Source organism: Aquarana catesbeiana, linkage group LG01 (assembly GCF_042186555.1).
Source record: "Aquarana catesbeiana isolate 2022-GZ linkage group LG01, ASM4218655v1, whole genome shotgun sequence".
Taxonomy (NCBI): Eukaryota; Metazoa; Chordata; class Amphibia; order Anura; family Ranidae; genus Aquarana; species Aquarana catesbeiana.
Genome location: NC_133324.1, coordinates 983,981,941 through 984,054,029, shown reverse-complemented (window position 1 = coordinate 984,054,029; position 72,089 = coordinate 983,981,941).

Sequence of the window (72,089 nt, the reverse complement as noted above, 5' to 3'; positions counted from 1 at the left end):
ATTTGGTGTACTGTCTCTTTAAGACTTGCAAGCAGCAGACCTTCTCATGCAGACTCCACTGGTTCACATGAGCCGCTCCTCACAGCATTGCTGCAAAACAGTTTCTTTCTACTCACCGGTTTTGGTATGTGAGGATCTGGAAGTCTTCAAACTCTGCCCAACATCCAAACCTCCACCATATGTAAGATTGGGGAGATCAGACTCAAGTGATAGGTGCGTTTCCAGTGAGTACGCCGGTCCAAACCTGTATTATAAGGATGTGGTAGCCCAATTTTATTTTTTAATAAAAGGGTTCACAAAGACATGAGTATCCCACGCAGGGGGTTCCACCATTACTGGATCTTACAGACTCCAAATGCTTCAGCCTCCTGGCTTAGGTTATTGCCGGCTGCTTCAGGCCTGTAGCCTAGGCCTTAGGTCTGCTCCTTAGAACAAAAGAGTTTCCTAGAGTGAAGTTCTCTCCTAACTTATTCCTGATCAGCGCCTTGCTGCTCTGTCACAAAGTACATCTGCCTCCTGCAGACATGCATGCTCTGACTTCACCCCATGCAGCCTCTGACTCCTGCAGAGGAATGAGAGTCCCCCTGACTCCAATGTACAGACTTCCTGTCTGTGGGGTCCTGAGCCATAGTCAGGTCACAACTAAATAGCCCAACACACAGCTGTGCAATCAGAGGGCCCGTCTCTCCAAAATCTGGTGTAAACCAGCAATCTTTCAGGTAGCACGGGGTCCCACTGCCACTAATATATATATATATATTATATATAATAAATATTCTATCAAATTTATTTAAAACCTATGCCCAGCTCTCCATCCTTTTCAGGCCATTAGTCTGAAATTCTCATATCCTAACAATTAGGTGTGTAAATCTAGTCACACACTATACAATCTGATTGCTCAGTTTTCATAAATCTTAGGTAAGGACAAGTCTAACCTGTCATTAGATTGAAGATAGACACACACCACCACTTCCCCTACAAATATTAACCGGTTCCCGACCGGCGCACACCGATGTACAGCGTCAGAATGGCACGGCTGGGCAAATGGGCGTACCTTGTACATCCATTTGAATTCCCCGCCGTGCCATTGCGTGCACGTGCCGGCCGGGAGCTCCGTGATTCAGGTCGCGGGTCCGGCGGACTCGATCGCCGCGGGGTTACCCGCGATCAGGTCACGGAGAGGACGAACGGGGAGATGAAAAGTAAAAGTATGGGTGTGGCGCTGCTCCTTTTTGTATCCTACGTGATTTGTGGTGTCTTGCTATATGCACCTCTATTTAAGTGAATGATGATCGCGGTTCAGAGAAGGTTGAGAAACCACATAAGCACTTTATCTATCCTATATTGTGTCACGTGTCAGAATAGCCACAAGTCTATGTGACGTGGCCTGACCTCATATTTACACCTTTATTTTTATTCTTCTTTATCCCTTATCACATTAGAGTTTTTGCATTTTTTCTCTGAACTGCGATCATCATTCACTTAAATAGAGGTGCATATAGCAAGACACCACAAATCACGTAGGATACAAAAAGGAGCAGCGCCACACCCATACTTTTACTTTTCAATCCAGCTTTTTCCACCTCATGTGGTGATTGCATACTGGGGGGGGGGGCAGTTCTGGTCTATCTGAAGATCACCGCAAATAACTTCTCTATATTTCCACTGTGCGGGGCACCATTACACCTTTTATGAACGGGGAGATTCTGATGTAAACAGAATCTCCCCGTTCTGCCTAGTGACAAGTGTCACTGATCTCTGATCCCTGTCATCGGAGCAGAGATCAGTGACGTGTCACAGCTAGCCCCTCCCCCCTACAGTCAGTAATCACTCCCCTAGGACATACCTAACCCCTCCCCGCCCCCTAGTGGTTAACCTCTTCACTGCCAGTGTCATTTACACAGTAATCAGTGCATTTTTAATCGTTTGTATAAATGACACTGGTCCCAAAAATGTGTCAAAAATGTCCGACATGTCCGCCATAACGTCGCAGTCACAATAAAAATCGCTGATTGCCGCCATTACTAGTAAAAAAAAAATTATTAATAAAAATGCCATAAAACTATCCCCTATTTTGTAAACGCTATAACTTTTGCGCAAACCAATCAATAAACGCTTATTGCGATTTAAAAAAAAAAAAACATGTAGAAGAATACATATCAGCCTAAACTGAGGAAAAAATGTTTTTTTTATATATTTTTGGGGGATATTTATTATAGCAAAATGTAAAAAATAATGCGTTTTTTTTTTCAAAATTGTTGCTCTTATTTTGTTTATAGCGCAAAAAATAAAAATCGCAGAGGTGATCAAATACCACCAAAAAAAAGTTCTATTTGTGGGAAAAAAAGGACGTCAATTTTGTTTGGGAGCCACGCCGCACGACCGCGCAATTGTCAGTTAATGCGACGCAGCGCCGAATCGCAAAATGTGCTCTGGTCAGGAAGGGGGTAAATTCTTTTGGGGCTGAAGTGGTTAATGACCATTTTCATTATATGATGTAATGTGGAAAAAATAAAATATATCAAGATAAAATAAAACCTTAAATGACCACATAAGCCACATAAAAGATAACTCATTGCTTAAAACACTTAAATGATGGTTAATCTCCAATACAAATAAATAAACAGTCTAGCTATGTTCAGTTATCACACATTCTATGGACCTATTATAATGTAGAAAATCACAAACCAATGTGAGTTTTATACTTCCGGACGACGTGGAACCTTCTCCATGATTACAGGAAGTTCAGGAAAGAATAGTAAACTTGCGATGCTCAGCAGATTCTCTCTGTTGCTTTGCTGAGTTTTGGTGTCAGTTTTATAGTTATCTTATCTTTTGTTCTTCTACATGGGCGGGACAAGAACAATACCATCGGCAGATACTATTTTATTTTATATCATGGGGAGAGTTGAACTTTTTTTTAGGGCTCATTACCATTTTAGTAAAACTAGCCAATCCGCTTCTAACTTCAGCTTCTCCCAATGGGCTTTGACAAGAAAACCCGGAATCTGAGGATTTCAGTATCTGAAACTGGGACACAAATCAGTCATTTTACCAACACAGGTGCAAAGACTTTTCTGAATTCTGCACAAGTATTTAAGGGGACAACCACCCAGAAAAGTACCACTTACTTTATTTCTACTCAAAGTATTGAAGCCACAGACAGCCCTGCAACCAGCATTGTCCAAGATAGATTTTATCATACAAAATAAATAGGTTTGCTTTACATGTAGACTGGAGATCAACATTTGAGAAGAACCTACAAAATCCTAAATGTCAAGGTCACTGCTTAGTCCTCATTGAAATGATCTAAACCAGAGTAAAGGAACCGTTTTGTTAAGCGTTTTTCCTGAGTAGCAGATATTTTGTAGCACAGAATAAAAAAAAAACTTCAATGAGATTTGAAAAAGAAGATTGATGGAAATTGGAGAAGACTTTCAGATACCTGGCAGTTATTGGTGTTGGGCGAGGTTCACACTGACAGCGGGGATGAAATTGTACGAGTTCAGCTGAATGTCAGTCCGATGTCAGACATCTGCAGGTTTCTACACACATATCTATGGAAATCACACACCCAAGTCCCCAATAGTAGCACAGAAACAACTTTTTGGGAATCGGTGCCACAAATGGAGCGTCACACCACTTTGGACAAATCTGCAATGTGAACCAGGACTTCATCTGACACTTTGTGTTCATTTCTTTCATTTTCTACACCCAATTGAACTGGCAGCCTAAATCTCGGTCCACACATCAGCTTATCGGACAAATATTCCTCGGTTTTTGGTGACATGCTGGTCTCATATAGAAAATGAACAGGTTACTACAATGTTTGTAAAACCAAATACAACTTCATAAGTGATGTCATGTGATGAATTGTTTTGTATGTATATTTTTGTTTGCGATCATGTGCAGTCTTGTTTTTACAATTTTATTATTTTATTTTTTTTGACAAACTGTCCTAATAAATGAAAATGGAACTTTCTCTTCACGTACGATAACAATTTTACAGCCTGCACCATCAGTTTTTGTCATCCAAAAAGTCAGACTTGGCAGTCAGAAGCCCAATACTAAGAATCAGACGATCAGCCGATTGTTCATAGTATGAAATGTTACTTCTGACTTTCTTTTCGTGTGAACGGCTCTTTACTTTCCAGTCTTTCACTGACTACAAGATGGTGAGCCGTTCTAAAGTGACTGGAACCCTCCGGCACACCTCCCAACTTTCTGAGATGGGAATGAGGGACACCTATCAGCAAAAGTGTGCAGTCATAGGACACACCCCTGGCCACGCCCCCTTAAAGGAGAATTGTACAAAAAAACAAGATTGGTTAAACCCACAAGTCCTTTTTTACCACTACTATTCCTTCATATTGGCCTTTGGAATTTACAAATGCAGCAATTTAGATGAGTCAGATGAAAGGTTTAGTGCTGGAAAACACTTTTTGATAAATAAAAAGTGCATTTTATATACATCTATATAGATCAGACCAAAATGAGGGACAAATGAGGAGAAATGAGGGACAGAGGCACATTATTCCAAATCAGGGACAGTCCCTGGAAATCCGGGACAGTTGGGAGCTATGCCCTCTGGCAGCAGGTTGTCCAGATGGAGGGCAAACGGATGACCCTTTCAGCCATAGCAAGAGAAGTTTGTCATTCCAAATCTGTGATTTCTAGAATATTGTATCTTTACAATGTCACAAACTCATTCAAGTCCCCCAAGAAGGCTGGACGTCCACAAAAGACAAATGTAAGAGTGGACAGGATAACGCTGAGAATCTAAATGGGCGATCGGTTCAACACTGCAGCTGGGATTGCTCGCCAGTCTAGCGCTGAAAAGAGTAAGGATCTGTCTCCTCAAGCAGTGTCTCTCCGATTAGGAGAATTTGGACTGAAAGCCAACTCTGCAATGACCAAACCTCTCTGTAATAATATTCCATTATAATAAGTCCCTCCATTTCATTTTGTTCCTGCTATTTCAGTATAGTCTCTCATTGCTGTTGGTTTCAGTCTGTATATGATTGTGTAGGAATGTCTGTATAATAGCACGGTACCGAGGGTCCAAGTGGCTTCTCTTTGTGCACAGGATACACACTGATGTGAAGTGGCCTCTTACCTTGCGGTAAAGAGGTAACCGCATATAATCGCTGGTAATGGCTGCCTCTCCCTTGTATTCCTAACTGCCTCTCCCTTATGTTCCTGGGCTGGATGGAGCTGTTAGTAGGTCTTTGTCTCTCAGCGGAGCAGGAGGGGGGGTAAAGGAAAGAAGGGGCCAGATAGTGTAGTAATTCCAATCAGAGGTAGGTATTTATTAAAACAGTAGTGAGGGTACTCACATAACTTACATGTAAAACCAAACAGAAAACGTATCTCCTACGAGCGGCGAGCTTGTTTGCATACATCAGTCTGAAATGTCTATCCTGTCCATACGCGTGATGTCACGGTCACGTGACTTCATCAGGGGATAAAGGGAAGGCATAGTAGATGTCCTTAAATAGTATCTCTCATTAAGTTCAATGGGCGGCCATTTTCCCGTAGCTCCATATGATACTAGCATTGGTGGCCATTTTTCTGGGAGATCATGGGCGCAGACATTTTCTTGGTGGTCTATTACTCTATAATCCAGCTGCCAATCACAGCCTGTTTGATACCGAAAGGAGCGTGGTCAATACCCCAGTCCTCTGTAGGATGGGCGCGGCGGAGGGAGGAGGGAGAACTGTCAGCAGAGTATCGAAGGGTTAAGATACATACTGAAAAGTGCTGACGTGACGGACTGACACTGGCAAAAACCGCAATAGAATAAGACAATCTAAGACATCTAAAAAAATAATATATTTTTCGAGATGGACAAAAAATAAACAGCAATATTAAAAAATAAAATATCAATAAAAATAAATGGATTTTATCAATTCAAAATGTAAAAAACGTGTGTCTATGGCGAACGGTTAGGGCGCAACACTGACGTGTGCATATATACGAGCAAAATAATACAGGCAAATAGTACAAACTCAACCTGCTAAAATCAATGATGATAAGAAGGGAGATATGTATCAAGTATATCTTGATCATAATATATATCTCCAAATGGGCAGGGGTAAGTAGCAGCAAGAGGAAGAAAGGGGAAGATGGGGGGAGGGGGGGGAGGACTACATACCATTGGACTACATACCTAGTCCTATTATATTTTGCACACCGTTGCTTTATTTGAATTTTCACGAGTTCTACAGTGGACCTTGTTTTCTGGCTATATGTGTTTTGTATTTTCTGCACATATTGATTGCACTCCGCACATTTAGTTCATTGTTGCTGTTTTTCCACATTATTTTTCGCTTATTTGCACAATCTATTGAGGTTTTTAGTGATTGTATATTGATTTTACCCATTCCAGCTAGATATTTATCACATCTGGTTTAAAGTCATTATTTATTGATTTTTTGCACTTTGCTATTATCACCGATTACTGTGGTATACCACACTGCACCTATTGGGTATAGAAGCGTTCTTATAGTGATTGTATATATTTTTATATTTATATTATTTCACGTTTTTAATACACTTTTGTGCTGCTTTAGTAATATAGGTTTTTTCCATGTTTTAAGATCAGCGCAGCACCAACTTCTACGTATATCTTCTCTCTTGCTGTATGGGTCGGGTTTGACCCATATTCGGTGCTTGCAGCAGTTCAGCGGTTTTTGCTCTTCCTTTACATGGTAGCGCAGGAATAACTACACACTTCAGTTCCAAGTGACTTGCCGAATTAACCAAGGATGGCCGTCCAGAAGCAGAATTCCTTTCACTCTCTTTGGCAGGAAGCCTCAACAGGCTGGACTAACCTTTGCTGAGGAGCATGTTGTGTGGACAGAGGAGAACTGGTCCAACCTTCACTTTAGTGATGAAATCACGTTTAATATAAATGGGAAGCATTATGTTTGTCATCAAATTGTGAAAAGACTGAACCCAAAGTGTGTAAAGAAGTCAGTGAAAGGTGGGAGGGAAGCATCATGGTTTGGGGGATGTTTTCTGCTGCAGGAGTTGGGCCTCTCATACAGATACATGGCAGAGAGATAACATGGGGTTCCTTCCCTGCATTCATCACACAATCAACCAGCAATTTTCATGCACAACAATGCCCCCCGTCACACAGCAAAATGGGGAAAAGCCAGAAGCTGAAAACATTGAATAGGCCGGCCCAGAGTCCTGATCTAATAGAAAACCTGTGGAAAGTTCTTGGTAACAAGGTTTGGGCCAATAAACATACTACAGTGACGGAACGGTGGAGGAGACTGGAAGAAGAGTGGAAGAAAATCACACCAGAGCAGTGTGAGAGACTAGTGATGTCCTGTGGATGCAGATATACTGAAGTAATTCCAAACAGGGGCCTGTACACTTCCTATTCATTTATTGAACCTTCAGAAATGTTCGTTGTAATCTTTGTCCATGCTACAGTCATTGCTGTCCTCTCATTCTGATCATTGTGTTTTCTACAAAATAAACCTTTTTTAGTTGAAGTGCCTTTTGTTAGTTTGAAATACGGGGGGGGGGGGTTATTTACTAAAGGCAAATCCACTTTGTACTACAAGTGCAAACTACAAGTGCAAAGTGCACCTGAAATTACACTGAAAGTGCACTTGGAAGTTCAGTCGCTGGAGATCTGAGGGGAAGATCTGAGATGAGGGGAAGCTCTGCTGATTTTATCATCCAATCATGTACAAGCTAAAATCCTGTTTTTTATTTTCCTTGCATGTCCCCCTCAGATCTCCAGCGACTGAACTTCCAAGTGAACTTTCAGTGTAATTTCAGGTGCACTTTGCACTTGTAGTTTGCACTTGTAGTACAAAGTGGATTTGCCTTTGGTAAATGACCCCCATAGTCCTGCATTGTATGTATGGACAATGCACATTCCCTCTCTTGCTCTCTAGGCTGCTTGTAATTCTCAGTCTTGTAGAAGTTGGATGGAGCTTTTTAGGACATCTCTTGTTTTGTGTGCCAACTTTAAATTCACCAAATCTTTACATTGGCATTAAAGCTGCTCAGTGGCACATCTCTTGTCTGATTGGTTCTTGCCATTTGTTTTTATTGCCTAAGTTGCATCATTTTCATACTGTGCATTCAGACGGTGTTGCTTGGTCCCGCTCTCTCCTCACTGGCAGGAGCCAAATACACCGTCTGCTGCAGCCACCGGATTGTGTGTGATCACCCCCGATGTCAGGTCTGTACGACGCATGGACCTGGCAGCCAAAGGGTTAAAAGGGATTGTACAATCAGATTGTATAATGTATGGTCAGCCTAAGCCTGTCACTGTGCAAAGTCCATACCAGACAAGCAATTTCTTCTCCCAAACAATATTCAGGTAGTAATGGAAGCCCAAAGATACATACATGTTCCCTAACCAAGTAGTAAATGTATCGTGTGAACATGCAGGTCACATGTTCCTGCAGACAAGACTGGCCCTTTTCACATTTGGGGGAAAAGTGAGATTTTGCTCTTTAGATTGAATGTTGACACCTGGATGCAGTCAGCTTTGTCCAGAGATGTGCCCTTAAGCACATGTCCCCCCTTGGTGTGTGGCTACATGAAAACACATCAGCCGCTGTCAGCCTGACATGAGTTTGTATTGGCTGAGCGGCCATCGCTCTTCACATTCTTCCCTCCAGCCTCAATCTTCTGACTCTTCCCCCTGGAATGGAGTGTATGATGATAAACTGCCATATGAAGAACAATCCAGTACTGTTGTGATACTAACATCCAATTTGCAGACCAAGCTTTCAGGCAGCCCAAGGAGGACTGCTTGGTCCTTGAAGGAGGACAATCCCCAAAAGCTCGTCCCTAAAAATTGGATGCATTAATGCAGCTACAATCTTCTCATGGAGGCTTAATTATGGAATTTCCCCCCCTTTATAAAGGGGTTTTACACTCGTTATTGTTGCACCTCCAGGAGAATGAAGTGAAATCTCCAACCAGGCAAGGAGGACCTGAAACTCTTCTCTGAAAAAGTGATGAAATGTGGTTGTTCTGGACCAGAGGTCTCCATAAGTTCCAGCGTACTGTTCTTCAGACTTTAGGGTTGCTGGACTGTGGGGGGGGGGGGATGTCTCAGCATTGGGGGTAACCAATAATATAGGCTTGGAGTACAAGCCTGTGATCAGTAGGACAAATAGTGCCCCATCCTTGTTGGGGTCAGTGTATTTATGACGGTTGGTGGTAGAAGGATTAGTGGCCCAAGAGACACATAGGATAGCAAAGGGCCACAGTCTGGAGACCAATGGTGAAGATCAATAATGTTCAGCAGATGATAGATGGTGGAAATGTAGACAGGCTGTAATACAATGAAGCTATTTTTTTTTTTTTTTTTTTTCCCCTTCCCCATTATTCTGTTATATTTTATACTTGCCACCCCCCCTTATATATCATTGATTTTTAATTTGGTACCCTCTTTGGGACCATGTATTTAGACACACAGCCAGCTTGGTTACTTCCCTGTGCTATAATTATTATTATTCAGTATATTTTGTTATATTCTTTGTTCTCTGTGCTCTTATCAGTAATGGTGCATTCATATCTGGCATCTATAATAGTGGAAATGTATAGGATGTATTCATGTCTGCTACTTACCTTCTATCATTATGTGGTTTGTATCTGTCATATATAATTGTATATGCATACCTTTCACATGTATTTAAATTGCTTGGCCGTTGTTGTTTTTTGCTGTTTTTTGCTGCCTTAACTGTATAATAATGTATCATGCGTATTGTTCCATATAGCAATTTCTAACTCCCAATCTTATGTATAGTTTTCCCTCCCCACATAACCCTCTCTCCCTCCCCTTCCTTGCCCCAATAATATGTAATCTACACATGACTCATTTGAATGTAGGTCATCCATTTACTCTTTTTCGTTGTTTCCTATTCACTGTTTCCCCTTTCTTCTTTTCCCCTTTTTGTCTCTTTCTCCTGTTTTTCATATTTGGAGGAATACACTCGAGTAGTCACTTTTTGTGAGTGGCCAGCAGTTACCCTTTTCTTCTTTTTTGATATGTATTTTTGTTTTTTGTACCATTTACCGTGGCACACTCTCCCCGCCCCCCGTGGGGCGCGCCTGGTTAGAGCGGCGGCCCGGCACGGTAAGCCGCCACAGGAGTCTCTGGGGCGGCGCTTAGTGAGGTACTTGGGCGTCTTCCACACACGCCCACTGCCTCCATGTTGACACTCCAGGCGAGCATGCGCTCTCGCCGGAGTGTCACTTCCGTGCCGGTGGGGCGGGTGTGCGTGACGTTGCCCCAAACGCCGTGTAGTTTGCGCACGCGCGGTTGGGGCGGCGCCGCGCACGCTCGCCTCAGGGGGTCAGCATTATGCGTCCCAGTCCACACTGCTCAAAACACAGCTGTGCCTCATTCCTGACGCCAGCTGATTGTGGCAGCTATGCTATTTAAACCAGCATCACTCACTGTACACCAAGACGCTACACTCTCTGGACGCTTGGCTGTGAGGCTGTCATCACACACCTTTCAAGGTATGATCTTTTCATTCATTTTACTTCATCTGTTTGCATTCTAAATACTCTGTTTACAAATACTTTTTACTCCTTTGTCTAGTTATCCAACTATATATCACCTATTTTGATTTAGTCCTTATTTGGGTCCCTGCAAGACTGTTGCAAATAGTTTCACATAGGCTGTGCTTCAATATACTTACTTTTTCCAAACCCCATAGAATATGATACTGTTTCTAATTCTTGCATTCTACCTGCTATAGTACATGCATTATGGACATTTGCAACACGCAGGTTTAACGTATTCACCTGCTGAGCATGCAATTATATATTATATATTGTTTCCTATTTTTTATTTTCTTTTTCTTTTTAAACCCAATGTCATACATACATACATCTGCATGCTACTACTAGGGTATGAGATTAGCGGGACTTTCCCGCTGTCGCTTTACTTGATGCGACTCTTTTTTGATGCGACCCATTTCTGATGCATTTTATTAAACGCATAAAAACATACAATACATAGATACCATTTCTTTTTTTCTATTATATATCTCACTTTGTGTATACCACTAGTCCAGACACTCAGTTACCACTGCTTATCTACCCATTTTTGGACCCCATCCTAAGGTCCTGTCTACATTCTTTTATTTTTTCAGGGACGCCTTCCTGTGACCTCAGCACGCCGCTCTGGTTTGTACGCGCACTGGTCGGGCGGGACGGGAGTGTTGCCAAAAAACTCCCCCCATGGTGACTGCAGCCTATCAACCTGCATCCATCATTATTTAAATACTCTGGTTTACACCAGTTACAATATGTACTAAATTTCTTGCCACACCATGCCCTTCCTCCATGGTTCTTCCTGTTTTTAGAAAATAAGTTCTCACAAGCAAATAAGTAAACATTCTCGGGTAGGTGATGTATTCACCACCCCGATACCCTTTCTTTGCATACTACTCTGAGATTTTCCCATTATCTTACTTTTTCTGTCTCTTTTACTTTTCTTTCAATTAGCCTAGATGAACATCTCTCTCTGACTATGCCCCTGAAGAAGGATTGTACAGATACTAAGTACCCCGAAACGCGTAGGGCTTGAGAAGAGCTTTTTTCATCACATTCGTTTTGTCCTAATTGCTTATGATGGCTATTATGTAGTTCATACTATGTTAGTCCATACATTTATTGCTTGTTTTTATCTCAATATACCTGTGATTATGAATAAAATTTAAACCTTTTTACAAATGTCCTTTACCTTCTACATACTTTGTTATTCTTTACTCTTGCAAGTGCCAGGAAAGTCCACCTAGGGGAACCCTTTTGTTTTATGGCAGTAAATACATTGGGGGTTATTTACTAAAGGTAAATCCACTTTGTACTACAAGTGAAAACTACAAGTGTAAAGTGCACCTGAAATTACACTGAAAGTACACTTGGAAGTTCAGTCACTGGAGATCTGAGGGGGACGTGCAAGGAAAATGAAAAAAACAGTATTTCAGCTTATACATGATTGGATGATAAAATCAGCAGAGCTTCCCCTCATCTCAGATCTTCCGCTCAGATTTACAGTCTACATGAAAATTGTACAATCAGATTGTATGATGTATGGCCAGCTTAGATTTAGAACATGCAGAGTCAGAATACTCGCTGCTTTGCCGTAACCTTTATGTGACCTCCTGGCTCCGCCCTCTGATGTGACTTATTATAAGGTCAATTTGTGTCCAGTCATCCGGTGTTGTGAAATCTGCTCAACAGCACAGCAGCAGGTCACTATGGAAATGACATGTTCTGAGAAACTATCCGGGGCTCCATGTCAGCACCGCCACTGATCAATTGGAAGGCTGCTCAGCAGCGCCACACCAGGTTAATTTGGAAATGACATGCAGTTTAATGAATACATGTATTGAAGGAAAGTAAAGTGTTCCTCCTCCTCTCCCCTCCCCCTCTCCAATCTACACAGTTCAGACAAAGTGCAGCTCATGACAAGTGTCAGGGGGAAGAATGTTTAATAATTACTGGGGATGTAGAATTTATGATTTTATGTAGACAACTATTAGTGGATTTTGGAATATAAATGGGATAGATAGTAGAGATTGTACAGATGATGGGAGAATACAGAAGTGATCGATATCGATCTTTTACTGACTTATATCTTCATAGTTTATCCTGAGATGGTGATTGTAATGAGCCTCATATATGAAGGTAAAGAGGGGGAGGGTTTAATATGGGGCTGCAACTAACCATTATTTTCATTATCGATTAGTTGACCGATTATTGTTTTGATGAATCGGTTAATAACCTCAAAAAAAATGTGGTGTATAATTTATATATAATAATAATAATGTATAATTTATTTATTAATTTATGTAAAGTTTTAAAAAAAGGCAATTTATTCTTAAATCTCTCTATAAAGTGCTAAATATAAATAACCAAATATATTGTTAGGGAGCAAAATCTCTAATCCACTCTGAGAATAACAGACAGAAGAGACATGCTCACACATCGAGTCCCCATGACGGTGAAGCACCGGTACACAGAATAAACACATAACTGGAATAAACATTTTTATGGGGTGTTGTTAGAGTTCTGCGTCCAGCATTATCACATAAGACATATCCTAACTTGTAAAACACCACCAATTACAGTGATGATATGGATACGCAAAAAATAAATATATATATATATATATATAGGTGTCCGCAACTTAAATTTTACCGTCGTTTCATAGATGACCTCCTATTCATTTGGGAAGGCTCGCTTGAGTCTGTGATGAGGTTCTTAGAAGACCTTAATCAGAATACTAACAATATTAGGTTGGACCTTCAGATCAGTGAGAGAAGTGTCAATTTTTTGGATGTGATCATTGAAAAAGAGAAGATCAGGTTGATCACTAAGGTATACTTCAAACCCACAGACCGCAATAGATTTCTGTCAATTCATAGTGGCCATCATCCATCTTGGATCCGAAATATACCCAGGGGACAGATGTTGAGAATTAGACGTAACGAGAACAAGTGACTTCCATCAACAAGCTCAAATATTGAAAAATAAGTTCCTACAGAAGGGTTACACTGAGGGATCCTTGAATGACGTTATTCAAGAGATTTCTGAGATTCATGTTTGGTGAAGAAAACTGAGAACCAGAACTCTAATGATCAACATCAGTTGAGCTTTATATCCAGTTTTCATTGCCAATACAAAGGAGTAGAGAACATCTACCGCAGGCATTGGCATATATTAGGCAGGGATAGACATCTAGGAGAAATTCTAAACACTCAACCTAGGTTTATCTATAGACGGGCCCCGAATTCTGGTGATCTGGTCGTTAAAAAGCTATTGACCCTCCCGATCAACAACCCTTGAAATTAATCTGAAGGGCTTTTTCGCGTGTAGAAAATGCAAATGCTGCAAAACGGTCAACATTAGCAATAGAGGGACAACGAGGGTCACCAATAGAGAGGGTGAATCCTTTGATATCAAAGAATTCATCACCTGCAATTCATCACATGTGGTGTACCTGATGTGCCCATGTGGGCTTTTCTATGTGGGAAGAACAAAGACTCCTCAAAGTGCGGATTGGGGAGCATATCACCAACATCAGGTTGGGTTTTCGTCACCATAGTGTATCCTCTACATTTCAAAGAAAAGCATAATCAGGACCCGTCTCTGTTACAATTCTGCGGTCTGGATACCATCCATCCTTCTTGGAGGGGGTCCAATAGAGTAAGGGACCTATCACAGAGGGAAACCCGCTGGATTTTCTTGATGAACTGTATGGCACCTAGGGGGTTAAACATTGAGATGGACCTCAATTGCTTTATTAATGATTTTTAGTTTATGAGATCTCCCTTTTATGAAATAATGTGTATGTGCAAAAATACCCCCTTTATTCCATTAATAATTGTGTATTTCATTTATTGACCTTTATACATCATAACTTGGGGTTGTGCAACCAACTCATGGTTATGATACCTGTCCCCTTGTATAATAATATACTCTATATATATACTGCACACAAGATGGTGCCCTTTAATACAGACACCATAGTATGTAGCTATATATTCACTGTATAGGCTTACAGAGTTCACCAGTCTTCCACTTTAAATCAATAGAAAGATCTAGTATAGCAAGAGTGATGTCTGTATAGTGACCACTGATTGCTTATTATCACCTTTCTCTTTTTACTTAGCTTTACATGAAGTCATCCATATTTTTTAATATTTTCTAATATTTTCAATGTCAATGGGATCAGACTGTGCTTGAAGCATTGTAATCTGTGTGTCTGAGTGCGCTACTCTTTTTCCATACACCACTTTTTATGTCATTAAGTGTCCTTAAATATACCTGATATGTTTTCCCATAATCAATAATAAAAAAAACCTATGTAATCAATTAACTAATAATTACTACAAACCACATCAAACCCCCCTAAATTTATATATATTTCCCACTTACATATCACCACACTACCAAAACATATATGTAAGTCACCAATATCCGACAATCTGTAAGTGAAAATTACTATCAATATAAGAGAGTTAACAAAAAGTCCATGTGCAAAGTGCAAATACGTAAATGAATGCTATATGTTCAGCCTTTTCATTAGGTTCCGCTGTGTATCATCTGTGATTCATCGTGACTTTTTCACCATGTTCGTGACACACCACCACCGTATAGATTGGCCACTCACCAGATACTTCTTGTATAATATGCCTTCGGTTCATTAATAGGGATAACCACTCCACCTGTTTGTACTGTTCCACACCCGCTATGCCTGAGCTTTGTTTTTCCTCATGCAAAATATATGGACAACGATCATTGCGCAATGTGTTTAAAACGTATTTATTATCGCTAAAATACAAAGTGTCAGCTCACGTTTAAAAGTGCCCTCGAGCCAGCACTAAGCTATTCCAGCAGTTATGGATAGGTGTCTCTAGTAGCGTAGTTAGCCTGTGTGCGATAAGGATTCCCCCCGCATCCGGCTTGCGCTTCACCCCTCGTTCCTGTTCGTTCCGGACGTTCGCGCTCACGTGGTTGAGAATCTCCCAGCAGCCTCTACGCGTTTCGCATCATAGTATGCGTCATCAGGAAGCTTCAGTATCTGGTGAGTGGCCAATCTATACGGTGGTGGTGTGTCACGAACATGGTGAAAAAGTCATGATGAATCACAGATGATACACAGCGGAACCTAATGAAAAGGCTGAACATATAGCATTCATTTATGTATTTGCACTTTGCACATGGACTTTTTGTTAACTCTCTTATATTGATAGTAGGGATGAGCCGAACACCCCCCGGTTCGGTTCGCACCAGAACCCGCGAACGGACCGAAAGTTCGCACGAACGTTAGAACCCCATTGACGTCTATGGGACTCGAACGTTCGAAATCAAAAGTGCTCATTTTAAAGGCTAATTTGCATGGTATTGTCCTAAAAAGGGTTTGGGGACCCGGGTCCTACCCCAGGGGACATGTATCAATGCAAAAAAAACTTTTAAAAACGGCCGTTTTTTCGGGAGCAGTGATTTTAATGATGCTTAAAGTAAAAAAAAAAAAGTGAAATATTCCTTTAAATATCGTACCTGGGGGGTGTCTATAGTATGCCTGTAAAGTGACGCGTGTTTCCCATGTTTAGAACAGTCCATGCACCAAATGTCATTTTTAAAGGAAAAAATCTCATTTAAAACTGCTTGCGGGTTTAATGTCATGTCGGGTCATGGCAATATGGATGAAAATCAGTGAGACAAACGGCATGGGTACCCCCCAGTCCATTACCAGTCCCTTTGGGTCTTGTATGGATATTAAGGGGAACCCCGCACCCAAATTAAAATAAGGAAAGGTGTGGGGCCACCAGGCCCTATATACTCTGAACAGCAGTATACAGGCGGTGCAAACAAGACAGGGACTGTAGGTTTGTTGTTAAGTAGAATCTGTTTGTAATTTTGAACATTTTTAACGTGTTTAGCTCCAGCCAAAAAATCTTTTCTAAGCTTTTTGGAAAACATAGGGAAGGGTTATCACCCCTGTGACATTTGTTTTGCTGTCTTTCCTCCTCTTCAGAAGATTTCACCTCACTTTTTTGTCCCAATGAAAAATGTTTTTTGAAAATTTGGGTTTTTTTGTGGAACAAGGATTGGAAAGCATCAGTGGAAAGGAGAACTTGTTTTCCCATATTAACTCTTACAGGAGAGAATTTCCCTTCCTAGGGGTAGATTTCATCTCACTTCCTGTTGTCTCCTTCCGTTTGCAAGTAGGAGTCGTTTGTAAGTTAGATGTTTGAAAGTAGGGTCCTGCCCTATATACTCAGCAGAAATTTGGGCCTTAGGTGTTGCTGTGGCCACAACACTGTAAGCCCTCACAGGGCCCTGCTGTGAAATATTAGATCAAGAATTGTAATTACATGCCCCTGTTGAACAGGAGCTGAAAAATTAGGCCTTAGGCACTGGTGCTGGTGCCACAACACTGCAACCCCTCACAGACACTCTAGTTGGAACGCAGGAACGAGCCCTGCTGCAAATTATTGCTTCAAAAATTGTAATTACACGCCCCTGTTAGACAGGGGCAGAAAAATTGGGCCTTAGGCACTGGTGCTGGTGCCACAACACTGCAACCCCTCACAGACACTCTAGTTGGAACGCAGGAACGAGCCCTGCTGCAAAGTATTGCATCAAAAATTGTAATTACACGCCCCTGTTAGACAGGGGCAGAAAAATTGGGCCTTAGGCACTGGTGCTGGTGCCACAACACTGCAACCCCTCACAGACACTCTAGTTGGAACGCAGGAACGAGCCCTGCTGCAAAGTATTGCATCAAAAATTGTAATTACACGCCCCTGTTAGACAGGGGCAGAAAAATTGGGCCCTAGGCACTGGTGCTGGTGCCACAACACTGCAACCCCTCACAGACACTCTAGTTGGAATGCAGGAACGAGCCCTGCTGCAAAGTATTACATCAAAAATTGTAATTACACGCCCCTGTTAAACAGGGGCTGAAAAATTGTGCCTTAGGCACTGGTGGTGGCGCCCAGAACCAAAAATGTTCTTACAAGCTATCAGCGTGATGATTGAGGAGGAAGAGGATAATTACTCAGGGATAGTCACTCAGCATCAGCATAGGCAGTCTTTGAAGGGATCTGAGATTTCAAAAAAAATTATTCGGTTACATCAGCATCAGGTGCTTGGTAGCTGGTGGTGATCCAAGACTCATTCATTTTTATGAAGGTCAGCCGATCGACCGAGTCGGTGGACAGACGCACCCTGTGATCGGTTACCACGCCTCCAGCAGCACTGAATGTGCGTTCCGAAAGAACGCTGGATGCAGGACAGGCCAGTAGCTCAATTGCATACTGTGCAAGCTCTGGCCAGTGATCCATCCTCAAGACCCAGTAACCCAGAGGATTTTCGGTGGGAAAGGTGTCCAAGTCTGATCTTGCCCCTAGGTATTCCTGCACCATGTAAAACAGACGCTGGCGATGGTTGCTGGAACCGATCATACCTTGGGGCTGCGGACCAAAAAATTGTCTGAACGCATCGGTCAGACGGCCACCTTCTCCACCGCTCCTTCTTTGACTGACCGAAGCCTCAGCAACACGTTGTCCAGAAACAGGAGTTTGTAACCTCCCAGTCTCTGGGAACGCGTTGCACAGACCTTTCTGCAAGGCCTCCCGAAGATGTTTCATCCTCTGCTCCCTCTGCGATGGCAAGATAAGGTCCGCAACCTTACCCTTGTAACGTGGATCAAGGAGGGTTGCCAGCCAGTATTGGTCCTTCTCCTTGATACCACGAATACGAGGATCCTTACGCAGGCTTTGCAGGATCAGGGAGGCCATGCAGCGTAGGTTTGCTGAGGCATTCGGTCCGGAGTCCTCTGGGTCACTAAGAACGACATGGTCCGCAGCCACCTCCTCCCAGCCACGTACAAGTCCATGTGTTTCTTGGGACTGATCCCTTAAAGACTGCTGCTGATGCTGAGTGCCAGGCTCCACCTCCATACTGACACAATCTTCCTCCTCCTCCTCTTCCTCCTCGTCCTCTTCCTGTGTGATCGGCGGGCACGCAGGAACACTGTCTGGATAAAGGGGGCCTTGAGAGCTAAGGAAGTCCTCCTCTTCCTGCCTCTGTTCTGCCTCAAGTGCCCTGTCCATTATTCCACGCAGCGTGTGCTCCAACAGGTGGACAAGGGGGACAGTGTCACTGATGCATGCACTGTCACTGCTCACCATCCTCGTGGCCTCCTCGAATGGTGACAGGACAGTGCATGCATCCCTGATCATGGCCCACTGGCGTGGGGAAAAAAAACCAAGCTCCCCTGACCCTGTCCTGGTGCCATAGTCGCACAGGTACTCATTGATGGCCCTCTGCTGCGTGTGCAGCCGCTGCAGCATGGCCAACGTTGAGTTCCACCTGGTGGGCATGTCACAGATTAGGCGGTTCTTGGGCAGGTTAAACTCCTTTTGGAGGTCCGTCAGCCGAGCACTGGCATTATATGACCGGCGGAAATGCACACAGACTTTCCTGGCCTGCCTCAGGACATCCTGTAAGCCCGGGTACCTGCCCAAGAACCGCTGCACCACCAAGTTAAGGACGTGAGCCAAACAGGGCACATGGGTCATTTGTCCCTGTCGGAGGGCAGAGAGGAGGTTGGTGCCATTGTCGCAAACCACCATTCCTGCCTTAAGTTGGCGTGGCGTCAACCACCTCTGAACCTGCCCCTGCAGAGCTGACAGAACCTCTGCCCCAGTGTGGCTCCTGTCCCCCAAGCACACCAGCTCAAGCACCGCATGGCATCTTTTGGCCTGCGTACTTGCGTAGCCCCTTGAACGCCTACGGAGCACCGCTGGTTCCGAGGAAGAGGCCATGGAGGAAGAAGAAGAGGAGGGGGTGGAGGAGAGAGGTGTGTCACAATCAGCATTTTGGAGGCGTGGTGGCGGAACAACCTCCAACACTACTGCACCTTGTCCTGCATCCTTCCCAGCTGCCAGCAGAGTCACCCAATGCGCCGTGAAACTTAGGTAACGTCCCTGTCCATGCCTGCTGGACCATGAGTCAGCGGTAATATGCACCTTACCGCTGACCGCCCTGTCCAGCGAGGCATGGACATTGCCTTCCACATGCCGGTAGAGAGCCGGAATCGCCTTCCGTGAGAAAAAGTGGCGTTTGGGTACCTGCCACTGAGGAACCGCACATTCCACAAACTCACGGAAGGGGGCAGAGTCTACCAACTGAAAAGGCAGCAGTTGAAGTGCTAGCAATTTTGCCAAGCTAGCATTCAACCGCTGGGCATGTGGATGGCTGGGAGCAAACTTCTTTCGGCGGTGCAGCAGCTGGGGCAGGGAAATTTGCCTGGTACAATCTGACGTCGGTGTACCAAAAGCAGATTGCCCACAAGTACTTGGCTGTGACACACCTAATTCTACACCTTCATTCCTCTCACTGCAGGTCTCAGAGAGGACTGAAGGTCTAGTGGGGTTGGAAATCTCAGCTGATGAGGAGCAAGGAGAGATCCTCTTTGTTCTTTGGTGTGGGTCTTTTAGATACGCTTGCCAACGAACTGCATGGCAGGTCAACATATGTCTGGTCAAGCATGTGGTACCCAAGCGGGAGATATTTTGGCCACGCGAGATACGCTTGAGACATATGTTGCAAATAGCAGCGGTGCGATCTGATGCACTCGTCTCAAAAAAGGCCCACACCAAAGAACTTTTTGAATAACGCGCAGAGACTGCAGCGCCCTGCACATGTGGAGCTTTGGGGTGTGATGCAGTCAATGTGCTGCCCTTAGGCTGGCCCCTGGAGGGCATCCTGCCTCGTTGGTGATGTGCTGCCGCCTCCTCCTCCTCCTCCTCCTCCTCCTCCTCCTCCTCCTCCTCCTCCTCCTCTCTCCTATCAGGCACCCACGTTGAGTCAGTGACCTCATCATCCCCTCCCTCCTCATCACTGGAGCAAACCTGGCAGTATGCTGCAGCAGGGGGAGCATGACTGCCAGATTGCTGTCCTTCTTGGGCACCCCCTCTGTCTGCGCTCATGTTACTGCCTTCATCGAGCTCAGTATCGTCATCAGAGCCTTCCAAACGCTGGGCATCCTCCTGGAGCATGTACCCAACACTGTGGTCAAACAGTTCGAGGGAATCCTCATGAGGACATGGTGGAGCTAGGGAAGGAGTCACTGATGACATTGAGCTGAGGGAAGAGGCCGCTGCTTTGCCAGACAAAGCACCCTGGGCATGGGTGAGAGAGGATGAGGAGGATGAGGACGGCTTGGTCATCCACTCGACCAAGTCTTCCGCATGTTGCGGCTCAACATGGCCAGCTGCCGAAAAAAAGGCCAAGCGTGTCCCATGGCCACGTGCTGATGAGGATGCACCGTCTCCACGACCAGCACTAGACACAGAGCCTGCTTGCCCTCTCTTATTGGCTTGTGACTGTCTGCCTCTCCTTCTTGGCCTTCCAGACATACTAATGGCCTGTAGCTGCACTAAGCTGGGATAGAACACCTGTAATTTTCTTCAAGTAGCTTTATATACTGTAACCAGACAAGCCTGCCTGTCAGTAGGAAGATAACAGGAACGGATCTAGCTGAACACTGTGAGCAGGACGCACTGTACTAAATGTAAATAGTCTAGCTGCCTGACCGTGGTACTAATAGGATCAAATAGAACACCTGTAATTTTCTTCAGGTAGCTTTATATACTGTAACCAGACAAGCCTGCCTGTCAGTAGGAAGATAACAGGAACGGATCTAGCTGTACACTGTGAGCAGGACGCACTGTACTAAATGTAAATAGTCTAGCTGCCTGACCGTGGTACTAATAGGATCAAATAGAACACCTGTAATTTTCTTCAGGTAGCTTTATATACTGTAACCAGACAAGCCTGCCTGTCAGTAGGAAGATAACAGGAACGGATCTAGCTGAACACTGTGAGCAGGACACACTGTACTAAATGTAAATAGTCTAGCTGCCTGACCGTGGTACTAATAGGATCAAATAGAACACCTGTAATTTTCTTCAGGTAGCTTTATATACTGTAACCAGACAAGCCTGCCGGTCAGTAGGAATTTAACAGGAACGGATCTAGCTGAACACTGTGAGCAGGACGCACTGCACTAAATGTAAATAGCAGGAACGGATCTAGCTGAACACTGTGAGCAGGACGCACTGCACTAAATGTAAATAGTCTAGAAGATAACAGGAACGGATCTAGCTGAACACTGTGAGCAGGACGCACTGCACTAAATGTAAATAGCAGGAACGGATCTAGCTGAACACTGTGAGCAGGACGCACTGCATTAAATGTAAATAGTCTAGATAGAAGATAACAGGAACGGATCTAGCTAAACTGAATACAGTGTATATATATATATGCAACACCTGGGATGCATATATATACACAATACACTGTAAGTGCAGCTAACTGACTGACTGTTCTGCCTAATCTATCTAACTCAAATCAAATGACACTGTCTCTCTCTCTCTCTATCTCTCAGCACACCGGAACACACACTACACAGGGCCGCCGTGCAGGCGGCCTTATATAGTGTGGGGTGTGTACTAAATGCCCTGAGCCGTAATTGGCCAAAGCCACCCTGGCTTTGGCCAATTACAGCTCTCTCTACTGACAGCGCTGTGATTGGCCAAGCATGCGGGTCATAGTGCATGCTTGGCCAATCATCAGCCAGCAATGCACTGCGATGCCGCAGTGAATTATGGGCCGTGACGCGCCACACGAATTTAGCGCGAACGGCCCATAACGTTCGCAATTCGGCGAACGATCGAACAGCCGATGTTCGAGTCGAACATGGGTTCGACTCGAACACGAAGCTCATCCCTAATTGATAGTAATTTTCACTTACAGATTGTCGGATATTGGTGACTTACATATATGTTTTGGTAGTGTGGTGATATGTAAGTGGGAAATATATATAAATTTAGGGGGGTTTGATGTGGTTTGTAGTAATTATTAGTTAATTGATTACATATGTTTTCCCATAATCAATAATAAAAAAACCTATCAGGTATATTTAACCACTTCATTACCCAGCTATAGACATATGACGTCCACAGATGGGATCTCTCATCCTGGGTGGACGTCATATGATGTCCTGGAGTTCCCGGCCGTCTAGGGGGCGCGCGCCGCGTTGCTCGGGACCCGATGCGTGTGCCCGGCGGCCGCGATGTCCGCCGGGCACCCGCGATTGCCCATTAACCGGGCCGGTATGTGGATCTGTGTGTGTAAACACACAGATCCGCAGCCTGTCAGCTCTGAGGAGAGCGATCTGTGTTCCCAGAACGGAGGAACACTGATCGGTCTCCTCCCCTTGAGCGTCCCCTCCCCCTTCAGTTAGAATCATTCCCTGGGAAACATACTTAACCCCTCCCCGCCCCCTAGTGGTTAACCCCTTCACTGCCTGTCACATTTACACAGTAATCAATGCAATTTTATAGCATTGATCGCTGTATAAATGTGAATGGTCCCAAAAATGTGTCAAAAGTGTCCGATATGTCCGCCATAATGTCGCAGTCATGAAAAAAAATCGCGATCGCCGCTAAAAAAATAAATAAATATTTTTTTTAACCAGTTGCCGACCGCCTCACGCCTATATACGTGAGCAGAGCGGCACGGGCAGGCAAAATCACGTACCTGAAACGTGATTGCCTTCCCGCGGGTGGGGGGTCCGATCCGCTGATCGGACCCCCTGATTTTTTCCTGATTACTGCATAGTGTCAGTTTGTGACAGTTACAGTGGTGGGACAGTTAGTATTACCCCCCTGTAGGTCTAGGGTACCCCCCTTACCCCCCTAATAAAGTTTTAACCCCTTGATCACCCCCCCTCACCAGTGTCGCTAAGCGATCATTTTTCTGATCGCTGTATTAGTGTCGCTGATGACGGTAGTTAGGGACGTAAATATTTAGGTTCGCCGTCAGTGTTTTATAGCGACAGGGACCCCCATATACTATCTAATAAATGTTTTAACCCCTTGATTGCCCCCTAGTTAACCCTTTCACCACTGATCACCGTATAACCGTTACGGGTGATGCTGGTTAGTTCGTTTATTTTTTATAGTGTCAGGGCACCCGCCGTTTATTACCGAATAAAGGTTTAGCCCCCTGTTCGCCCGGAGGTGATATGCGTCGCCCTAGGCAGCGTCAGATTAGCGCCAGTACCGCGAACACCCACGCACGCACCGTACACGCACCGTACACCTCCCTTAGTGGTATAGTATCTGAACGCATCAATATCTGATCCAATCAGATCTATACTAGCGTCCCCAGCAGTTTAGGGTTCCCAAAAACGCAGTGTTAGCGGGATCAACCCAGATACCTGCTAGCACCTGCGTTTTGCCCCTCCGTCCGGCCCAGCCCAGCCCACCCAAGTGCAGTATCGATCGATCACTGACACTTTTCTTTGTAGCGTTTTGGTGAACTGGCAAGCACCAGCGGCGTAGTACACCCCGGTCGTAGTCAAACCAGCACTGCAGTAACACTTGGTGAATGTTTTGAACGCTACCATGCACTAGTTGAGTATTAGCGTAGGGTACAGCATTGCACAGACTAGGCACACTTTCACAGGGTCTCCCAAGATGCCATCGCATTTTGAGAGACCCGAACCTGGAACCGGTTACAGTTATAAAAGTTACAGTTACAAAAAAAAGTGTAAAAAAAAAAAAAACACAAACAAAAATAAAAAAAAATAGTTGTCGTTTTATTGTTCTCTCTCTCTCTCTATTCTCTCTCTATTGTTCTGCTCTTTTTTACTGTATTCTATTCTGCAATGTTTTATTGTTATTATGTTTTATCATGTTTGCTTTTCAGGTATGTAATTATTTATACTTTACCGTTTACTGTGCTTTATTGTTAACCATTTTTTTGTCTTCAGGTACGCCATTCACGACTTTGAGTGGTTATACCAGAATGATGCCTGCAGGTTTAGGTATCATCTTGGTATCATTCTTTTTAGCCAGCGGTCGGCTTTCATGTAAAAGCAATCCTAGCGGCTAATTAGCCTCTAGACTGCTTTTACAAGCAGTGGGAGAGAATGCCCCCCCCACCGTCTTCCGTGTTTTTCTCTGGCTCTCCTGTCTCAACAGGGAACCTGAGAATGCAGCCGGTGATTCAGCCAGCTGACCATAGAGCTGATCAGAGACCAGAGTGGCTCCAAACATCTCTATGGCCTAAGAAACCGGAAGCTACGAGCATTTTATGACTTAGATTTCGCCGGATGTAAATAGCGCCATTGGGAAATTGGGGAAGCATTTTATCACACCGATCTTGGTGTGGTCAGATGCTTTGAGGGCAGAGGAGAGATCTAGGGTCTAATAGACCCCAATTTTTTCAAAAAAGAGTACCTGTCACTATCTATTGCTATCATAGGGGATATTTACATTCCCTGAGATAACAATAAAAATGATTTAAAAAAAAAAAATGAAAGGAACAGTTTAAAAATAAGATAAAAAAGCAAAAAAAAAATAAAGAAAAAAAATAAAGAAAAAAAAAGCACCCCTGTCGCCCCCTGCTCTCGCGCTAAGGCGAACGCAAGCGGCGGTCTGGCGTCAAACGTAAACAGCAATTGCACCATGCATGTGAGGTATCACCGCGAAGGTCAGATCGAGTGCAGTAATTTTAGCAGTAGACCTCCTCTGTAAATCTAAAGTGGTAACCTGTAAAGGCTTTTAAAGGCTTTTAAAAATGTAGTAATTTTGTTGCCACTGCACGTTTGTGCGCAATTTTAAAGCATGTCATGTTTGGTATCCATGTACTCGGCCTAAGATCATCTTTTTTATTTCATCAAACATTTGGGCAATATAGTGTGTTTTAGTGCATTAAAATTTAAAAAAGTGTGTTTTTTCCCCAAAAAATGCGTTTGAAAATCGCTGCGCAAATACTGTGTGAAAAAAAAAAAAATGAAACACCCACCATTTTAATCTGTAGGGCAATTGCTTTAAAATAATATATAATGTTTGGGGGTTCAAAGTAATTTTCTTGCAAAAAAAAATAATTTTTTCATGTAATCAAAAAGTGTCAGAAAGGGCTTTGTCTTCAAGTGGTTAGAAGAGTGGGTGATGTGTGACATAAGCTTCTAAATGTTGTGCATAAAATGCCAGGACAGTTCAACCCCCCCCAAATGACCCCATTTTGGAAAGTAGACACCCCAAGCTATTTGCTGAGAGGCATGTCGAGTCCATGGAATATTTTATATTGTGACACAAGTTGCGGGAAAGAGACAATTTTTTTTTTTTTTTTTTTGCACAAAGTTGTCACTAAATGATATATTGCTCAAACATGCCATGGGAATATGTGAAATTACACCCAAAAAAAAAAAATTCTGTTGCTTCTCCTGAGTAAGGAGATACCACATGTGTGGGACTTTTTGGGAGCCTAGCCGTGTACGGGACCCCGAAAACCAATCACCGCCTTCAGGCTTTCTAAGGCAGTAAATTTTTGATTTCACTCCTCACTACCTATCACAGTTTCGGAGGCCATGGAATGCCCAGGTGGCACAAAACCCCCCCAAATTACCCCATTTTGGAAAGTAGACACCCCAAGCTATTTGCTGAGAGGTATAGTGAGTATTTTGCAGACCTCACTTTTTGTCACAAAGTTTTGAAAATTGAAAAAAGAAAAAAAAAAATTTTTTTTCTGGTCTTTCTTCATTTTCAAAAACAAATGAGAGCTGCAAAATACTCACCATGCCTCTCAGCAAATAGCTTGGGGTGTCTACTTTCCAAAATGGGGTCATTTGGGGGGGTTTTGTGCCATCTGGGCATTTTATGGCCTTCAAAACTGTGATAGGCAGTGAAGAGTGAAATCAAAAATGTATGCCCTTAGAAATCCTGAAGGTGGTGCTGGGTTTTCGGGGCCCCGTACGCGGCTAGGCTCCCAAAAAGTCCCACACATTTGGTATCCCCGTACTCAGGAGAAGCAGCTGAATGTATTTTGGGGTGTAATTCCACATATGCCCATGGCCTGTGTGAGCAATATATCATTTAGTGACAACTTTTTGTAATTTTTTTTTTTCTTTTTTTTGTCATTATTCAATCACTTGGGACAAAAAAAATAAATATTCAATGGGCTCAACATGCCTCTCAGCAATTTCCTTGGGGTGTCTACTTTCCAAAATGGGGTCATTTGGGGGGTTTGTACTGCCCTGCCATTTTAGCACCTCATGAAATGACATAGGCAGTCAGAAACTAAAAGCTGTGTAAATTCCAGAAAATGTACCCTAGTTTGTAGACGCTATAACTTTTGCGCAAACCAATAAATATACGCTTATTGACATTTTTTTTACCAAAGACATGTGGCCGAATACATTTTGGCCTAAATGTATGACTAAAATTTAGTTTATTGGATTTTTTTTATAACAAAAAGTAGAAAATATCATTTTTTTTCAAAATTTTCAGTCTTTTTCCGTTTATAGCGCAAAAAATAAAAACGGCAGAGGTGATCAAATATCATCAAAAGAAAGCTCTATTTGTGGGAAGAAAAGGACGCAAATTTCGTTTGGGTAGAGCATTGCATGACCGCGCAATTAGCAGTTAAAGCGACGCAGTGCCAAATTGTAAAAAGTGCTCTGGTCAGGAAGGGGGTAAATCCTTCCGGGGCTGAAGTGGTTAAAAAAATGCCATAAATCTATCCCGTATTTTGTAGACACTATAACTTTTGCACAAACCAATCAATATATGCTTATTGCGATTTTTTTAACCAAAAATAGGTAGAAGAATACATATCGGCTGAAACTGAGGAAACATTTTTTTTTAAATTGGGATATTTATTATAGCAAAAAGTAAAAAATATTGTGTTTTTTTCAAAATTGTCGCTCTTCTTTTGTTTATAGCGCAAAAAATAAAAAACGCAGAGGCGATCAAATACCACCAAAAGAAAGCTCTATTTGTGGTGAAAAAAGGACGTTAATTTTTTTTGGGTACAACATCGCACGACCGCGCAATTCACGTTTAAAGTGCGACAGCGCTAAAAACTAAAAATTGGCCTGGGAAGGAAGGGGGTGAAATTGCCCGGTATTGAACCGGTTAAGGACACTTAATGACATAAAAAGTGGTGTATGGAAAAAGAGTAGCGCACTCAGACACACAGATTATAGTTATATCCCATTTCACTGAATGGTTTTTTTTTGGATGCAGCAACTCAAAATCTTAAAGGGAAAGCAAAATTTTTTTGTGCCGGTGACTGACAAATATTGATTGTGCTTGAAGCATTGTTTGCCCTTTGGAGCTATATGACAGCATCATGACTAGTTTATATGGCTTATATATTTTAACTAGATATAGTTATTATCTCCTGATATTTATATATATATATATATATATATATATATATATATATATATATATATATATATATATATATATATATATATATATATATATATATATATATATATAATATATATATATATATATATATAATATATATATATATTTTTTGAGTATCCATATCATCACTGTAATTGGTGGTGTTTTACAAGTTAGGATATGTCTTATGTGATAATGCTGGACGCAGCACTCTAACAACACCCCATAAAAATGTTTATTCCAGTTATATGTTTAATCTGTGTACCGGTGCTTCACGGTCATGGGGACACGATGAGTGAGCATGTGCGGAGCAGGGGATCACATGACTGATGATGATCACATGATTGATCATGGGTAGTATATTAGGATTGAAAGACCACTTGTGTAACCAATCCCATTTGAAGAAATCTTTTTGATGAAACATGTCTGGGGCGTGGTTACACGGCATTCCATCGCACTGACATTAGATGCCGCTGTCTGGAGAGGAATACACCGATCGGACTGCTGGGCCTTAGAAGGTTGGGTGAGAGACACACCAGTTTACACTTCAGGTCCGCTGTGACCGCGGTGCACCGTTGGATCATTGATCCTGTTGTTTGCTGTGGATTTGTTCAAAGGCTTATTTGTTTCAGTTTAAAAGTGAGTGCAACCACTGAAGTGTGCTTGGAGTGATTTTAATAAATTTGTTAAAACGTTATCATGATATGTGGAGCACTTTATTCATTTGTCTTTCACATATGGAGCCGGCTAGATTGGAGTCACGGTTCATCACATGCAACCCAGGTGTGGTTCAATTGCTGTTTTGCCAAACACGAGAGTGGGAGGTATACATTCTGGTGAGTGCGCTCTTCAGAGGGAGTGGTGTCACTATCACAGTGGTGTGTTGGAAGAGTAGAAGATCTATCATATAGAAAGATTAAAAAACTACTGGTGTGTTGGATTTTTTTCATGTGAACTTTTTCCATGGACTTTTCACAGTTTATGATTTTTGTAATGTTTTTATTTTTATATTGACACTTTTCACGGGGTGTTATATTCCTATCTTTATTACTGTTTTTTGTATAGAATTAGAGTGTCACCGGTATCATGCTGTTTTGACTCATATCTTTACAAATATACATTAGCGCCACTATCTCTATCTGTACACATGTGAGAGGTAGGGATGAGCCGAACACCCCCCTGTTCGGTTCGCACCAGAACATGCGAACAGGAAAAAAATTCGTTCGAACACGCGAACGCCGTTAAAGTCTATGGGACACGAACATGAATAATCAAAAGTGCTAATTTTAAAGGCTTATATGCAAGTTATTGTCATAAAAAGTGTTTGGGGACCCGGGTCCTGCCCCAGGGGACATGGATCAATGCAAAAAAAGTTTTAAAAACTGACGTTTTTTCAGGAGCAGTGATTTTAATAATGCTTAAAGTCAAACAATAAAAGTGTAATATCCCTTTAAATTTCGTACCTGGGGGGTGTCTATAGCATGCCTGTAAAGGGGCGCATGTTTCCTGTGTTTAGAACAGTCTGACAGCAAAATGACATTTCGAAGGAAAAAACCCATTTAAAACTACCCGCGGCTATTGCATTGCCGACAATACACATAGAAGTTCATTGATAAAAACGGCATGGGAATTCCCCACAGGGGAACCCCGAACCAAAATTATAAAAAAAAATGACGTGGGAGTCCCCCTAAATTCCATACCAGGCCCTTCAGGTCTGGTATGGATATTAAGGGGAACCCCGGCCAAAATTTTAAAAAAAAAGGCGTGGGGTCCCCCCAAAGATCCATACCAGACCCTTATCCGAGCACGCAACCTGGCAGGCCGCAGGAAAAGAGGGGGGGACGAGAGTGCGGCCCCCCCCTCCTGAACCGTACCAGGCCACATGCCCTCAACATTGGGAGGGTGCTTTGGGGTAGCCCCCCAAAACACCTTGTCCCCATGTTGATGAGGACAAGGGCCTCATCCCCACAACCCTGGCCGGTGGTTGTGGGGGTCTGCGGTCGGGGGGCTTATCGGAATCTGGAAGCCCCCTTTAACAAGGGGACCCCCAGATCCCGGCCCCCCCTGTGTGAAAAGGTAAAGGGGTACTTACCCCTACCATTTCACTAAAAAACTGTCAAAAATGTTAAAAATGACAAGAGACAGTTTTTGACAATTCCTTTATTTAAATGCTTCTTCTTTCTTCTATCTTCCTTCATCTTCTTCTTCTGGTTCTTCTGGCTCTTCTGGTTCTTCCTCCGGCGTGCTCGTCCAGCATCTCCTCCGCGGCGTCTTCTATCTTCTTCTCCTCGGGCCGCTCCGCACCCATGGCATGGGGGGAGGCTCCCGCTCTTCTCTTCATCTTCTTCATCTTCTTCTTCTCTTCTTCTCTTCTTCTCTTCATTTTCTTCTCCGGGCCGCTCCGCACCCATGCTGGCATGGAGGGAGGCTCCCGCTGTGTGACGGCGTCTCCTCGTCTGACGGTTCTTAAATAACGGGGGGTGGGGCCCCCCTCTGACGCACAGTGACTTGACGGGACTTCCCTGTGATGTCACGGGGAATGCCACAGGGAAGTCCCGTCATGTCCCGTGCGTCAGAGGGGATATTTAAGTTATTTAAGAACCGTCAGACGAGGATACGCCATCACACAGCGGGAGCCTCCCTCCATGCCAGCATGGATGCGGAGCGGCCCAGAGAAGAAAATGAAGAAGAGAAGAAGAGAAGAAGGAAGAAGAGAAGAAGAAGATGAAGAGAAGAGCGGGAGCCTCCCCCCATGCCATGGGTGCGGAGCGGCCGGAGGAGAAGAAGATAGAAGATGCCGTAGAGGAGATGCTGGACGAGAACGCCGGAGGAAGAACCAGAAGAACCAAAAGAAGAAGAAGATGAAGGAAGATAGAAGAAAGAAGAAAAAACTGTCTCTTGTCATTTTTAAAATTTTTGACAGTTTTTTAGTGAAATGGTAGGGGTAAGTACCCCCTTACCATTTCACACAGGAGGGGGCAGGATCTGGGGGTCCCCTTGTTAAAGGGGGCTTCCAGATTCCGATAAGCCCCCCGCCCGCAGACCCCCACAACCACCGGCCAGGGTTGTGGGGATGAGGCCCTTGTCCTCATCAACATGGGGACAAGGTGTTTTGGGGGGCTACCCCAAAGCACCCTCCCAATGTTGAGGGCATGTGACCTGGTACGGTTCAGGAGGGGGGGCGCACTCTCGTCCCCCCCTCTTTTCCTGCGGCCTGCCAGGTTGCGTGCTCGGATAAGGGTCTGGTATGGAATTTAGGGGAAACACCACGTCATTTTTTTTAAAAATTTTGGACGGGGTTCCCCTTAATATCCATATCAGACCTGAAGGGCCTGGTATGGAATTTAGGGGGACTCCCACGTCAATTTTTTTTTCATTTTGGTTCGGGGTTCCCCTTAATATCCATACCAGACCTGAAGGGCCTGGTATGGAATTTAGGGGGACCCCCATGTCTTTTTCTTTTTTAAATTTTGGTTCGGGGTTCCCCTTTGGGGAATTCCCATGCCGTTTTTATCAATGAACTTCTATGTGTATTGTCGGCAATGCAATAGCCGCGGGTAGTTTTAAATGAGTTTTTTCCTTCAAAATGTCATTTTGCTGTCAGACTGTTCTAAACACAGGAAACATGCGCCCCTTTACAGGCACACTATAGACACCCCCCAGGTACGAAATTTAAAGGGATATTACACTTTTATTGATTGACTTTAAGTATTATTAAAATCACTGCTCCTGAAAAAACGGCCGTTTTTAAAACTTTTTTTTGCATTGATCCATGTCCCCTGGGGCAGGACCCAGGTCCCCAAACCCTTTTTATGACAATAACTTGCATATAAGCCTTTAAAATTAGCACTTTTGATTTCTCCCATAGACTTTTAAAGGGTGTTCCGCGGCATTCGAATTTGCCGCGAACACCCCAAATTGTTCGCTGTTCGGCGAACTTGCGAACAGCCGATTTTCGAGTCGAACATGAGTTCGACTCGAACTCGAAGCTCATCCCTAGTGAGAGGTATAGTTTTGGGATTCAGAACAATTTACACATTTATTTAAGTGGCAGCTTTTCACTGTACACTGTGTATGTACACATCTTGTATTCATTTACACAACAATCATTTAGTTTTGTCACTGCTCTTTGGCGCAGTGGAGTGAGAGAGAACCAAGGGCGGCTTATTGTTACCTCTCCTGCTACAAACCATCATACTGTATATACTATTAGAGGAGATATATACCATTAGAGGAGATATATACCATTAGAGGAGATATATACTATTAGAGGAGAGATATACTGTATATACTATTAGAGGAGAGATATTCTGTCTATACTATTAGAGGAGATATATACTCTATATACTATTAGAGGAGAGATATACTCTATATACTATTAAAAGGAGATATATACTCTATATACTATTAGAGGAGATATATACTCTATATACTATTAGAGGAGATATACTGTAATATATTATATTCTGGACATACAAAATCAATGTCTTCCTTCAAATAAAAATGTCATTTTAGGAACGTTCGTTCGATTTTCTGATCGTTAGTCGGGTCAAATCGACGTTCGTTTTCATCCTCAGTGAGGGGAAAATGTAGAAATAATAGAAAACTTCTCGGTGAAAGGAATTCTCAGACAGTGGATGTGATTTTCATTCAGAAATGACATTCATTATAAAACAGAATGATAAAAACAAGGGACATTTTCAAACAAAATTTCTTTCATTCAGCGAATGTAAAAAGATTTTTTCTCTGAATATTCTTGTCTGAAAATTGATCGGTGTGGTCAGCATAATGCTCGGTACTCACCTATGCAGTTTGCTTTTGATTTGATCTGTTTTTGCCGTGTTTTTGTTGTGCGTTTTGATTTTTTGGTACAAGTGATTTTGCTGCAATTCACGTTTTTTTCTTTTATGCTTTTTTTTGGCCAATTTGTTGGGCAGATTAAAAAACACAAATTGCTACAAAAACACATTCCAGGCTTTTCTTCAGCTTCTCCATTGAAGTTTATTAACCCAAAAAAGCTCCGATTTGTGTTGAAAAAAGTTCCCGATCGTTTCCAAATACGCAGCGGCTGAAAAAAATCCTGGATGTGACCGATTCCCATAGGAAACCATGTTATATGAACTGTAGAGCGTTTCTGCAAAAAGCACCAAAAAACACATGGATGTGACCCAGGCCTAACACGTTTACTAATATAATGGGGGGTAAAAAAACTAAAATTAGACCTTTATAGTAGAAAAAGAACAAATAATCACTACTGTAAGGGGGTCATTTATTTACTGTGAAAGTCATATTTACAGGAGCGATTATTTGCTCTTTTTGTACTATAAAGGGCTAATTTTTCGTTTTTTTTAACCCCATTATATTACTGGCCGATTAATTGATTATGAAAATAGTAATCGATTAATTTCATGATTGATTGGTTGTTCCGGCCCTAGTTTAATACTTTAGGGGTTCTTGTCTGCAGTGCCCATAAAGTGTGTATTTGTTCTTCAATGAAGGAACAATAATGGATGATGGCAGCATACAGCAGTGATAGGAAATATATTATACAATCCCTTATACCCCCATCGATCGTCTATACCAGGGGGAGGCAACCTCCGCCCTCCAGCTGTGGTGAGACTACAAGTCCCATGAGACATCGCAAGACCCCGACAATCACAGGCATGACTCCTAGAGGCAGAGGCATGATGGGATTTGTAGTCTCACCACAGCTGGAGGGCCGAGGTTGTCTCACCCCGATCTATACCACCTCTTCCATCGATCGAATTTATATCTCATACTCCTCGACTACACGCTAATTCCATATAAAACACACAGAGCTCCACACCACACCCATTTCTTATTCCTGTGATAAACCTCACACACAATATACATATCATACTGCAGTTATTATCCCCTAAACTAATATTCAACTCTCAGGATTGGAAACCCAACACAATTCTACAATTCTTTATCAGAACATTATTATCAAAAATGATTTATTTATGTCCACTGAATGATTTATCGGTCATTACATGATGGCACAATCGTTTGCGGTGACGGCCGAACGTTCGTTTTTCGAAAATGGGTTCAGCCGATTTTTCGTATATTGTATGGCCAGAAAACTAACAACAACCAACTATTAAATTATAAGTGTTTTCAATTTCCTTTCAAATTTGGCTGTTTGTGATCGTAACAAATACAAATTTATCTGAAGTTACGAATTATGCAAAATAACAAATGCCGCATCTAAACAAATTAATAATAAATAAATAAATAATAATAATAATAAAAAGGTTTTATTATTGTTATGTATTATTATTATATCGTTACGTTCCATTCTCTCAGATACGACATTCATTAAGATAATTCGTAACTTCAGATAAATTTGTATTCGTTACGATCACAAACAGCCAAATTTGAAAGGAAATTTTTTCTGGTTTTTGAATTCTCAGATTTTTTTTTTTCTTCATTCTTATTTTCAAATTTCCAAATTTTAGAATCTTCCAATTTCCGAATTTCGAATTTTTAAATTTCAGAAATTCAGAATTCCGAATTTCGGAATTCGGAAATTGTACAATTTGGAAATTCGGAAATGTCGAAATAAACACATTTATCAAAATTCATTAAAAACGAATTCGGAACAAAACGAATTGCACATGTCTGTCCTTCATTACAGTTTATTAGACATTTTGGAGTATCCTAAAACTTCCCCTCCCCCATCCCAGTTTTTTAAGCAAATAAACTACAAAAGTACATCCAAGGCCTGATCTATGACTTGATGGAGGAAATGCGTTGTGCCTGGCTGCTCTGGGCCTATCAGGGAATAGAACCTGGGACCAAGCAGCAGGACCAGTCTCGGGTCTGTGCTATACTAGTAATAGTCCAATCTGTCTGATTGTTATATCTATATCCAATCATTGATCAATATTCCCATATACAGAGCCGAGGATTTCCACTTCCTGAGACTGTATACCCCTCCCCCGTCACCTGTCCACACTACCACACCCCCACCACAATCCCCGCCCCCTCCACATCATAACCAATAGGAACAAGAGTAGCACTGGCTGTATTCATAGTGATAATCACCACAGCCAATCACAGTGAGGGGGAGGAGCAATCACAGATCCATGGATTGGTCATGTAAAGGAACCTGTGAGGACAGAAATGTAGGAATTCTCATTGTGGATATTAAAGTGTGTGTCTAGACAAATCCTATTGTTCTAGATTTGGATGGAGTGGGGGAGGATTAGAACCCCTGTCAGGTTTTTACTGCTATCCGGGGCTCCATTAGAGAGATTTCCCCTCACTTCCTGTCCTGGTGACAACGTTTTATCAGACAGGAAATGAAGGAAAATCTACAACAGGGACACAGACAGGAATAAAGATCTGACAGGGGTTCTAATCCTTCCCCTACTCTACTAAAGAAAAGGATTTTTATTTCTGACTGTGTTGCTGTTGGAGAGTTCCCCTCACTTCCTGTCTGGGGGAATGTTGTCACAGGAACAGGAAGTGAGGGGAAATCTCTCTAATGGAGCCTCAGATAGTAGCAAAAAATCTGACAGAGGTTCTAATCCTCCCCACTCCATCCAAATCTGAAAATAGCCCTTTCTTCTATAGATAGACAGTGATGGTGGAGACCCCAGGGCCGTCATCCTGATCCTGGCTACACTATGTAGTGTGTCACTGACCCAGAACAAGCATGCAGCCAGTGAAGGCTGAACAATCTGACCTCCTGCATGCTTGTTCCTGGTCAGTGACACACTAGGTAGTGAAGTGAGGTTTAGGATGAAGATGACGGCCCCGGAACCTGCAGCTTTATAAATAAATCACTCATGTTTCCTGTCCTCTGCTTCCTCCTATTGGATGAGTATTCCACCAATCACCAATCAGATAATCCACCTTGTGATGTCTCCGGGCAGATCTCTCACTTCTGATTCCCCCCACATATCTTTATACAATCTCCCCCTCCCCCCCATACCCATACCCCAGCATGGAGGGGCTCAGTGAAGGTGGTGGTGAAGGTGTGGAGATGTCGGATCGGGTCACACAGATCATAAAAGGAGATCCGCCCGGCCTCATAATCCAGATCTATCCTGACTCTCCTACTGGAGACACCGCCGGGTAATCGGATCCTATTACTGTCATGTATCACTGAGAGCTGAATATCCAACAACACAAACCCCCCCTCCAAACTCCAGGACTTCTTATTATCTCCAATCGATGACTGATCTCCTCTCCTGTCCATACTGGGGTAACACATCCCGACTCTCCAGTGCCATGCCCCCCCGACATCCACTTCCCAGTAATGTCTCCCTGAGGAGAACCTCTGACTGCTCATCACCTGATAATACTGAAACCTCTCTGGTGTTTCTGGGCGATTCTGATGTGATGAGAAGGACGCAGTTTTCCTGTCATCTGATATATGTAGATTATTACCAGCTGTCCTCACATCCAGTAATATGTCTGTAACCCCCCTCCCTACATTTACCCCAGACATGATATCAGATAAACCTGTGTGTAATGTGTGTGAGATCCCCCCCACATCCAGATCCCCTCCATCATGGAGGAGTTTATCATGTCTCTCTCTGTCCTCATCATCTCCATCCTCAGTATCACACAAGTCACCTGTGTCTGATTCCTGTAGGACAGTCAGTGGATCCGTCATGTTACACAGCTCCTCAATGTCCTCCATCTTCCTGGACAGCTCCTCCTTCTTTATTTCCAGATCCTGGACCAGATCATTGATTATCCCGGAGATCCGCTCTGCCTGCCCGGAGATTTCCCTCAGGACTCTCTTCTCCAGATCTTCCAGACGTCTCCTGAGGTCTCTGAACAGGACAGTGACTCTCTCTAAAAAAAGGGACCCAAGGGGGAGGAACGGGACAAGTACCAGTTCCACCCAGGGAAAAGAATTCATCAACAAGGAACCAGCAAATTAGCAAAAATATGAAAAATTTAATGTTGAGTTAAATAATTCCACATATACACCAGACACAAAATCAAAAATTATATGTGACAATAAGTGAACCAAGACCTGACACTAAGAAAATAAAATAGACAACGTTGTCTAAAAACAGAACAACACACAGATGGCCACCACTAAACACACACAACAAGATCGCCCAGCTGGATTAATGAATGGAAAGAAACACAGCAAAACATAAAAAGTCTTATGAGTATCTCAAAGTGTTGTAGGTCAAGGCCGGGGGATGAGTGTGTGCAGCCGTATGGTTGGGGGGAAGTCCGCCTAGTAGGATGCCAGTAACAGGCCTTAGGTGAGCCTTAAAGTAAGTTGCATGGAAATAGCTGGTTAAGACACTAACAACTGAGTGTCATACAATGACTGGTAATGTAGATGAGCAGCTCTGTAGGAATGGTACATGGATCAAGATATGAATGTGCCTGCATCGGTAATAATCACCACTGTAAGTAAAGTAGACAGTGGGTGGGAGACAGTTGTGTAACTATGGTGACAGCAGTCACGATTAAAACATGAGCAGATACAGTCTCACCAATCCCGGGATACCGAAGTTGGGCAGGTTAATGGATCATTCCAATCCTACTCGGATCATCTCAGATAGTGCAGAGCAGCTGCATCCGGGTCAGATCAGCTGGATAGGGCTTCGTAGATCCGTGTGCTCAGTTACCAGCAGCGGTGATGAGGAACGGGAGCGTGTTGGAATGTGCCGCCTGTGTGCGGCGTAGGTCAGCGTCCACTTCCTGGTTCCATGCTATAAGGCTTCACAGAAGGGCGGACGGAATATCCAGGGCTGATGGGTGGGTCTGTGTGTGACGCTAGGTGGAGCGTGATGGCGTCATGCTGACGCGTTTCATCCGTCACAGGGATTTCTTCAGAGCATGCGCCGTTGCCAGAGCGGACATCTTATATAGCCCTCCCACTTACAAACGTGGATACAATGGCTATCTGTTGGCCTGGCAACGGTACAACAAATAGACTGCCATTCAAACCGGAAGACAACAGAAAGTATGCAAATACATGGAACGGGCCGGTCCGTGGGTGTACCACCTCTATAAATAGCATAAACTACATAAAGAAGAAAGAGAAGAAAGAAGAAATTATTCTTTACCTATGCTTATTTCTTATTCTAGTCCTAGTTTTAGTTTTATTCTCCTCTCCATTCCACTTTCCTTCTTTCTTCTTCTCTTTCTTCTTTATGTAGTTTATGCTATTTATAGAGGTGGTACACCCACGGACCGGCCCGTTCCATGTATTTGCATACTTTCTGTTGTCTTCCGGTTTGAATGGCAGTCTATTTGTTGTACCGTTGCCAGGCCAACAGATAGCCATTGTATCCACGTTTGTAAGTGGGAGGGCTATATAAGATGTCCGCTCTGGCAACGGCGCATGCTCTGAAGAAATCCCTGTGACGGATGAAACGCGTCAGCATGACGCCATCACGCTCCACCTAGCGTCACACACAGACCCACCCATCAGCCCTGGATATTCCGTCCGCCCTTCTGTGAAGCCTTATAGCATGGAACCAGGAAGTGGACGCTGACCTACGCCGCACACAGGCGGCACATTCCAACACGCTCCCGTTCCTCATCACCGCTGCTGGTAACTGAGCACACGGATCTACGAAGCCCTATCCAGCTGATCTGACCCGGATGCAGCTGCTCTGCACTATCTGAGATGATCCGAGTAGGATTGGAATGATCCATTAACCTGCCCAACTTCGGTATCCCGGGATTGGTGAGACTGTATCTGCTCATGTTTTAATCGTGACTGCTGTCACCATAGTTACACAACTGTCTCCCACCCACTGTCTACTTTACTTACAGTGGTGATTATTACCGATGCAGGCACATTCATATCTTGATCCATGTACCATTCCTACAGAGCTGCTCATCTACATTACCAGTCATTGTATGACACTCAGTTGTTAGTGTCTTAACCAGCTATTTCCATGCAACTTACTTTAAGGCTCACCTAAGGCCTGTTACTGGCATCCTACTAGGCGGACTTCCCCCCAACCATACGGCTGCACACACTCATCCCCCGGCCTTGACCTACAACACTTTGAGATACTCATAAGACTTTTTATGTTTTGCTGTGTTTCTTTCCATTCATTAATCCAGCTGGGCGATCTTGTTGTGTGTGTTTAGTGGTGGCCATCTGTGTGTTGTTCTGTTTTTAGACAACGTTGTCTATTTTATTTTCTTAGTGTCAGGTCTTGGTTCACTTATTGTCACATATAAATTTTGATTTTGTGTCTGGTGTATATGTGGAATTATTTAACTCAACATTAAATTTTTCATATTTTTGCTAATTTGCTGGTTCCTTGTTGATGAATTCTTTTCCCTGGGTGGAACTGGTACTTGTCCCGTTCCTCCCCCTTGGGTCCCTTTTTTTTTTTTGTGATATGCCTTAATTCAGAGGAACACACCCTGCTATTTAAATTAGATCCCCTGGGTGCTTTGCGATTAGCTTCATCCATACACAGATGTTGTTAGGGCACTTCCCTCATCTGTTAGTATTCTCTATATTGAGTTAACCTGAGTCTCTTGGATCATAAATTCCCTCCCCTCCCCTCTCTTTTTTTCAGTGACTCTCTCTGTTTCATCATCTGCTTCTCCTTGTACTTTCCTCCCGTGTTCCTGCAGACTCTGGACTCTTTTCTCCATCTCCTCTCTCTCTGTCATCAGTTTCTGCAGAACATTCCTCAGTTTCTTCTTCTTCATCTCAGAGGCCTCATCCAGAGTCTCCACCTGGTGTCCTTGATCTTCTCCATCCAGCCTGCAGGACACACAGATACAGGTGGAGTCCTCAGTGCAGTAATACTCCAGGATCTTCTTATGGTCGGAGCATTTCCTGTTCCCCAGGGAAGTGGTGGGGACACATAAGATGTGTTCTGGTGACTTGCTGTGGACTCTCAGGTGATTGTCACACAGAGAAGCTTCACACATCAGACAGGATATCGCAGCAGGTACAGGAGTGTGAATACAGTAAGTACAGAAGACCCCGGACTCCTCCTGATCTGGATGGGGGGACAGGAAATCCTCCACTATGTTATGTAGTGTTATGTTCCTGTGCAGTGCAGGCCGATCCTGGAACTCTTCTCTACATTCAGCACAGGAATAACCTCCAGACCCCTCCTGTGTATCCCACACACGACCAATACAGTCCCGGCAGAAGTTATGTCCACATTTCAGGGTTACAGGATCTGTATAAATGTTCAGACAGACGGAACATTCCAGCTCCTTCTTTAGATCAGCAGACGCCATCACTGAGAGCAGAAGAGAGAAATGACACTGAAAGTATCTGACACTCATTATAACCAGTTCTGTACATTCCTACACAGGGAGGAGCTGAGACTGAGACACGTAGTCATAGGAACTTTTATACAGAAGAACACAGATAATACAGTATCTCACAAAAGTAAGTACACCCCTCACATTTATGTAAATCTTTTCTTCTATCTTTTCATGTGACAACACTGAAGAAATGACACTTGGCTACAATTATTATTATTATTATTATACAGTATTTATATAGCGCCTACAGTTTACGTAGCGCTTTACAACTTGAGGGTAGACAGTACAAATACAATACAATTTGATACAGTAGGAATCAGGGGGCCCTGCTCCTTAGAGCTTACAATCTAAGAGGCAGGGTCAAGAGATACAAGAGGTAATAACTGTGGGTGATGTGCTGATTGAGAAGATAAATGTACAGTTGTTAGGTGGGGGCCAGATAGGCTTTTCTGAAGAGATGAGTTTTCAGGGATCATCTGAAAGTGGATAAAATAGGAGAAAATCGGACGGATTGGGGTAGAGCATTCCAGAGGATGGGGGAGGCTCTGGAGAAGTCCTGAAGGCGAGCATGGGATGAGGTGACAAGGGACTTTGACAGCAGGAGGTCTTGGGAGGAGCGAAGAGAACGATTAGGTTGGTATTTTGTGACTAGGTTAGAGATGTAGCTGGGGGCCAGGTTGTGGATGGCTTTGTAAGTTATAGTTAGTATCTTGAATTTAATTCGGTGACTGAGTGGCAGCCAATGGAGGGATTGGCAGAGGGGTGTAGCAGACGCTGAGCGGTTTGTGTGGTGGAAGAGCCTGGCAGCAGCGTTCATGACGGACTGAAGTGGGGAGGAGCCTATTTAGAGGTAAACCAATGAGGAGGGAGTTGCAGTAGTCAAGGCGGGAGATGACCAGTGAGTGGATTAGAAGCTTTGTGGTGTCATTGGTTAGGAAGGGGCGTATCTTGAAGATGTTGCGAAGACTGAGGCGGCAAGCTTTGGATAGTGATAGAATGTGGGGTCGAAAGGTTAGTTCAGAGTCCAGGATTACACCTAGGACCTTGGCGTGGGGAGATGGGTTGATAATTGAGCCGTTGATCTTAACAGGGAGATCAGGGGAAGTGGCACCTGAGGGAGGAAATATCATGAGCTCGGTTTTGGATAGGTTGAGTTTGAGAAAGTGATGTGACATCCAGGCTGATATGTCTGCTAATAAGTTGGTAATGCGTGAGGGGACAGATGGAGAGAGCTGGGGGGTGGAGAGATAGATTTGGGTGTCATCAGCGTAGAGATGATATTTAAAGCCGTGGGAGGCAATCAACTGACCCAAGGAGGTGGTGTAGATTGAGAAAAGGAGAGGTCCAAGAAAAGAACCTTGGGGGACCCCAACGGAAAAAGGAAGAGGAGAGGAGGAAGTAGAGTTGTAAGTGACACTGAAGGAGCGGTGGGATAGGTAGGATGAGAACCAGCGAAGAGCGCAGTCACGGAGACCAGAGGAGTGGAGTTTTTTGAGGAGGAGGGGGTGGTCCACTGTGTCAAAGGCAGCAGAAAGATCCAGGAGAAGTAGTACAGAATAGTGTCCATTGGCTTTAGCCATTAGTAGGTCATTTGAGAGTTTAAGGAGAGCAGTTTCCGTGGAGTGTTGAGGGCGAAAACCGGACTGAAGGGGATCAAGAAGTTTATTCATGGTCAGATGGTCGCTTAGTCGGTTGTAGACCAGTCTTTCAAGAAGTTTGGAGGAGAAGGAGAGTAAGGAGATGGGACGTAAGTTGTTGAGATTGGTGGGATCCAGTGAGGGCTTTTTTAGTATGGGGGTGACTAGCGCATGTTTTAGAGAGTTTGGGAAGATGCCACAAGAGAGGGAGAGGTTGAAAATGTGAGTTAGAGAGCGTAGAATCGAGTCAGAGGGTGAGCGTAGCATTTGCGAGGGAACAGGATCCAGGGGGCAAGTGGTTAGATGAGCGCTAGATAAAAGTTTAGCAACCTCAGTAATAGTAGCAGGGTTGAATGAGGGAAGTAATGATTCTGTCTGTGGACATGGGGTGTTGCATGGGGGAGGTTTTTGCGCATTGGCGATCTCCTCATGAATTGTATCAATCTTAGTTTTGAAGTGATTGGCAATCTCCTGGGCAGTGAGTGAGTTGGTGGGTGGAGGCAGTGGAGGACAGAGTAGAGTGTTGAAGGTAGAGAAGAGTTGACGTGGACTGGATGAGAAGGTGTTGATGAGTGTGATAAAGTAGGTCTGTTTGGCAGTGTGAAGGCAGGAGTAGTATTTTAGGAGGGCAGATTTATATTGTGTGAAGTCTTCCTGGGTCTTAATGCCCCGTACACACGGTCGGACTTTGTTCGGACATTCCGACAACAAAATCCTAGGATTTTTTCCGACGGATGTTGGCTCAAACTTGTCTTGCATACACACGGTCACACAAAGTTGTCGGATAATTCGATCATTCTGAACGCGGTGACGTAAAACACGTACATCGGGACTATAAACGGGGCAGTAGCCAATAGCTTTCATCTCTTTATTTATTCTGAGCATGCGTGGCACTTTGTGCGTCGAATTTGTCTACACACTATCGGAAATTCCGACAACGGATTTTGTTGTCGGAAAATTTTATCTCCTGCTGTCCAACTTTGTGTGTCGGAAAATCCGATGGAAAATGTACGATGGCGCCCACACACGGTCGGAATTTCTGACAACACGCTCCGATCGGACATTGTCCATCGGAAAATCCGACCGTGTGTACGGGGCATTAGTCTTATGCCAGAGGCACTCAAGAGCGCAGCTACGTTTTCTAAGACTTCTGGTGTCATCTGTTTGCCAGGGTTGTAGCAGTCGGGGCCTAATTCTGCGTGTAGTGAGGGGGGCCAGCTTGTCTAGGGAGGAAGACAGTGAGCTGTTGTAGATGAAAGTAGCTAGGTCGGGGCAGGACAGGGGGGAGATTTTGTCATAGAGGTGATCAGTAGCAGAGTAGAGAAGAGAAGGGTTGAGGTGGCGAAGGTTTCTACGTGTAACTGTTAGGCGGTTGGAGGGAGAAGAGGTGGAAGACAAGGAGAGAGCAAAACTAATAAGGTGGTGATCAGAGAGTGGGAGTGGATTGTTGGAAAGGTTGCATGGAGTGCACGGATAGGAGAAGGCAAGGTCAAGGGTGTTGCCATTGGAGTGGGTAGGAGCCTGTATCCATTGCTTCAGGTCAAGTGATGAGGTTAGACTGAGAAGTTTAGGAGTAATAGTAGTGTTAATGTTGACAGGGATGTTGAAGTCCCCGAGAATAATTGTGGGGATTTCAGAAGAGAGAAAGTAGGGTTACAATGTAAAGTAGTGAGTGTACAGCTTGTATAACAGTGTAAATTTGCTGTCCCCTCAAAATAACTCAACACACAGCCAATAACGTCTAAACAGCTGGCAACAAAAATCAGTACACCCCTAATTAAAAATGTCCAAATTGGGCCCAATTAGCCATTTTCCCTCCAAGGTGTCATGTGACTCCTTAGTGTTACAAGGTCTCAGGTGTGAATGGGGAGCAGGTGTGTTAAATTTGGTGTTATCGCTCTCACTCTCTCATACTGGTCACTGGAAGTTCAACATGGCACCTCATGGCAAAGAACTCTCTGAGGATCTGAAAAAAATAATTGTTGCTCTACATAAAGATGGTCTAGGCTATAAGAAGATTGCCAAGACCCTGAAACTGAGCTGCAGCACGGTGGCCAAGACCATACAGTGGTTTACCAGGACAGGTTCTTCTCAGAACAGGCCTCACCATGGTCGACCAAAGAGATTGAGTGCACGTGCTCAGCGTCATATCCAGAGGTTGTCTTTGGGAAATAGACGTATGAGTGCTGCCAGCATTGCTGCAGAGGTTGTAGGGGTGGGGGGGTCAGCCTGTCAGTGCTCAGACCATACGCTGCACACTGCATCAAATTGGTGTGCATGGCTGTTCTCCCAGAAGGAAGCCTCTTCTAAAAATGATGCACAAGAAAGCCTGCAAACAGTTTGCTGAAGACAAGCAGACTAAGGACATGGATTACTGGAACCATGTCCTGTGGTCTGATGAGAGCAAGATAAATGTATTTGGTTCAGATGGTGTCAAGCGTGTGTGGCGGCAACCAGGTGAGGAGGACAAAGACAAGTGTGTCTTGTCTACAGTTAAGCATCGTGGTGGGAGTGTCATGGTCTGGGGCTGCATGAGTGCTGCCGGCATTGGGGGGCTACAGATCATTGAGGGAACCATGAATGCCAACATGTACTGTGACATACTGAAGCAGAGCATGATCCCCTCCCTTCAGAGACTGGGCCGCAGGGCAGTATTCCAACATGATAACCACCCCAAACACACCTCCAAGACCACCACTGCCTTGCTAAAGAAGCTGAGGGTAAAGGTGATGGACTGGCCAAACATGTCTCCAGACCTAAACCCTACTGAGCATCTGTAGGACATCCTCAAATGGAAGGTGGAGGAGAGCAAGGTCTCTAACATCCACCAGCTCGGTGATGTCGTCATGGAGGAGTGGAAGAGGACTCCAGTGACAACTTGTGAAGCTCTGGTGAACTCCATGCCTAAGAGGTTTAAGGCAGTGCTGGAAAATAATGGTGGCCACACAAAATATTGACACTTTGGGCCCAATTTGGACATTTTCACTTAGGGGTGTACTGACTTTTGTTACTAGCGGTTTAGACTGTATGTTGAGTTATTTTGAAGGGACAGCAAATTTACACTGTTATACAAGCTGTACATTCACTACTTTACATTGCAACAAAGTGTTATTTCTTCAGTGTTGTCACATGAAAAGATAGAATAACATATTTACAACAATGTGACCGAGGGGTGTACTTACTATTGTGAGATACTGTATATATGGACACATTGTTTATATACTAGTATTAGTGTTAATTAACTCTCTCCACTAGATGGCAGTCTCCAAAGCGCATAAAAGGCTGTTCCCAGCTTGACAAAGGAGGGCGCACTGTGTACACCTCCCCAGTGCGCATGCTCCGAAACGCATCGCAAGCACGCCAGTGACGTCATCATGCCCAACGCTGAGGTCTAGCCCTCTCCATCGGACCTCAGCTGCACTCCAACCCTCAGTTTGGATCCCGCTTAAGCGCCACAGTATCCTGCTGGCCAAGACTTCCAACAACACCATCTGGATATGGGAGGCGAGGGTCAAACACACAGCCTGGATGGACTTTAGCATGGTTCATTGGATCCATATGTGCCTGATTACATAGGCGCCTGTGTCTTCTCTCTCTTTTTCTGCATGTCTGGAGTCTTCTTCCACTTCCCCTGCAAGGCTGGCCCTGATACAGTGGACTGTTCCGTTCCTTTACACAAGGCTGATTATCTCAAAGGACTTTTAGATGGACTTTTGTTTTATTTAAAAACACCTAATAGGCTGCGCCACTACCCATGTGTGTGTTATTATATAAAGACAAAGCCTCTAAATGAGGCCGTGGTCTCAGAAGGGATACATGTCCCTTTACTTCTTATATCTTTCAGATTTGCCTACAAGAAAAGTTGATATACATTATACTCTATGGACATTTCATTCTTTTATTCCTTAGAAAACAATTATTATCCAATTCCTCTCCGTTTTGAAGATCCCCACTGACTATGGAGAGGATGTCGGGTGAGGATGTATTGGGTACGGTGAATGGTTCTGACTCCGGGTCACATCTTGCCATTATACTCTATGGACATTCCTTTCTATCATTTCTCTGTCATTCCATAGAAAACAATAATAATCACAAATAATCCCAATCTTATAATCCGCTCCTCTACTTGGGGAACACCTGTGGGAAAGGATAAAATGCTGAGCGTCTCAGATTTGTCTGAAAATGAGTAGTTTGCATCCCATTATACTCTATGGGCATTCCCTTCTGTCCTTCATCCTCATCATTCCATAGAGAACAATAATAATCCCAAATAATCTCAATATTAAGGATCACCAGTGAATATGGAGAGGATGTCATGTAAGGATATATTTGGTAGGACTAAGGCCCCTTTCACACTCGTACGACCTGTATGGAAGTGGTTCTCAACCTCAGTCCTCAAGTACCCCCAACAGGACATCATGTTTTGGGAATTTCTCTAAGATAAAATATCTCTCCAAAATACCAAACCATTCACTCTGATTTAAAGCACCTGTGCAAGATAAAGGAAAACCTGCAAACATGGCCTGTTGGGAGTACTTGAGGACAGGGTTGAGAAGCACTGATCTAGGTTATCTCCTGTCCTCAGGACCCACTAACAGGCCAGATTTTAAGTATTACCTTGGGGGAGGTGCAGACTAGAATACTGCAATCACTGAGCAGCAAATGATATCACCTGTGATGTGTTTCAGTTTTCTTGCAGACCTGGCCTGTTGGTGGGTCCTGAGGACAGGAGATGAGAACCTCTGATGTAAGTCACATGACTTGAAGCAATGCCTGTGTAATGTTGGGTCTATGGACCTCCAGTCACATCAAAGTCTGACCAAAGTAGTGCAGGGACTAATCTGAAGTCGCACAGGTGCTCATTGGAGATCATGGGGTACCGCTTGTCATGTGACTTTGCACTAGGGTTGTCACCTCATCCCTTTAAACCCGAACACATAATAATTACACGGGTTCTGTGGATGATTAAGGTGGTAATTAAACTCACTTAGTGCCTTATCTGCATTAAATTATCCTCAGAACCCGTGTAATTCATATGTGTTCGGGATGAAGGGATGAGATAAGAACCCAACCCACAGTCCCAAGTAGGGATGAGCTTCGAGTTCGAGTCGAACTCATGTTCGACTCGAACATTGGCTGTTCGCAAGTTCGCCGAACAGTGAACAATTTGGGGTGTTCGCGGCAAATTCGAATGCCGCGGAACACCCTTTAAAAGTCCATGGGAGAAATCAAAAGTGCTAATTTTAAAGGCTTATATGCAAGTTATTGTCATAAAAAGTGTTTGGGGACCTGGGTCCTGCCCCAGGGGACATGGATCAATGCAAAAAAAAGTTTTAAAAACGGCCGTTTTTTCAGGAGCAGTGATTTTAATAATGCTTAAAGTCAAACAATAAAAGTGTAATATCCCTTTAAATTTCGTACCTGGGGGGTGTCTATAGTATGCCTGTAAAGGGGCGCATGTTTCCTGTGTTTAGAACAGTCTGACAGCAAAATGACATTTGGAAGGAAAAAACACATTTAAAACTACCCGCGGCTATTGCATTGCCGACAATACACATAGAAGTTCATCGATAAAAACGGCATGGGAATTCCCCACAGGGCAACCCCGAACCAAAATTTAAAAAAAAAAAAAAAATGACGTGGGAGACCCCCTAAATTCCATACAAGGCCCTTCATGTCTGGTATGGTTATTAAGGGGAACCCCCGGCCAAAATAAAAAAAAATGATGTGGGGTTCCCCCTAAATTCCATACCAGACCCTTCAGGTCTGGTATGGATTTTAAGGGGAACCCCGCGCCAAAAAAAAAAAAAAAAACGGCGTGGGGTCCCCCCAAAAATCCATACTAGACCCTTATCCGAGCACGCAACCTGGCAGGCCGCAGGAAAAGAGGGGGGACGAGAGTGCGGCCCCCCCCTCCTGAACCGTACCAGGCCACATGCCCTCAACATTGGGAGGGTGCTTTGGGGTAGCCCCCCAAAACACCTTGTCCCCATGTTGATGAGGACAAGGGCCTCATCCCCACAACCCTGGCCAGTGGTTGTGGGGGTCTGCGGGCGGGGGGGCTTATCGGAATCTGGAAGCACCCTTTAACAAGGGGACCCCCAGATCTCGGCCCCCCCCTGTGTGAAATGGTAAGGGGGTACTTACCCCTACCATTTCACTAAAAAACTGTCAAAAATGTTAAAAATGACAAGAGACAGTTTTTGACAATTCCTTTATTTAAATGCTTCTTCTTTCTTCCTTCATCTTCTTCTGGTTCTTCTGGCTCTTCTGGTTCTTCCTCCGGCATTCTCGTCCAGCATCTCCTCCGCGGCGTCTTCTATCTTCTTCTCCTCGGGCCGCTCCCCACCCATGGCATGAGGGGAGGCTCCCGCTCTTCTCTTCATCTTCTTCTTCATCCTCTTCCCTTCTCTTCTTCATTTTCTTCTCCGGGCCGCTCCGCACCCATGCTGGCATGGAGGGAGGCTCCCGCTGTGTGACGGCGTCTCCTCATCTGATGGTTCTTAAATAACGGGGGCGGGGCCACACGGTGACCCCGCCCCCTCTGACGCACGGGTCATGACGGGACTTCCCTGTGGCATTCCCCGTGACGTCACAGGGAAGTCCCATCAAGTCACTGTGCGTCAGAGGGGGGGGTCACCGGGTGGCCCCGCCCCCCATTATTTAAGAGCCATCAGACGAAGAGACGCCGTCACACAGCGGGAGCCTCCCTCCATGCCAGCATGGGTGCGGAGTGGCCCGGAGAAGAAAATGAAGAAGAGAAGAAGAGAAGAAAGAAGAAGTTAAGAGGATGAAGAAGAAGATGAAGAGAAGAGCGGGAGCCTCCCCTCATGCCATGGGTGCGGAGCGGCCCGAGGAGAAGAAGATAGAAGACGCCGCGGAGGAGATGCTGGACGAGAACGCCGGACGAAGAACCAGAAGAGCCAGAAGAACCAGAAGAAGAAGTAGATGAAGGAAGAAGCATTTAAATAAAGGAATTGTCAAAAACTGTCTCGTCATTTTTAACATTTTTGACAGTTTTTTAGTGAAATGGTAGGGGTAAGTACCCCCTTACCATTTCACATGGGGGGGGCTGGGATCTGGGGGTCCCCTTGTTAAAGGGGGCTTCCAGATTCCGATAAGCCCCCCACCCGCAGACCCCCACAACCACCGGCCAGGGTTGTGGGGATGAGGCCTTTGTCCTAATCAACATGGGGACAAGGTGTTTTGGGGGGCTACCCCAAAGCACCCTCTCAATGTTGAGGGCATGTGGCCTGGTATGGTTCAGGAGGGGGGGCGCACTCTCGTCCCCCCCTCTTTTCCTGCGGCCTGCCAGGTTGCGTGCTCGTATAAGGGTCTGGTATGGATTTTTGGGGGGACCCCACGCCTTTTTTTTTTTTTTTTTAGCGCGGGGTTCCCCTTAAAATCCATACCAGACCTGAAGGGTCTGGTATGGAATTTAGGGGGAACCCCACATCATTTTTTTAAAAAAATTTTGGCCGGGTTCCCCTTAATATCCATACTAGACCTAAAGGGCCTGGTATGGAATTTAGGGGGACTCTCACGTCATTTTTTTTTAAATTTTGGTTCGGGGTTTCCCTGTGGGGAATTCCCATGCCGTTTTTATCAATGAACTTCTATGTGTATTGTCGGCAATGCAATAGCCGCGGGTAGTTTTAAATGGGTTTTTTTCCTTCAAAATGTCATTTTGCTGTCAGACTGTTCTAAACACAGGAAACATGCGCCCCTTTACAGGCATACTATAGACACCCCCCAGGTACGAAATTTAAAGGGATATTACACTTTTATTGTTTGACTTTAAGCATTATTAAAATCACTGCTCCTGAAAAAACGGCCGTTTTTAAAACTTTTTTTTGCATTGATCCATGTCCCCTGGGGCAGGACTCGGGTCCCCAAACACTTTTTATGACAATAACTTGCATATAAGCCTTTAAAATTAGCACTTTTGATTATTCATCTTCGTGTCCCATAGACTTTAACGGTGTTCGCGTGTTCGAGCGAACTTTTTTCCTGTTCGCATGTTCTGGTGCGAACCGAACAGGGGGGTGTTCGGCCCATCCCTAGTCCCAAGTCACACAAGTGTGAAAGGGGTCTAATGGTTCAGTGACCAACTGAAATATATTCTTCTATTATTCTCTATGGACATTCCTTTCTGTCATTCCTTGTAGTATGTCCCCTATTATAGGGGTATTATAGTGCGGAGGGAGGGGGTATCAGAGCTCTTCCCCCTCTGTAATCAGCACTCACACAGGAGGGCGGGGCCTTCACTGGCTGCATGCTTCTCCTTCACTCCTCCCTCCTGTGACAGGTTTTCCTCAAAGACCCCACCCCCTCCACTCCAGACTCCTCCATCGGAAAGAGAAAACCGCCAGTAGAATTTATCTTTCTTGGTGACGTCACTGGTTGCCAGGTGTTTCATGAGAATCAGCGACCCGTCAGATTAGGTAACAGAAGTGACCTTCCATTACTACCGTGCAACGGCCATCTTGGTACACCCCGCACTCATTCGCAGTAATCCTACAGTCAGAAGGCGGCAGCGGGTATCTTGGTACACCCCGCACTCGACTGCAGTAATCCTATAGTTAGGAGGCGGCAGCCACCTTAGTACACCCCATACTCGGCCATAGTAATCCTACAGTCAGGAGGCGGCAGCGGCCATCTTGGTACACCAGGCACTCTGCCGCAGTAAGCCTGTAGTGAGAAGGGGACAAGTAGAGATGAGCTTCAAGTTCGAGTCGAACATCGGCTGTTCACCAGTTCGCCGCACAGCAAACAATTTGGGGTGTTCGCAGCAAATTTGAATGCCGCGGAATACCCTTTAAAAGTCAAACGGAGAAATCAAAAGTGCTAATTTTAAAGGCTTATATTCATGGTATTGTCATAAAAAGTGTTTGGGGACCCGGGTCCTGCCCCAGGGGACATGGCTCAATGCAAAAAAAAGTTTTTAAAACGGCCGTTTTTTCGGGAGCAGTGATTTTAATAATGCTTAAAGTCAAACAATAAAAGTGTAATATCCCTTTAAATTTCGTAGCTGGGGGGTGTCTATAGTATGCCTGTAAAGGGGCGCATGTTTCCCGTGTTTAGAACAGTCTGACAGCAAAATGACATTTCAAAGGAAAAAAAGACATTTAAAACTACTCACGGCTATTAATGAATTGGCGGTCCGACAATACACATAAAAGTTCATTGATAAAAACGGCATGGGACTTCCCCACAGGGGAACCCCGAACCAAAATTAAAAAAAAAAAATGACGTGGGGGGTCCGCCTAAATTCCATTACAGGCCCTTCAGGTCTGGTAGAAATATTAGGGGAAACCCTGGCCATTTTTTTTTTTAAAAATGGCGTGGTGTCCCCCTCAAAATCTATACCAGACCCTTCAGGTCTGGTATGGATTTTAAGGGGAACCCCCGCCAAAATTTAAAAAAAAAACGGCGTGGGGTCCCCCCAGAGATCCATACCAGACCCTTATCCGAGCACGCAACCTGGCAGGCTGCAGGAAAAGAGGGGGAGACGAGAGAGCGCCCCCCCTCCTGAACCTTACCAGGCCACATGCCCTCAACATTGGGAGGGTGCTTTGGGGTAGCTCCCCAAAACACCTTGTCCCCATGTTGATGGGGACAAGGGCCTCATCCCCAGAACCCTTGGCCGGTGGTTGTGGGGGTCTGCGGGTGGGGAGCTTATTGGAATCTGGAAGCCCCCTTTAACAAGGGGACCCCCAGATCCCGGCCCTCCCCCTGTGTGAAATGGTAAGGGGGTACCTACCATTTCACTAAAAAACTGTCAAAAATGTTAAAGGAATTGTCAAAAACTGTCTCTTGTCATTTTTATTTAAATGCTTCTTCTTTCCTCCATCTTCATCTTCTTCTGGTTCTTCTGGTTCTTCCTCCGGTGTTCTCGTCCGGCATCTTCCTCCACGGCGTGGGCGTCTTCTTCCCTTCTTCTCCTCGGGCCGCTCCGCATCCAATGTGGCATGGAGGGAGGCTCCCGCTGTGACACACTTCTCTCTTCATCTTTTTCTCTTCATCTTCTTCTCTTCATCTTCTTTTCGGGCCGCTCCGCATCCATTATGGCATGGAGGGAGGCTCCCACTGTGTGACGCTTCTCCTCTTCTGACGGTTCTTAAATAATGGGGGGCGGGCCACTGGGTTGCCCCGCCCCCGTCTGACGCACAGGGACTTGACGGGGACTTCCCTGTGGCATACCCCGTGACGTCAGAGAGGGGCGGGGTCACCTGTTACGTAACCCCGCCCCTTCTGACGTCACGGGGAATGCCACAGGGAAGTCCCCGTCAAGTCCCTGTGCGTCAGAGGGGGCTGGGTCACTGGGTGGCTCCGCCCCCGTTATTTAAGAACCCGTCAGAAGAGGAGAAGTGTCACACAGCGGGAGCCTCCCTCCATGCCATCATGGATGCGGAGCGGCCCGAAAAGAAGAAGGGAAGAAGACGCTGATACCGCGTAGGAAGAGAACACCAGAGGAAGAACCAGAAGAAGAAGAAGATGGAGGAAGAAATCGAAGGAAGATAGAAGAAAGAAGAAAGAAGAAGCATTTAAATAAAGGAATTGTCAAAAACTGTCTCTTGTCATTTTTAACATTTTTGACAGTTTTTTTGTGAAATGGTAGGGGTAAGTACCCCCTTACCATTTCACACAGGGGGGAGGGCCGGGATCTGGGGGTCCCCTTGTTAAAGGGGGCTTCCAGATTACGATAAGCCCCCTGCCCGCAGACCCCCACAACCACCGGCCAAGGGTTGTGGGGATGAGGCCCTTGTCCTCATCAACATGGGGACAAGGTGTTTTGGGGGGCTACCCCAAAGCACCCTCCCAATGTTGAGGGCATGTGGCCTGGTACGGTTCAGGAGGGGGGGTGCTCTCTCTCCCCCCCCTCTTTTCCTGCGGCCTGCCAGGTTGATTGCTCGGATAAGGGTCTGGAATGGATATTTAGGGGGACCCCACGCCATTTTTTTTTAAATTGTAGCCGGGGTTCCCCTTAAAATGCACACCAGACCTGAAGAGTCTGGTATAAATTTTGAGGGGGACCCCACGCCATTTTTAAAAAAAATTTTGGCCAGGGTTTCCCTTAATATCCATACCAGACCTGAAAGGCCTGGTATGAAATTTAGGGGGACCCCCACGTAATTTTTTTTTAAATTTTGGTTCAGGGTTCCCCTGTGGGGAATTCCCATGCCGTTTTTATCAATGAACTTTTATGTGTATTGTCGGACCGGCAATTCATTAATAGCCGCGAGTAGCTTTAAATGACTTTTTTTCCTTTGAAATGTCATTTTGCTGTCAGACTGTTCTAAACACAGGAAACATGCGCCCCTTTACAGGCATACTATAGACACCCCCCAGGTACGAAATTTAAAGGGATATTACATTTCTATTGTTTCACTTTAAGCATTATTAAAATCACTGCTCCCCATAAAAACAGCCGTTTTTTAAAAAAATGTTTGCATTGATCCTTGTTCCCTGGCGCAGGACCCAGGTCCCCAAACACTTTTTATGACAATAACTTGCATATAAGCCTTTAAAATTAGCACTTTTGATTATTCATGTTCGTGTCCCATAGACTTTAACGGTGTTCGCGTGTTCGAACAAATTTTTTGCCTGTTCGCAAGTTCTGGTGCGAACCGAACAGGGGGGTGTTCGGCTCATCCCTAGTTACAAGCGGGCATCTTGGTATACCCAGACAAGTTTTGCATTTCACACTTATTTTTACCAGTAAGCTGAGCTTATATAGTGACATATAGGAATGAGCCGAACACCCCCCTGTTTGGTTCGCACCAGAACATGCGAACAGGCAAAAAATTTGTTCGAACACGTGAACACCGTTAAAGTCTATGGGACACGAACATGAATAATCAAAAGTGCTAATTTTAAAGGCTTATATGCAAGTTATTGTCATAAAAAGTGTTTGGGGACCTGGGTCCTGCCCCAGGGGACATGGATCAATGCAAAAAAAAGTTTTAAAAACGGACGTTTTTTCGGGAGCAGTGATTTTAATAATGCTTAAAGTGAAACAATAAAAGTGTAATATCCCTTTAAATTTCATACCTGGGGGATGAAGAGAAGAGGATGATGAGAAAAAGATGAAGAGAAGAAGATGAAGAGAAGAAAATGAAGAGAAGAAGATGAAGAGAAGAGCGGGAGCCTCCCTCCATGCCATGGATGCGGAGCGGCCCGAGGAGAAGAAGGGAAGAAGACGCCGCGGAGGAGATGCTGGACGAGAACACCGGAGGAAGAACCAGGAGAACCAGAAGAACCAGAAGAAGAAGAAGATGAAGGAAGATAGAAGAAAGAAGAAAGAAGAAGCATTTAAATAAAGGAATTGTCAAAAACTGTCTCTTGTCATTTTTAACATTTTTGACAGTTTTTTAGTGAAATGGTAGGGGTTTGTACCCCCTTACCATTTCACACAGGGGGGAGGGCTGGGATCTGGGGGTCCCCTTGTTAAAGGGGGCTTCCAGATTCCGATAAGCCCCCCGCCCGCAGACCCCCACAACCACCGGCCAGGGTTGTGGGGATTAGGCCCTTGTCCTCATCAACATGGGGACAAGGTGTTTTGGGGGGCTATCCCAAAGCACCCTCCCAATGTTGAGGGCATGTGGCCTGGTACGGTTCAGGAGGGGAGGGGGCACTCTCTTGTCCCCCCTCTTTTCCTGCGACCTGCCAGGTTGCGTGCTCAGATAAGGGTATGGTATGGATTTTTGGGGGGAATCCACGACGTTTTTTTTTTATTTTGGCGCGGGGTTCCCCTTAATATCCATACTAGACCTGTAGGGCCTGGTATGGAATTTAGGGGGACCCCCATGTCATTTTTTTTTTTATTTTGGATGGGATTCCCCTTAATATCCAATACCAGACCTGAAGGACCTGGTATGGAATTTAGGGGGACCCCCACGTCATTTTTTTTTTAAATTTTGGTTCGGGGTTCCCCTGTGGGGAATTCCCATGCTGTTTTTATCAATGAACTTTTATGTGTATTGTCGGACCGGCAATTCATTAATAGCCGCGAGTAGTTTTAAATGACTTTTTTTCCTTTAAAATGTCATTTTGCTGTCAGACTGTTCTAAACACGGGAAACATGTGCCCATTTACAGACATACTATAGACACCCCCCCAGCTACGAAATTTAAAGGAAAATTACACTTTTGTTGTTTCACTTTAAGCATTATTAAAATCACTGCTCCTGAAAAAACGGCCGTTTTTAAAACTTTTTTTTTGCATTGATCCATGTCCCCTGGGGCAGGACCCAGGTCCCCAAACACTTTTTATGACAATAACTTGCATATAAGCCTTTAAAATTAGCACTTTTGATTTCTCCCATAGACTTTTAAAGGGTGTTCCATGGCATTCGCATTTGCTGCGAACACCCCAAATTGTTCGCTGTTTTTGCGAACGTGCGAACAACCCATGTTCGAGTCGAACATGAGTTCAACTCGAACTCGAAGCTCATCCCTAGTGACATACAGGATTTAGAAATCCCTATGATTGTTTTGATCTTGAATTATAAAAGCGGCGATGTTCTGTCAGATCAGCAAACCTGTGAGATCAGAAGGCTGGCCGCTGCTTTTAAAATTTAACATAAAAATAGTGTCACAGATTTATAAATCCTGTATGTCACTATATAAGCTCAGCCTACTGGTAAAATTAGTGTGAAATGCAAGACTTGTCTGGGTGTAAAAAGATGTCCCCTTGTCATTTTCTAAATGCAGGATTACTGCGGACGAGTGCGGGGTGTACCAAGATGGCCGCTGCCACCTTCTGACTGTAGAATAACTGCGGCCGAGTGTGGGGTGTACCAAGATGGCCGCTGCCACGTTCTGACTGTAGGATTACTGCGTCCTAGTGCACGGTGTACCAAGATGTCTGCTGCCCCCTTCTGATTGTAGGAATATTGCGGCTGAGTGTGGAGTGTACCAAGATGGCCACTGATGCCTTCTAACTGTAGAATTACTGTGGCCGAGTACGGGGTGTACCAAGATGGCTGCTGCCTCCTTCTGACTATAGGATTACTGCAGCCGAGTGTGGGGTTGTACCAAGATGGCCGTTGCCGCCTTCTGACTGTAGGATTACTGTGGCCGAGTGTGGGGTGTACCAAGATGGCTGCTGCCGCCTTCTGACTATAGGATTACTGCAGCCGAGTGTGGGGTTGTACCAAGATGGCCGTTGCCGCCTTCCGACTGTAGGATTACAGCGGCCGAGTGCGGGGTGTACCAAGATGGCTGCTGCCGCCTTCTGACTGTAGGATTACAGCGGCAGAGTGAGGGGTGTACCAAGATGGCTGCTGCTGCCTTCTGACTGTAGGTTTAATGCGGCCGAGTGTGGGGTGTACCAAGATGGCCACTACCGCATTCTGACTGTAGGATTACAGCGGCCGAATGCGGGGTGTACCAAGATGGCTGCTGCAGCCTTCTGACTGTAGGATTACTGCGGCTGAGTTCAGGTTGTACCAAGATGGCCGCTGCTGCCTTCTGACTGTAGGATTACAGCGGCCAAGTGCGGGGTGTACCAAGATGGCTGCTGACGCCTTTTGACTGTAGGATTATTGCGGCTAAGTTCATGGTGTACCAAGATGGCCGCTGCCACCTTCTGACTGTAGGATTACAGCAGCCGAGTGTGGGGTGTACCATGATGCCCGCTGCCGCCTTCTGACTGTAGGATTACTGATGCCGAGTGCGGGGTGTACCAAGATGGCCGCTGCCACCTTCTGACTGTAGGATTCTGAATGTCCATTCAATTTATAAAAAGGAAGGAAAAGGAAATGTCCACATTATAATTCTCATTCTGCTAAACTTTTCCCAAAACATTTGGTTTGATTCTGTGCTCATCTATATTTTACAGATATCCTCTACCCCAAAAACCCTGCCTCTCTTAGTAGAGAATAGAACTCGATATCCACAGACAATAAAATAAATAGTGCAGCGCTAAAATCCCAATCAATAATTAGAAATGTCCATAAATGGAAAAACAACAAATATCAGCGGTGATGCAGGGTGCTTCATGCAAATCCAAAGTGCTCGTAGAAAACGTGCTCCCCCTCTTGCCAGTCAAACCGCTCACCTTGTTAAAGGGACCCCTGAACTAACAGGAAAGTCTCATAAGCTTTCACCACTTCTTAGTGGTCTGGGAGGTGTCTTGACTGGAAAGCTGGAACTCTCTTCCTTAATACGGCTCAACACTTTTCTTCCAAATATGCATGGAATATACAAAGAAAATACATAGTGCTCTCTGTATAACTTAAAAAGCGATTCCTTTTATTAAAAAGACAGGTACTCACAAATATAGCACTATGGCCAGTGCTAGGCATTAAGGCGCATGTAAATTACAGATGACAATGATAAGGCGGCTGCAGTGACGTCTAAACCAGGATAAAAAACAATCCGCACGCGTATCGTCCAGCAGGACTTCCTCAGCGGTCTTAGGGTCCCCTTGGTCTAGTCAGTAATTTATATAAAAACCCCTTCATTCAATCATCTGTTGCTAGTTAATTATCGAGTGGTGGCCGTCCAATCAGAACGCACCACTCGGGAATGGGAAGTGCAAGAAACTCTATGGTATTGCTAGTTGCCATAGCGATCGGCATCATGATGACACGACGCCGGGTCGCATGGCTTCCTGCTTAAACGGACACGCCCCTCCTGAGTGTACAGTCAAGGCATCCGACCACTCCTATAGGCCGACACTCAGGAGTGGGGCGTGACTCAATGTGCAAATGAGACGCGATCGCATCATCACGATGACGCGACGTCCGGTCATGTGACCGGCTGCGTCAATAGGTGCCTCCTTCCCCTATTCGAGACAAGCTGTGATAGGGCGGTGCTGGATACCTCAGAAGTGGGGCGTAATTCATTAACAAATGAGACGCGATCGCGTCATAACGATGGCGCTGCGTCCGGTCATGTGACCGGCTGCGTCAGTGAGTGCCTCCTTCCCTTGGACGAGACAAGCTGTGATAGGGTGAGGCTGGATCACATGATGCTGCCAGCCGCCCTTCAGCTAAGAAAGTGTCAGCAAGGGAGGTATGATGCTACTAGCCGTACTTCAAAAGAAAAAAATGTAAACAGAGAAGGGAAACAAAGTACCTATACTCTCTGTATAACAATAAAACGCTAGTCAAGTAATCTCCTCAGTACTGAACTGATCTCTGTCAGCGAACATAATCTAAAAATATAATATTACTAAATTGAATTAGTCCTACATCGAATGATATTCGGAAAAATATTTTAAAAGCTACTCCAATATTGTCATAAAAATAAAAATAAAACTATATAAGTACTTAAAAAACACTTCCCTGCAGCCACCTTTTACACTAAAATCATTATCCGTTAATCAAATAGACAGTTAGCAAGCCTATAATCACAAAAATAAAAAATAAAATGTAAAAATAAAAATAAAAATAAAAAATAAAAATTTCTGGAAAAAATATAAATAACTAATTATCGGTCAGAAATAAAGCAGTTCAAGTCGAACTCAACATTAAGCCCTGTGGGTACTCCCACACGTGTTTCATACACCCAGAAAGACTCACGGCGGCTCAATTGTCTGATGAAGTTACCTCCTCTCCATTGGGGTGTAACCTTTTTGACTCCCCAAAATTTTAGTTTGGCAGGACTACGTTTATGACATATTTTGAAATGTTTAGAGACATGGGATGAGAACAATAGAAATATTGTCCTCTCCTGGAATGTGGGGATTGTTCATGTCACGTACCTTGATCTTGATATCCATATAAAAGACAATGGGTTAGAGTTGAAAAACCATTTTAAACCCACGGACCGCAATGCGTACATTCCCCTCTGGAGTTGTCACCATTTACAATGGTTGTGCAACATTCCTAAGGGACAGTTTGTACGCATCAGACGGAATTGCACACACGAGCAGGAATATCCTGCACAGTCGGAAGTTCTATCGACTCGTTTTGTGCAAAAGGGATATAATAAATCGGATATTACGAAACATATAGAGACTGTTCGTATAATGGATAGAACGACACTGGTTTCCAATAGTCCTAGGGTCAAACAGGATAGAACAGGGAATATAAAAATTGTTTTGGACTATAATGTCCAATACAAAAAATTTGAAAAGATCGTGCGCAAATACTGGCCTATCTTGAAGCAGGATAAAACACTCGGCCCTGTTCTCCCTGAACGTCCTCAGTTTGTTTATAAAAGGGCACCATCCCTAAGAGATAAGCTAGCCCCAGGGGTTATCGATCCACCCCGTGTGTCTGAAAACAGGATATCCAACATCCTGACAGGTTTCTATGCTTGTGGCCGGTGCCCAGCTTGTAAACAGGCTAGGGGGAACATTAAAAGACGCAAAGAGTTTATCGCTACAGCAACCAAGAAGACCTACAAGATCAAAGACTTCATTACATGTTCCACGGCAGGGGTGGTATACATTATGGAATGCGAATGCGGCTTACAATACGTGGGGAGAACGTCCCGACCCTTGCATGTCCGCATTGGCGAACATATTACCAATATTAAAAAAGGATTAGACTCACATAATGTCTCTAAACATTTCAAAATATGTCATAAACGTAGTCCTGCCAAACTAAAATTTTGGGGAGTCGAAAAGGTTACACCCCACTGGAGAGGAGGTAACTTCATCAGACAATTGAGCCGCCGTGAGTCTTTCTGGGTGTATGAAACACGTGTGGGAGTACCCACGGGGCTTAATGTTGAGTTCGACTTGAACTGCTTTATTTCTGACCGATAATTAGTTATTTATATTTTTATATTTTTTCCAGAAATTTTTATTTTTTATTTTTATTTTTATTTTTACATTTTATTTTTTATTTTTTATTTTTGTGATTGTAGGCTTGCTAACTGTCTGTTTGATTAACGGATGATGATTTTAGTGTAAAAGGTGGCTGCAGGGAAGTGTCTTTTAAGTACTTACTCTTATATAGTTTTAGTTTTATTTTTATTTTTATGACAATATTGGAGTAGCTTTTAAAATATTTTTCCGAATATCATTCGATGTAGGACTAATTAAATTTAGTAATATTATATTTTTAGATTATGTTAGCTGACAGAGATCAGTTCAGTACTGAGGAGATTACTTGACTAGCGTTTTATTGTTATACAGAGAGTATAGGTACTTTGTTTCCCTTCTCTGTTTACATTTTTTTTCTTTTGAAGTACGGCTAGTAGCATCATACCTCCCTTGCTGACACTTTCTTAGCTGAAGGGCGGCTGGCAGCATCATGTGATCCAGCCTCACCCTATCACAGCTTGTCTTGTCCAAGGGAAGGAGGCACCCACTGACGCAGCCGGTCACATGACCGGACGCAGCGTCATCGTTATGACGCGATCGTGTCTCATTTGTTAATGAATTACGCCCCACTTCTGAGGTATCCAGCACCGCCCTATCACAGCTTGTCTCGAATAGGGGAAGGAGGCACCTATTGACGCAGCCGGTCACATGACCGGACGTCGCGTCATCGTGATGACGCGATCGCGTCTCATTTGCACATTGAGTCACGCCCCACTCCTGAGTGTCGGCCTATAGGAGTGGTTGGATGCCTTGACTGTACACTCAGGAGGGGCGTGTCCGTTTAAGCAGGAGGCCATGCGACCCGGCGTCGTGTCATCATGACGCCGATCGCTATGGCAACTAGCAATAGCATAGAGTTTCTTGCACTTCCCATTCCCGAGTGGTGCGTTCTGATTGGACGGCCACCACTCGATAATTAACTAGCAACAGATGATTGAATGAAGGGGTTTTTATATAAATTACTGACTAGACCAAGGGGACCCTAAGACCGCTGAGGAAGTCCTGCTGGACGATACGCGTGCGTTATAGACGTCGCTGCAACCGCCTTATCATTGTTATCTGTAATTTACATGCGCCTTAATGCCTAGCACTGGCCATAGTGCTATATTTGTGAGTACCTGTCTTTTTATTTTTTTTTAATTTTTTATTTATATTAGAAAACCGGTTCCCCGGGATGTACAGCCATAATGTGATTACATTCAACAACAGTACATACATAGGTATGAAAACAATATGTAACGCACATTGAGACCAGATGAAGTAACATGGCATCACTTTTCTGTAAGCTTGGGAGGCAGAGCAGGATATTGCGGCACTAATTGCCTACATCTTAATCACCACAGCATAGTTTCTGATATATAACTATGAGGTCATCTATATCGTTCCCTCCGCTGGTCCTCCGTCTGTCAGTGTGCCTTGAGTGTGATTGTGGAACTACAAAGACACATGGTCCCGGTTTAAACGGTTCCCTATTTATTTTATTATTTTGAGAAGAAAAGAGAATATCTAGTGCGAGAAAGAACAGATTAGTGAAGTAAAATGGGTATAGACAGGATCAGAAAGAGAGAAAAAAAAAAAGGGGGGGGAGGATATGAGGAAGGGGGGGGTACTTATGGGGGAAGGGAAGGGGCTGGGGATCTAAATAGTGATTCACGAGTATGTGTATCTGCTTGCGTCTATCTGCATTTATTCCTCATCAACAGAGTGTATTATAACCGCACCGGCCACTAAGTGCCTGTCCCTCTTCTGAATACTTAAACATATTCCATAATTGAATAACAAAACATATAGTGTATAACAAGGCCTAAATACACCACTCAGCGCTATAGAACTCAAAAATTCTTCACAGCATAAATAATAATGACATACAAAAAATGAATAACGCCCAACACCCCTAAATGAGCACGTCAAAGGTGTTGGTGTGAGCAGCTGTTTAAAACCAGAAACCATATGTAAACAATAGTATAATACCATACATTGATATTCAAGGGATAGTTATATACTAAAACAGCGCTGTTGTTGAGCAAAATAAATGATTGTGTGGCCAACTACACACAGAGCAATGTCCATAAAAGTGATAAAGTAATAGTAGTGGTTCAGAGGTAGTTCAAGGCAGATCATAAAGTTGTCACAACATGCACCATCCACCGATTACTCCACTCCACCAGGTGTGAACACACTCCCCTCAGGGGGTTAAACTCACCAGAGATGAGTATATCACAAGCCTCCAAATAACAGATATCCTGGGATAGATAAATACGCTTTTCTCCAAGTGATGGATAGAGGGATTCCAAAGCAATGAAAACAAAGGAGAGCGCACATAGCGTAATTCCATTTATTGTTAAAACAAACCCATCACATTAAAATCCCCCATCACTAGCTACGTACTAGATATATGCAGTCAACAAGCAAAAGGATAACATCACCGTGCACCGCAGCGTAGGAACTCCGGTCACCGCCTCAGCCCACAGAGAGCGGAGTCACTTCCTAGTTCCGGGTCCACCACGATGGAGCGCACGTTTCACTTCCGGCGTCGTGTAGGTCACGCCCTGACGCGTTTCGTCATATCCTGACTTCAACAGAGGGCGTGACCACACGACACAGACGCCGGACTTAAAAACAAGCCGCCCCTAACTCCACACCCAATCACGTTCCTCAGAGCGCAGACAAGCATGCGTCACGTCACCGCAACTGAGGAACAGGAGGGGAAGAGGGACAAACCTACCCACATTGCACTTATATTGGCTATAAAGAGTCACGGTCATAGATGAAGATAGGGGATGCGGATAGCCATAAATACAGACAGCATAACGTCACATATCCCAAATATCCAATCCATGCCTTCAAATTGTGCCACAGTACATTACATATGATACAAACAAACAATGTAAAGCACATATATAATGCTGTATCATCATCTAATAGCACAAACTGTTCAAATACACTGTAACCACTCATACTGCCTATAGGTGGAGTCATATGAACTCTATACTTAATACAGAGCTTCCACATAGTATATCTCATACACAAAGCTCATATATACAACAAATCTGGATCATATCATGAATTAAAATTATATAAAACCATCTACTGAGAGCTTCATAAAAAAGTTCCCATTTAGTAAACTAAACTAAAAAATAGAATAGCATTAATAAAATTAGAATAGCATTACTAAAATTACATACAGGCTTGAACATTAGAATTAGTGGGGAAATTGGACTACTAAAATACTAACAATCAGGAGAATAAAGGAGAGAGTAAAATAGGAAGGTAAATAATACTAGCTCAGATAGGTCAACCCTATGAATACTTAAAAGTCACTTATAAAACAGTTAATGTCTAAATCGACATTCAACCCTTTTGGCAATAACGTGTCAACCAGAAAAATCCATTGGGTCTCTCTCTTAGACAGATCCCTAACCAAGTTGGAGCCCCTCCACACAGGTTTGAGATGATCTATGCCCCAAAATTTCAGACCCGATGGGTCACGATTGTGCATCAATTTAAAATGGAGCAAAACGTTGTGATCCTTAAAGCCCAACTTAATATTAGCTATATGCTCTGCAATTCTAATTTTTAAACGTCTTTTAGTTCTTCCTATGTACATAAGACCACATGGACATTGCAGCGCATACACCACATGGGTAGTATTACATGTGATGAATTCCTTGATGGTAAATTCTTTATTGTTAGACGTCGACGTAAACCTCTCAATTGCCCTCAACGGCCTATTCACTTCTTTACAGGTTCGACACTTTCTACAACAGAAAAAAACATCTCTCTCCCAATAAGTGGGAGGTCTTGCAGGGGGATCAAGCACTTTTTTAACTATTTTATCCGAAAAGCTCAATGCCTTTCTATAGATAAAACCTGGTTTTGGGGGCAGTACTGAATGTAAAACTTTATCCATTAGCAAAACATGCCAATGGGTGGAAAAGATGTTTTCTACCTCTCTATATTGAGAATGAAAGCCCGAGATAAAACTCCACTCTTGGCTATCATTATTCAAATTGATGCGGGCTTCATTCAAAAGAGAATCTCTGGATAACAAGGCCACTTCTTGGATTGTAGCATCCAATACCTCCACAGAGTAGCCTTTCTCAATATTCCATAATTGCCATGTTTTGGTGTACGTTTCCTGTCTGTTTTTTCTTGTGAGAATTAAGTCTTCCATCTGATTTATTTCTTCCACTTTTTGGAGCCATAGAGCTATGGTTGGTGTTTGAGTGGATTTCCACAAGAGTGGGATGCAGGATTTTGCTGCGTCTAGCAAGTGACGTACAACGGATTTTTTGTAAATCCGCATGGGGGTGTCATTAGCATGTAAAAGAAAATATGCCGGGTCCTCTGGTACGGCCCGGTCTGTAAATTTTTGTGTTATCTGACGTACTTCCTTCCAGAAGTTCTGGATCCGAGAGCAGGACCAGAAAATATGGAGGAGTGTGCCTTTTCTTTCCTGACATCTCCAACATATATCCGAAGACGAGGGGAATATTGTGTTAAGCAATGCTGGGGTTCTGTACCAATGGGTAAGAATTTTGTAATTCGTTTCTTGTATCTTGGTACATAGAGAGGATTTATGGGTGAACTGCAGGATGTGTTGTATTTTGCTGGTGGTGAACTGACAATTTAGATCTTTTTCCCATTTGGAGAGGCCCTGTAATTTATATTCCTCTGCTGGGGTAATTAACATATTATAAGTTAAAGATAGTGAATGTAGTAAGGGCCCTGTTCCCGAGCAGAGGTCCTCCATAAGTGTGAAGTTTTGGTCAGTATCATTAGGTGGTGACATACTGTTAAGGAAATGATGGAGTTGTAGTGCTCTCAAAAAGTCCAGACGGAACTGTCCTTCTGGGTCGGAAAACTCTGTCATAGTCTTCCACTTACCCCTATTGCTAAAATGTGAGGCTTGGAACAGTCCCTCCTCCCTCAGTTCCCGAAACCTCCCATCACCCATACCTGGTTCAAATAAAGGGTTACCCAGTATGGGCTTAAGTGGTGAACTACGAGAGAAAAGAGAAGATGAGTCAATCAGATGAGCACAGACGCGTGACGTGTTGCCTATTAACGGGTGGCGCTTAAGGCCTGTTGGTAGGGCAGTGTAACACCAGGGGATTCTGTGTAAGGGAGTCGCGCTTTGTGCTTGTTCAAGTTGTGTCCACTGTTTGGTGGTTGTATGTCGGCACCAGTCGATGAGCCTACTTAGATGAGTTGCTCTGTAGTAAGTCTGGAGTTCAGGCATTGCTAGACCTCCGTATCGTTTGGGCAACGAAAGGATCTTCCTGTGAAGTCGTGGTTGTTTCCCTGCCCAAAGAAATTTAGTGAATATTGATCTTATTTGGTTAAAGTAATCTGCGGGTATGTGTATTGGCATAGTCTGTAGTAGATACAAGAATTTGGGTAGGATTGTCATTTTGAGGATGTTGCAATGTCCAAACCAGGAGTGGAGCCCCCCATTCCATTTATCTAGCATTTGTTGGACCCTTTTTATTAGGGGTGGGAAGTTAAGCTTGAACAATTGTGAGAATGTCGAGGGTATGTGTGTGCCCAGTTGTTTCAAAGCTGTAGTGGTCCATTTCAGGTGAAAACTATTTTGGAGTTGTGTGAGTTGTGGTGTTGGAATTCCCAGACCCATCGCTTCCGACTTACTAAAATTAATTTTCAGATTGGCTAATTGACCATAGATGTGAAATTCTTTCATAAGGTTAGGTAGAGAGATGGTTGGGTTTGTAAGGGAAAACATCAAGTCGTCAGCATATGCAGACACTTTGTATTGTTTTTTATCTACTTCTACTCCTGTGATATCTGGATTCAATCTAATGTGGCATAGGAAGGATTCCAGGGAGAGCGCGAAGAGCAGAGGTGATAAGGGGCAGCCTTGATGAGTCCCATTTTTAATTGGAAAAGCTTCCGAGATTACCCCGTTCGCTCTTACTCTGGCTGTTGGGTCTGAGTAAATTGCGGAAATCCAATATATCATTTTGTCTCCTAGTCCTATGTGTTTCAGCGTTGCAAACATAAACCTCCAGCTGACCCGGTCAAACGCCTTTTCGGCGTCTGTTCCGAGCAGGATGCATGGGGACTTGGTGCTATTAACTATATGCAGTAGGTTAAGGACTTTAATCGTGTTGTCCCTAGCCTCCCTAGTTGGGACGAAACCTACTTGGTCTAGGTGTATTAGTGAAGTGAGGTGTTGTTGTAATCTGGTAGCGATGATCTTTGTAAAAAGTTTTAGGTCCGTATTCAAAAGGGAGATTGGGCGATAGGACCCGCATTGGCCTGGATCTTTACCCTCTTTTGGTATAACGGAGATCTGTGCCTGCAATGTGGAATTGTGAAACTTCCCCCCTGAGCCTAAGTGTTATAAAGTCTGACCAAATGTTGACCTAGAGAGGGGAGTAGGGTCTTATAATAAGGGATTGTAAGTCCATCTGGGCCTGGTGCTTTACCCAATTTAGTATTTTGTAATGCAATTTGTAACTCGTTCAACGTGATGGGCTCTTCTAATATTGATTTTGCATCATCTGGGAGGGTCGGCATTAGGGAGGATGATATGTAATCCATTGTGTTTTCGGGGGGGGGGTTTGCGTCTCCTTTAAATTATATAGAGAGGAGTAGAAAGAGCTAAACTCCTGCACTATGTGTTGGGGTAAAGAGGCCTTCCGACCTGTAGAGGACATAATGTGGGGTATATATGAGGCCATTCTTTGTTCTCGTAATGATTGGGCTAGAAGCCTTCCGCATTTGTTACCTGATTCGTAATTTTTCTTTTTGCTAATTTGTATTGCGGCTTTCGCTTTATATCGCAGGAGGTCAGTGATCTGTGTACGGACTGAGTCTAGTTCTATTTCCAGTTGTTTGGTGGGTGTCTGTTTATGACGCTCTTCTAATGTTTCTAATTTCTTTAGTAAAGTATTCAATTGTGCAATCCTTAGCTTTTTTAGTCGTGAGCCGTGTTTGATAAGTATCCCCCTAATAACGGTTTTGTGCGCTTCCCACACTAATCCGATGTCGCAGTCGGGGGTGGTATTAGAGGTAAAGCAGTGGCCTATTTCCTTGGTTACCTCAGCTAAGGTTTCAGGATCCTTTAGAAGTCCCTCATTTAACCGCCATGGTGGTCGCTGTGCTGTCCTCAGATCTGGGAGAACGTACCGCAGTGTGATCGAAGCATGGTCCGACCATGTAATTGAACCTATGGTGGCTTCTTTAATCGCCTGCAAGTCTCTGTGGGGAATCAGGAAGTAATCGATTCTGGAGTACGTCTGGTGTGGTTAGAAAAAAAGGTAAAGTCCTTCTCCCCGGATGAAAGAGACGCCAAGCGTCTATCAGTTGTGAATTGTGTAACGTCGTACCGATACGTTTGCGCAAATCACGCGAGGTTGAGGATGTTCCAGTGGAAGTATCCTCTGTAGGGGACAGGGGAACGTTCAGGTCACCTCCCAAGATCAACTGTCCTTCCGAGAATTGCGATAGTAGGTTCAGGTGTCGTTTGAGGAATTTGTCTTGGTGTGTGTTGGGAACGTACAGATTAGCTAGGGTTACTTTTGTTTCCCCAATCTTTCCCTTTAGGAAGAGGAATCTACCTTCTCTGTCGTATTTCACTTCTGTAAGTGACCATGGGATTTTCGACGCGATTAGAATGGAAACCCCTCTAGATTTAGCCTCTGTGTACCGTGAGTGGTAGACCACCGGGAAAAATCTATTCTGAAATGTCGGCAGAGAGCCTTCTCTAAAGTGGGTTTCCTGCAAAAAAACAATATCAGCGCCCATACGTCTCATGTCATTAGTCAACATACGTCTTTTCTCTGGCGTGTTTAGGCCCTTCACGTTTAGTGATACTATGTTTATGGAGGCCATGGTCGTGGGTGGTGGGTATTTCGATATTCGAGGGGTAAATAATAGGGAGGGGGTGGGGGAAGAGGTAAGGGGAGGGAAGAGTAAGGGGGAGTTAAGGGGGTGTAGAGCAGGTTCAGTAGAAGAGAGTGAGGCAACTCAGGAAAAAGTAAAAGAGAGAATTTAGAAGCTGACACCAGAGAGTGCAGCTTAGTGCAATTACTAAATTAGCCAAATAGGCTATTACGCTCCCCAGATGTTCCACTGGGAATGGAGCGCTGTCCTATGTGGGGCGGTGGATAGACAGGGCCGGGAGGTGAGCTCCCGAGCCTCCCCTTCCACCCCTGGCTATCGATGTTGTTTGTTTGTGTATGCGGTATGCGGTTATCAACCGTGAAACGGAGTGCAGCCCTATATGGACTGGTGAATAGGCAGGGCTGGGAGACAAGTCCCCAAACGCCTCCATCCAACCCCGGCCAGCAATGGTTATGCATCACACCATTGGGAGTAATGCAATCGAACGTTCTTGTGGTGTAAACATGCATGATGTGTGCAGTAACAGGGGCTAGAAGTAAAATAGGTACAACTAAACCCAAAAGCAGTGTTAGAGAACCAATAACTTCAGCAACCTAAACAATGAAAGTTAACCGTTCTATCCCTGCCCAGTGTTACATATCATTGAGATGACATCTTCTACCTTGCGGCATAGTAATATATACCTGGTGTGGAGGTCAATGAAATGAACCTAGATTATGAAGAAAATTAGATCACATGGAATAAAATAGAATAACATAAAAAAAAAAAAAGATAATGTACGGGTAAACCCCATGGAAGTACCGGTTCCGTGTGCGGGGCTAGGGTTGAAGTTTGTGGGCAGTTTACCATCTCCCGAGCTGCATCAAAGTGATCCCCAGCTGTCGCGGAACCGGAAGCACAGACTTAGCAGTTAGGTTCCCCCCCCCGCCCCCATAAGGAAAGGCAGTTTTGGGTTCCTTGTAGTGGTCACATTCCTGCACGTCAGTTCTGTGTAGAAGGTGGTTTGTAGTATAGATGTCGCTTCCTGTCTCTGTAAAAGTAGAGCAAAGATCCTCTGACCACGAGGGTGGATGTTAATGAATTCCGGGGGGATTCCACCTCCATAAGCTGTGTATGTCGTTGGCTCCGCGACTTTCAGGGCAGATAGTCTCGCCGATGGAGACAGTTCTAAGAGTTCCTTGTCTTGCAGCACCTCTCAGGGGGATCGGAATCTATCTTGGCGGTTCCGTTTAGGCTGGCTCTAGGGCTGGTGTGTCTGATAGTGCGAGAGAGGGAAAAGTCTGCGCCTAGTGTGCCGCCCCTCGTCTGGTCTCCCCTCTCCCCTCTAGGAAACAGGGATGAGTGCCTAGGAAACTTTGGTAGCCCTCATGAACTAGGGGTCACCCGTATAACTGTGAGAAGTTGTGGCTGGACAGTACTTGTCTTTTTAATAAAAGGAATCGCTTTTTAAGTTATACAGAGAGCACTATGTATTTTCTTTGTATATTCCATGCATATTTGGAAGAAAAGTGTTGAGCCGTATTAAGGAAGAGAGTTCCAGCTTTCCAGTCAAGACACCTCCCAGACCACTAAGAAGTGGTGAAAGCTTATGAGACTTTCCTGTTAGTTCAGGGGTCCCTTTTAACAAGGTGAGCGGTTTGACTGGCAAGAGGGGGAGCACGTTTTCTACGAGCATTTTGGATTTGCATGAAGCACCCTGCATCACCGCTGATATTTGTTGTTTTTTCCATTTATGGACATTTCTAATTATTGATTGGGATTTTAGCGCTGCACTATTTATTTTATTGCATTACATGAAAGGATTTATATATTTGCCTTTAGTGTTCAGCAGCTTTATTTAGTTTGATGGTTTTTGCGCTAGCTGTTTGTTTTTTGATATCCACAGACAGACTGGAACTGATGCATTGGGCTAGACTTGGGTCTTCGGGCTGGTGTACCTGGATCTCTCTCTTGTGATGCTCACTGGAATCTCAAAGACCTTGGGTGTGCTTCATTGGCTAACCCTCGAATCCCAACCACTACCTGCCTAGAGTTTGCATGTTCTCCCTGTGCCTTGCGTGGGTTTCCTCCGGGTACTCCGGTTTCCTCCCACACTCCAAAGACATGCTGGTAGGTTAATTGGATCCTGTCTAAATTGTCCCTAGTATGTATGAATGTGAGTTAGGGACCTTAGATTGTAAGCTCCTTGAGGGTAGGGACTGATGTGAATGTACAATGTATATGTAAATTGATGGCGCTATATAAATAACTGAAATAAATAAATAAAAAATAAAAATATAGAGCAAAGTATGAATGGGGTATAGGGTATGAATGGGGTATAGGGCAGGGTATGAATGGGGTATAGGGTATGATTTGGGTATAGGGTATGAATGGGGTGTCGAGTATGAATGGGGTGTAGGGTATGAATGGGGTGGGCATTTCTTCATGTGGATGGGGCTAGGGGTGAATACTGGCTAGCCGGGGTAGATACTCCTCATCCAACATGAATAATCACAGAATCTACCTGATCAATTCATTCCTTAACCATTGGAGGTATTACAAATAATATTCCTCATTGACTCAAACATAAGTAAAGGATGCAGAAATAAAAATGCTTCTCAGCAACAGTTTTCATTATATAGATTCAATATATTTAACTAAACATTTTTTATTTCCCTTCAAATCCAGTATTTTTAGCAGGATTTCAACAAAACTTCCTTTTAGTCCCTTCTATCCCCGGGACCCAAGTGGACCTGAGGGTCTCTGAACAGAACATTTTACCCAAACACTTATAGGGCGTACACACGGTCGGACTTTGTTCGGACATTCCAACAACAAAATCCTAGGATTTTTTCTGACGGATGTTGGCTCAAATTTGTTTTGCCTACACACGGTCGCACAAAGTTGTCAAAATTTCCGATCGCCAACCACGCGGTCACGTACACCACGTACGACGAGACTAGAAAAGGCCGGTTCAGAACCAAGCGCGGCACCCTTTGGGCTCCTTTTGCTAATCTCGTGTTAGTAAAAGTTTGGTGAGAGACGATTCGCGCTTTTTCAGACTCGTGGCTTTCAGATCGTTTTCTGCTGTTCAGTTTGTGCTTGTGGGTTTGTATCTGCTCTTCAGTGCGTGCAGTGAGTTCGTATCAGAGTTTTCTGTGTGATGTTGCCTGCTCGTTGCTGTTTTTCAGGTCGCTCTTCACAGGCCTTGCTGTTATTCAGTGCGTTCTGTTACTTTGTTCTGAGCAGCCGACCGTTTTCTAGCCATGTTTCGTATGCGTACTCCTCGTAGAGTTCGTGCTGTGCGGGGGCTTGGTGTTGGGGTCCTGACCTTGACACAAGTCCAGTCCATGAACAGGGTGGGGAGGAGTTCATGGACCAAGAATTGGTTGCTTCAGCGTGACCAGTTCTCTCATATGCCTTTGCTCCGTGAGATCTGTGAGAATAATCCTGATGATTTCAGGAACTTTCTCAGGATGACGGACCCCGTGTTTCACCGTTTGTTGGCTTCGCTGACCCCCTATATCAGCAGGCAGGATACCTGCATGAGGCAAGCCATCACTCCGGAGCAGAGGTTGGTCGCTACCTTGCGGTATTTGGCGACAGGGAGAAGCCTGCAGGACTTGAAGTTCTCGACAGGCATCTCCCCCCAGGCTCTGGGGATCATTATCCCAGAGACCTGTTCTGCCATCATCCAGGTCCTTCAGAAGGAGTATATGAAGGTAAGATTTTTATCCTTTTATATCCCATTTTATTGTATTTAATGTTTGCTAATATATTGTATTTCTTTCCTCATTCCCTAATTACCATGATTGTAATATGCTGTGAATGTCCCCTTTGTTCTCATGCATGCTGGATTTTTATGTAATTATTATTTTAGGTCCTTCATACATATTTGCCCTTCAATAACCTCCCCAGCATGGTGTCTCCTGCCCTATATTCACCTCATGTAGTCACTTAACAATGTATTTTATCAGCTCCATAGTAGTGCTTTACCCCAAACACCCCTAAAATGTTTGGAAATGTTATTTTTGATTTAAATTCAGGCAGAGTGCCAGAGGCTTTTATTTTGTGGTGTCCCCAAATAATTTTCAGTAACCCTCCCTCCCCCCAACTGCTAAGTCAGCTGATTCCAATTCTCTATCCTCAATCATCTATCTGCTGACTTTGCCAAACCCATACACACTATACCCATCTCTTTACTGGTCAGATTTATGGATGAATTCCCCAAAGCATGTAGTGCAAGGGCCTGCCTGTATACTTTCCAATGGTACTGTTTAAAGTTTTTGTATCCTATTATTATCTTGATGGGTAATAGCAGAATGTCCAAATGTCCTCAAATGTGTAGTGTGTATTTATATCTTTGTATTATGACACTTACCTGTCCAGTGGGCTGCCAATAGTGTAACTAAGGAGGGGCTGTTCCAAGTAATACCCTGTATTTAGGCATTCATCTCTCAATGAAGTGAAGAGGGTTACCTGTCCAAGAGTCCCCCCCCTATAATGTTAGAAATGGCCCATGAGAGGGGGGGAGGGGGAATATGATAGGTGTACCTTATACTTTGGCCTTGTTAAATTCCCCTTAATAAATGCTATCTGGAGGTTGCCCCAGAATGTTTGTGTCTAATCTGCTTGCCATGTTTCTGTGAAAAAATAGTAATGTTTATTGTTTTTTCCTCAACAGTTTCCTTCCACGCCACAGGAATGGCAGACTGTGGCCTCCCAGCGGTGGGACTTTCCTAACTGCGGAGGGGCAATTGATGGGAAACACGTC